The sequence below is a fragment of the Arachis hypogaea genome, chromosome 6 (genome assembly GCF_003086295.3).
Source record: "Arachis hypogaea cultivar Tifrunner chromosome 6, arahy.Tifrunner.gnm2.J5K5, whole genome shotgun sequence".
Lineage (NCBI taxonomy): Eukaryota > Viridiplantae > Streptophyta > Magnoliopsida > Fabales > Fabaceae > Arachis > Arachis hypogaea.
The window spans coordinates 52,535,225-52,607,313 of record NC_092041.1 but is presented as its reverse complement, the minus strand read 5'-3'; the positions used below and the strand labels follow the sequence as shown (position 1 = coordinate 52,607,313).

General features: G+C 38.5%; 1 long non-coding RNA gene and 1 other non-coding gene across 2 annotated transcripts; one reads left to right on the top strand and one right to left on the bottom strand.

The window, feature by feature from the left end:
• Positions 1–35,923: 35,923 nt before the first annotated feature.
• On the bottom strand, positions 35,924–38,256 carry LOC112696605 (uncharacterized). Its single transcript, XR_003150802.2, has 5 exons — positions 37,914–38,256; positions 37,739–37,822; positions 36,970–37,147; positions 36,311–36,385; positions 35,924–36,165 (listed from the first exon to the last, which is right to left on the bottom strand). It is a non-coding gene; the product is annotated as an uncharacterized lncRNA (long non-coding RNA).
• A 15,037-nt stretch (positions 38,257–53,293) lies between these two features.
• LOC112699976 (small nucleolar RNA R71) lies at positions 53,294–53,397 on the top strand. The gene has a single exon (XR_003152905.1). It is a non-coding gene; the product is annotated as a small nucleolar RNA R71 (small nucleolar RNA).
• Positions 53,398–72,089: the final 18,692 nt, after the last annotated feature.

The following is a 72,089-nucleotide window of genomic DNA, read 5'->3' as shown; positions in this document are numbered from 1 at the left end:
TGACTCAACAAGTCAACATGATTTCTCAAAGTCTGAATGGATGGCAAAATGCATCCAACAGTACTAAAGAGGCATCTTCTGGAGAAGAAGCTTATGATCCTGAGAACCCTGCAATGGCAGAGGTGAATTACATGGGTGAACCCTATGGAAACACCTATAATTCCTCATGGAGAAATCATCTAAATTTCTCATGGAAGGATCAACAAAAGCCTCAACAAGGCTTTAATAATGGTGGAAGAAACAGGTTTAGCAATAGCAAGCCTTTTTCATCATCTTCTCAGTAATAGACAGAGAATTCTTAGCAGAGCCCCTCTGGCTTAGCAAATATAGTCTCTGATCTATATAAGGCCACTTTAAGTTTCATGAATGAAACAAGGTCCTCTATTAGAAATTTGGAGGCACAAGTGGGTCAGATGAGTAAGAAAATCACTGAAACTCCTCTTAGTACTCTCCCAAACAATATAGAAGAGAATCCAAAAAGAGAGTGCAAGGCCATTGAGATAATCAAAATGGCCGAATCCAAAGAGAAAGGGGAGGACATGAATCCCAATGAGGAAGACCTCATGGGACATTCTCCAGACAGAAAGGAGTTCCCTATTGAGGATCTAAAGGAATCTAAGGCTCATATAGAGACCATAGAGACTCCATTAAACTTCCTTCTGTCATTGAGGAGCTTTGAGAACTATTCTTCCTCTGAAGAGGATGAAGATGTAACTGAAGAGCAAGTTGCTCAATATCTAGGAGCCATCATGAAGCTGAAAGCCAAGTTGTTTGGTAATGAGACTTGGGAAGGTGAACCTCCCTTGCTCATTAGTGAACTAAATACATGGGTTCAGCAAACTTTACCTCAAAAGAAACAAGATCCTGGTAAATTCTTAATACCCTGTACTATAGGCACCATGACCTTTGAGAAGGCTCTGTGTGACATGGGGTCAGGTACAAATCTTATGCCACTCTCTGTAATGGAGAAACTGGGGATCTTTGAGGTACAAGCTGCAAAAATCTCATTAGAGATGGAAGACAAGTCAATAAAACAAGCTTATGGATTGGTAGAGGACGTGTTAGTGAAGGTTAAAGGCCTTTACATCCCTGCTGATTTCATAATCTTAGACACTGGGAAGGATGAGAATGAATCCTTTATTCTTGGAAGACCCTTCCTAGCCACAGCAGAAGCTGTGATTGATGTTGATAGAGAAGAGCTAGTCCTTCAATTGAATGGGGACTACCTTGTGTTTAATGCTTAAGGATCTTCCTCCGCAACCATGAAAAAGAGGCACGATAAGCTTCTCTCAATACAAAGTCAAATAAATCCCCCCACAATCAAACTCTAAGTTTGGTGTTGGGAGGCCCTCATCATGCCCTGAACATCTGTGAAGCTCCATGAGAGCTCACTGTCAAGCTATTGACATTAAAGAAGCGCTTATTGGGAGGCAACCCAATTTTTAATTATTTATACTTTTATTATTCTTTTATGATTTATTAGGTTTATGATCATGTGGAGTCACAAAACATTTGCAAAAATTAAAAACAGAATCAAAAACAGCAGAAGAAACAGCACACCCTGGAGGAAGAGCTTACTGGCGTTCAAACGCCAGTAAGGAGAATCTGGTTGGCGTTGAACACCAAAAACAGGTAGCAGTCTGGTGCTTAAATGCCAGGATTGCACCCTGAGGAAAGCTGGCATTAAACGCCAGAAACAGGCAACAAAGTGGCGTTTAACGCCAGAAACAAGCATAGAGCTGGCGTTTAACGCCAGAAATAGGCATCAGTCTAGCGTTAAATGCCAGTATTGCATATAGATAGCATTTTACATGCCGAAAGGGTGCAGGGATGAGAAATCCTTGACACCTCAAGATCTATGGACCCCACAGGATCACCTCAGGTTCTGTGGACCCCATAGGATCCCCACCTACCTTCTCCCTCTCTCTCACACCTTTTCATAACACTCTTCCCCAAACATCATTCACCAATCACCTCAATCACTCTTCCCCATCACCGCTTCACCATTCACATCCATCCTCTCTTCCCTATAAACCCCACCTACCTTCAAATTCAAAATCTCTTAAAAACCCAAACCCACCCTACATGACCGAACCATAAACCCCTCTCCCTACACTATATAAACCCCTCCATCCTTCTTGATTTTCACACATCACTACCTTCTCTTCTCCCCCTTGGCCGAAACCCACACCTCTCTCCCTCTCCTCCATATCTTCTTCTTCTTCTTCTATTCTTTCTTCTTTTGCTCGAGGGTGAGCAACATTTTAAGTTTAGTGTGGTAAAATCATATCTTTTTTATTTTTCCATAACCATTGATGGCACCTAAGGCCAGAGAAACCTCAAGAAAGAGGAAAGGGAAGGCAATTGCTTCCACCTCTGAGTCATGGGAGATGGAGAGATTCATCTCAAAAGCTCATCAAGACCACTTCTATGAAGTTGTGGCCAAGATAAAGGTGATCCCTGAGGTCCCTTTCATGCTCAAGAAAAATGAGTATCCGGAGATCTGACATGAGATCCAAAGAAGAGGTTGGAAAGTTCTTACCAACCCCATTCAATAAGTCGGAATCTTAATGGTTCAAGAGTTCTATGCCAATGCATGGATCACTAGGAACCATGATCAAAGTATGAACCTGAATTCAAAGAATTATCTTACAATGGTTCGGGGGAAATGCTTAGATTTCAGTCCGAAAAATGTAAGGTTGGCATTCAACTTGCCTATGATGCAAGAAGAAGTACGCCCCTACACTAGAAGGGTCAACTTTGATCAAAGGTTGGACCAAGTCCTCATGGACATATGTATGGAAGGAGCTTAATGGAAAAGAGACTCAAAAGGCAAGCCGGTTCAATTGAGAATACTGGACCTTAAGCCTGTGGCTAGAGGATGGTTGGAGTTCATCCAACGCTCTATCATTCCCACTAGCAACCGATCCGAAGTAACTGTGGATCAAGCCATCATGATTGGAGAGGAAGTAGAAGTTCATGAAGTCATCTCTCTAGAACTCTACAAAGTAGCCGAAAAGCCCTCCACTTTGGCAAGGCTAGCTTTTCCTCATCTCATTTGCCATATATGCTACTTAGCTGGAGTTTTCATAGAAGGAGACATCCTCATTGAAGAGGACAAGCCCATCACTAAGAAAGGGATAGAGCAAACAAGAGAGCCCATTCATGGATCTCAAGAGACGCATGAGGAAACTCATCATCAAGAAATTCCTGAGATGCCTCAAGGGATGCATTTTCCTCCAAACAACTATTGGGAATAACTAAACACTTCTCTAGAAGGATTGAGTCATGACATGAATCAATTAAGGGTGGAACACCAAGAACACTCCATCATTCTCAATGAGATTAGAAAAGATCAAAGAGCTATGAGGGAGGAGCAACAAAGGCAAGGAAGAGACATAGAGGAGCTCAAGAACACCATTGGTCCTTCAAGGAGAAGGCACCACCATCACTAAGGTGGACCCATTCCTTAACTTCCTTGTTTTTATCTCTCTTTTTTTCGGTTTATGAGCTTGATGTTTGTCTATGTTTGTGTCTTTATTACATGATCATTAGTGTCTAGTGTCTATTTCTTAAAGCTGTGAATAATTCCATAAATCCTTCACCTTTCTTAAATAAAATATGTTTCTAATACAAAAGAACAAGAAGTACATGAGTTTCGAAATTGTCCTTGAAATTAGTTTAATTATATTAATGTGGTGACACTACTTTTTGTTTTCTGAATGAATGCTTGAATAGTGCATATTTTTTATCTTGTTGTTTATGAATGTTAAAATTATTGGCTCTTGAAAGAATGATGAAAAAGAGAAATGTTATTGATAATCTGAAAAATCATAAAATTGATTCTTGAAGCAAGAAAAAGCAGTGAAGAACAAAGCTTGCAAAAAAAAGTGGCGAAAAAAATATAAAAGAAAAAGAAAAAGCAAGCAGAAAAAGCCAATAGCCCTTAAAACCAAAAGGCAAGGGTAAAAAGGATCTAAGGCTTTGAGCATCAATACATAGGAGGGCCCAAGGAAATAAATCTAGGCCAAAGCGGCTAAATCAAGTTGTCCCTAACCATGTGCTTGTGGCATGTAGGTCCAAGTGAAAAGCTTGAGACTGAGTGGTTAAAGTCGTGATCCAAAGAAAAAAGAGTGTGCTTAAGAGTCCTGGACACCTCTAACTGGAGACTTTAGCAAAGCTGAGTCACAATCTGAAAAGGTTCACCCAGTCATGTGTCTGTGGCATTTATGTATCCAGTGGTAATACTGGAAAACAAAGTGCTTAGGGCCACAGCCAAGACTCATAAAAGTAGCTGTGTTCAAGAATCAACATACTTAACTAAGAAAATCAATAACACTATCTGAACTCTGAGTTCCTATAGATGCCAATCATTCTAAACTTCAAAGGATAAAATGAGATGCCAAAATTGTTCAGAAGCAAAAAGCTACAAGTCCCGCTCATCTAATTAGAACTAATATTCATTGATATTTTGGGATTTATAGTATATTCTCTTCTTTTTATCCTATTTGATTTTCAGTTGCTTGGGGACAAGCAACAATTTAAGTTTGGTGTTGTGATGAGTGAATAATTTATACGCTTTTTGGCATTGTTTTTAGGTAGTTTTAGTAGAATCTAGCTACTTTTAGGGATGTTTTTATTAGTTTTTATGCAAAATTCACATTTCTGGAGTTTACTATGAGTTTGTGTGTTTTTCTGTGATTTCAAGTATTTTCTGGCTGAAATTGAGAAACCTGAGCAAAAATCTAATAGGAGGCTGACAAAGGACTGCTGATGTTGTTGGATTCTGACCTCCCTGCATTCAAAATAGATTTTTTGGAGCTACAGAACCCCAAATGGCGCGCTCTCAATTGCAATAGAAAGTAGATATCCAGGGCTTTCCAGAAATATATAATAGTTTATACTTTATTCGAGTTTAGATGACACAAACTGGCGTTCAACGCCAGTTCCATGCTGCATTCTGGAGTAAAACGCCAGAAACACGTCACAAACCAGAGTTAAATGCCAAAAACATGCTACAACTTGGCGTTTAACCCAAGAGAAGCCTCTGCACGTATAAAGCTCAAGCTCAGCCCAAGCTCACACCAAAGTGGGGCCCGGAAGTGGATTTCTACACTAAGACTTATTTCTGTAAACCCTAGTAACTTGTTTAGTATAAATAGAACTTTTTACTATTGTATTAGACATCACTTATGTATTTTCAATGGTGGAGTTTCTACACACCATAGATTAAGGTGTGGAGCTCTGCTGTTCCTCGAGTATTAATGCAATTACTATTATTCTTCTATTCAATTCAGCTTATTCTTATTCTAAGATATTTGCTGCCCTTCAACATGATGAATGTGATGATCCGTGACACTCATCATCATTCTCACCTATGAATGTGTGCCTGACAACCACCTCCGTTCTACCTTAGATTGAGCGCATATCTCTTGGATTCCTTAATCAGAATCTTCGTGGTATAAGCTAGAATTATTGGCGGCCATTCCTAAAATCCGGAAAGTCTAAACCTTGTCCGTGGTATTCCAAGTAGGATCTGAGATGGGATGACTGTGACGAGCTTCAAACTCGCGAGTGTTGGGTGTAGTGACAGACGTAAAAGAACCGCTGGATTCTATTCCAACATGATCGAGAACCGACAGATGATTAGCCGTGTTGTGACAGAGCATTTGAACCATTTTCACTGAGAGGATGGGAAGTAGCCATTGACAACAGTGACGCCCTACATATAGCTTGCCATAGAAAGGAGTAAGAATGATTGGATGAAAGCAGTAGGAAAGTAGAGATTTAGAAGGAACAAAGCATCTCCATACACTTATCTGAAATTCCCACCAATGATTTACATAAGTATCTCTATCCCTATTTTATGCTTTATTTATCTTTATATTCGAAAACCATTATAACCATTTGAATCCGCCTAACTGAGATTTACGAGATGACCATAGCTTGCTTCATACCAACAATCTCCGTGGGATCGATACATAAGGTTTATTACTTGGACGACCCAGTGCACTTGCTGGTTAGTTGTGCGAAGTTGTGACAAAGTGTGCTTCATGTTTGAGAGCTCCAAGTCTTTGGTGCCATTGTTGATGATCACAATTTCATGCACCAAGTTTTTGGCGCCATTGCTGGGGATTGTTCGAGTTTGGACAACTGACGGTTCATCTTGTTGCTCAGATTAGGTAATTTTCTTCTTATTTTGTTTTCCGAAAAGTTTTCAAAAAATTTTTCAAAATTTTTTTCTTTTTTTTTGTTTTTCAAAAAATAAATTTCGAAAAAATCCAAAAAATTAATAAAATCATAAAAATAAAAAAATAGTTTGTGTTTCTTGTTTGAGTCCAGTGTCAATTTTTAAGTTTGGTGTCAATTGTATGTTTTTTAAAATTTATGCATTTTTTGAAAAAAACTCATGCATGGTGTTCTTCATGATCTTCAAGTTGTTCTTGATAAGTCTTTTTGTTTGATCTTCACATTTTCTTGTTTTGTGTTTTTTGTTGTTTTTCATATGCATTTTTGCATTTATAGTGTCTAAGCATGAAAAATTTCTAAGTTTGGTGTTTTGCATGTTTTTCTTTTCTTGAAAAAATTTCAAAAATAAGTCTTGATGTTCATCTTGATCTTCAAAGTGTTCTTGGTGTTCATCTTGACATTCATAGTGTTCTTGCATGCATCATTGATTTTGATCCAAAATTTTCATGTTTTGGGTCATATTTGTGTTTTTCTCTCTCATCATTAAAAATTTAAAAAAATCAAAAAAAATATCTTTTCCTTATTTCTCTCATAAATTTCGAAATCTTTGGGTTGACTTAGTAAAACATTTTTAAAATAAGTTGTTTCTTGTTAGTCAAGTCAAGATTTCAATTTTAAAAGTCCTATCTTTTCAAAATCCTTTTCAAAAATCAATTCTTTTTCAATTTTTTTCATTATTTTTGAAAATTTTAAAAATTGATTTTCAAAATCTTTTTCTCAATTTTATTTCATAATTTTCAAAACTTCACTAACAATTAAATGTGATTGATTCAAAAATTTGAAGTTTGTTACTTTCTTGTTAAGAAAGGTTCAATCTTTAAATTCTAGAATCAAATCTTTTAGTTTCTTGTTAGTCAAGTAATCAGTTTTAATTTTAAAAATCAAATCTTTTTCAAAATAAATTTCAATCATATCTTTTCAATTATATCTTTTCAAACATATCTTTTTCAAATCATATCTTTTTTCAAAATCAATTTCAAAAATCTTTTCTAACTTCTTATCTTTTCAAAATTGATTTTCAAATATTTTTCAACTAACTAATTGACTTTTTGTTTTTTTTATCTTTTTCAAAACCACCTAACTACTTTCCTCTCTAATTTTCGAAAATTACCTCCCTCTTTTTCAAAATTCTTTTAATTAACTAATTGTTTCAAATTTTTTATTTTTAATTTTATTTCTTCTCCTAATTTTCGAAATTTTCCCCATCTCAACTCTTTCTATTTATTTAGTTAATTACTAACACTTCTATTCATCTAAAAATTCGAACTTTCTCTTCTCCTTTATGTTCGAATTTTTCTCATCCTTCTTCTATTCTTTTCTTCTTTTACTCACATAAAGGAATCTCTATACTGTGACATAGAGGATTCTTCTTTCTTTTCTATTTTTTTCTTTTTCATATGAGCAGGAGCAAGGACAAGGACATTCTTGTTGAAGCAAATCCTGAACCTGAAAGGACTCTGAAGAAGAAACTAAGAGAAGCTAAAGCACAACAATCCAGAGAAAACCTTACAGAGAATCTCGAAAAAGAAAGAGACATGGCCGAACCCATTAACAATGGTGGAGGCACAAGGAGGATGCTTGGTGATTATACTACACCTACTTCCAATTTTTATGGAAGAAGCATCTCAATCCCTGCTATTGGAGCAAACAATTTTGAGCTGAAGCCTTAACTAGTTGCTCTGATGCAACAGAACTGCAAGTTCCATGGACCTCCATCAGATGATCCCTATCAGTTTTTAACTGAATTCTTGCAGATCTGTGATACTGTTAAGACTAATGGAGTAGATCCTGAAGTCTACAGGCTCATGCTTTTCCTTTTTGCTGTAAGAGACAAAGCTAGAACATGGTTGGACTCACAACCTAAAGATAGCCTGGACTCTTGGGATAAGCTGGTCACGACCTTCTTAGCCAAGTTCTTTCCTCCTCAAAAGCTGAGCAAGCTTAGAGTGGATGTTCAGACCTTCAAGCAAAAAGAAGTTGAATCCCTCTATGAAGCTTGGGAAAGATACAAGCAGTTTACCAAAAAGTGTCCTTCTGACATACTTTCAGAGTGGACCATTTTGGATATATTCTATGATGGTCTATCTGAGTTCTCTAAGATGTCACTTGACCACTCTGCAGGTGGATCCATTCACATAAAGAAAATGCCTGCAGAAGCTCAAGAACTCATTGACATGGTTGCAAATAACGAATTCATGTACACCTCTGAGAGGAATCCTGTGAGTAATGGGACGCCTCAGAAAAGGGGAGTTCTTGAATTAATACTCTGAATGCCATATTGGCTCATAACAAAATGTTGACTCAGCAAGTCAACATGATTTCTCAAAGTCTGAATGGATGGCAAAATGCATCCAACAGTACTAAAGAGGCATCTTCTGAAGAAGAAGCTTATGATCCTGAGAACCCTACAATGGCATAGGTGAATTACATGGGTGAACCCTATGGAAACACCTATAATTCCTCATGGAGAAATCATCCAAATTTCTCATGGAAGGATCAACAAAAGCCTCAACAAGGCTTTAATAATGGTGGAAGAAACAGGTTTAGCAATAGCAAGCCTTTTTCATCATCTTCTCAGCAACAGACAGAGAATTCTTAGCAGAGCCCCTCTAGCTTAGCAAATATAGTCTCTGATCTATATAAGGCCACTTTAAGTTTCATGAATGAAACAAGGTCCTCTATTAGAAATTTGGAGGCACAAGTGGGTCAGATGAGTAAGAAAATCACTGAAACTCCTCTTAGTACTCTCCCAAGCAATATAGAAGAGAATCCAAAAAGAGAGTGCAAGGCCATTGAGATAATCAAAATGGCCGAATCCAAAGAGAAAGGGGAGGACATGAATCCCAATGAGGAAGACCTCATGGAACGTTCTCCAGACAGAAAGGAGTTCCCTATTGAGGACCTAAAGGAATCTAAGGCTCATATAGAGACCATAGAGACTCCATTAAACTTCCTTCGGTCATTCAGGAGCTTTGAGAACTATTCTTCCTCTGAAGAGGATGAAGATGTAACTGAAGAGCAAGTTACTCAATATCTAGGAGCCATCATGAAGCTGAAAGCCAAGTTGTTTGGTAATGAGACTTGGGAAGGTGAACCTCCCTTGCTCATTAGTGAACTAAATACATGGGTTCAGCAAACTTTACCTCAAAAGAAACAAGATCCTGGTAAATTCTTAATACCCTGTACCATAGGCACCTTGACCTCTGAGAAGGCTCTGTGTGACATGAGGTCAGGTATAAATCTTATGCCACTTTCTGTAATGGAGAAACTGGGGATCTTTGAGGTACAAGCTGTAAAAATCTCATTAGAGATGGAAGACAAGTCAATAAAACAAGCTTATGGATTGGTAGAGGATGTGTTAGTGAAGGTTAAAGGCCTTTACATCCCTGCTGATTTTATAATCTTAGACACTGGGAAGGATGAGAATGAATCCATCATTCTTGGAAGACCCTTCCTAGCCACAGCAGAAGCTGTGATTGATGTTGATAGAGAAGAGCTAGTCCTTCAATTGAATGGGGACTACCTTGTGTTTAAAGCTTAAGGATCTTCCTCCGCAACCATGAAAAAGAGGCACGATAAGCTTCTCTCAATACAAAGTCAAATAAATCCCCCACAATCAAACTCTAAGTTTGGTGTTGGGAGGCCCTCATCATGCTCTGAACATCTGTGAAGCTCCATGAGAGCTCACTGTCAAGCTATTGACATTAAAGAAGCACTTATTGGGAGGCAACCCAATTTTTAATTATTTATACTTTTATTATTCTTTTATGATTTATTAGGTTTATGATCATGTGGAGTCACAAAACAATTGCAAAAATTAAAAACAGAATCAAAAACAGCAGAAGAAACAGCACACCCTGGAGGAAAAGCTTACTGGCGTTTAAACGCCAGTAAGAAGAATCTGGCTGGCGTTGAACACCAAAAACAGGTAGCAGTCTGGTGCTTAAATGCCAGGATTGCACCCTGAGGAAAGCTGGCATTAAACGCCAGAAACAGGCAACAAAGTGGCGTTTAACGCCAGAAACAAGCATAGAGCTGGCGTTTAACGCCAGAAATAGGCATCAGTCTGGCGTTAAATGCCAAGATTGCATATAGAGAGCATTTTACATGCCGTAAGGGTGCAGGGATGAGAAATCCTTGACACCTCAAGATCTATGGACCCCACAGGATCACCTCAGGTTCTGTGGACCCCATAGGATCCCCACCTACCTTCTCCCTCTCTCTCACACCTTTTCATAACACTCTTCCCCAAACATCATTCACCAATCACCTCAATCACTCTTCCCCATCACCTCTTCACCATTCACATCCATCCTCTCGTCCCCATAAACCCCACCTACCTTCAAATTCAAAATCTCTTAAAAACCCAAACCCACCCTACATGACCGAACCATAAACCCCTCTCCCTCCACTATATAAACCCCTCCATCCTTCTTCATTTTCACACATCACTACTTTCTCTTCTCCCCCTTGGCCGAAACCCACACCTCTCTCCCTCTCCTCCATATCTTCTTCTTCTTCTTCTTCTATTCTTTCTTCTTTTGCTCGAGGGTGAGCAACATTTTAAGTTTAGTGTGGTAAAAGCATAGCTTTTTTATTTTTCCATAACCATTGATGGCACCTAAGGCCAGAGAAACCTCAAGAAAGAGGAAAGGGAAGGCAATTGCTTCCACCTCTGAGTCATGCGAGATGGAGAGATTCATCTCAAAAGCTCATCAAGACCACTTCTATGAAGTTGTGGCCAAGAAAAAGGTGATCCCTGAGGTCCCTTTCATGCTCAAGAAAAATGAGTATCCGGAGATCTGACATGAGATCCAAAGAAGAGGTTGGAAAGTTCTTACCAACCCCATTCAATAAGTCGAAATCTTAATGGTTCAAGAGTTCTATGCCAATGCATGGATCACTAGGAACCATGATCAAAGTATGAACCTGAATCCAAAGAATTATCTTACAATGGTTCGGGGGAAATGCTTAGATTTCAGTCCAGAAAATGTAAGGTTGGCATTCAACTTGCCTATGATGCAAGAAGAAGTACGCCCCTACACTAGAAGGGTCAACTTTGATCAAAGGTTGGACCAAGTCTTCATGGACATATGTATGGAAGGAGCTCAATGGAAAAGAGACTCAAAAGGCAAGCCGTTTCAATTGAGAATACTGGACCTTAAGCCTGTAGCTAGAGGATGGTTGGAGTTCATCCAACGCTCTATCATTCCCACTAGCAACCGATCCGAAGTAACTGTGGATCAAGCCATCATGATCCATAGCATCATGATTGGAGAGGAAGTAGAAGTTCATGAAGTCATCTCTCTAGAACTCTACAGAGTAGCCGAAAAGCCCTCCACTTTGGCAAGGCTAGCTTTTCCTCATCTCATTTGCCATCTATGCTACTTAGCTGGAGTTTTCATAGAAGGAGACATCCTCATTGAAGAGGACAAGCCCATCACTAAGAAAGGGATGGAGCAAACAAGAGAGCCCATTCAAGGATCACAAGAGACGCATGAGGAAACTCATCATCAAGAAAACCCTGAGATGCCTCAAGGGATGCATTTTCCTCCAAACAACTATTGGGAATAACTCAACACTTCTCTAGAAGGATTGAGTCATGACATGAAGCAATTAAGGGTGGAACACCAAGAACACTCCATCATTCTCAATGAGATTAGAGAAGATCAAAGAGCTGTGAGGGAGGAGCAACAAATGCAAGGAAGAGACATAGAGGAGCTCAAGAACACCATTGGTCCTTCAAGGAGAAGGCGCCACCATCACTAAGGTGGACCCATTCCTTAACTTCCTTGTTTTTATCTCTCTGTTTTTCGGTTTATTAGCTTCATGTTTGTCTATGTTTGTGTCTTTATTACATGATCATTAGTGTTTAGTGTCTATTTGTTAAAGCTATGAATAATTCCATGAATCCTTCACCTTTCTTAAATAAAATATGTTTCTAATACAAAAGAACAAGAAGTACATGAGTTTTGAAATACTCCTTGAAATTAGTTTAATTATATTAATGTGGTGACACTACTTTTTGTTTTCTGAATGAATGCTTGAATAGTGCATATTTTTTATCTTGTTGTTTATGAATGTTAAAATTATTGGCTCTTGAAAGAATGATGAAAAAGAGAAATGTTATTGATAATCTGAAAAATCATAAAATTGATTCTTGAAGCAAGAAAAAGCAGTGAAGAACAAAGCTTGCAAAAAAAAAGTGGCAAAAAAAATATAAAAGAAAAAGAAAAAGCAAGCAGAAAAAGCCAATAGCCCTTAAAACCAAAAGGCAAGGGTAAAAAGGATCCAAGGCTTTGAGCATCAATAGATAGGAGGGCCCAAGGAAATAAATCCAAGCCTAAGCGGCTAAATCAAGCTGTCCCTAACCATGTGCATGTGGCATGCAGGTCCAAGTGAAAAGCTTGAGAATGAGTGGTTAAAGTCGTGATCCAAAGAAAAAAGAGTGTGCTTAAGAGTTTTGGACACCTCTAACTGGAGACTTTAGCAAAGCTGAGTCACAATCTGAAAAGGTTCACCCAGTCATGTGTCTGTGGCATTTATGTATCCAGTGGTAATACTGGAAAACAAAGTGCTTAGGGCCACGGCCAAGACTCATAAAAGTAGCTGTGTTCAAGAATCAACATACTTAACTAAGAAAATCAATAACACTATCTGAACTCTGAGTTCCTATAGATGCCAATCATTCTAAACTTCAAAGGATAAAGTGAGATGCCAAAATTGTTCAAAAGCAAAAAGCTACAAGTCCCGCTCATCTAATTAGAACTAATATTCATTGATATTTTGGGATTTATAGTATATTCTCTTCTTTTTATCCTATTTTATTTTCAGTTGCTTGGGGACAAGCAACAATTTAAGTTTGGTGTTGTGATGAGCGAATAATTTATACGCTTTTTGGCATTGTTTTTAGGTAGTTTTTAGTAGAATCTAGCTAATTTTAGGGATGTTTTTATTAGTTTTTATGCAGAATTCACATTTCTGGACTTTACTATGAGTTTGTGTGTTTTTCTGTGATTTCAGGTATTTTCTGGCTGAAATTGAGGAACCTGAGCAAAAATCTAATAGGAGGCTGACAAAGGACTGCTGATGCTGTTGGATTCTGACCTCCCTGCATTCAAAATAGATTTTTTGGAGCTACAAAACCCCAAATGGGCGCTCTCAATTGCAATAGAAAGTAGATATCCAGGGCTTTCCAGAAATATATAATAGTTTATACTTTATTCGAGTTTAGACGACACAAACTGGCGTTCAACGCCAGTTTCATGCTGCATTCTGGAGTAAAACGCCAGAAACACGTCACAAACCAAAGTTAAATGCCAAAAACATGCTACAACTTGGCGTTTAACCCAAGAGAAGCCTCTGCACGTATAAAGCTCAAGCTCAGCCCAAGCTCACACTAAAGTGGGGCCCGGAAGTGGATTTCTACACTAAGTCTTATTTCTGTAAACCCTAGTAACTTGTTTAGTATAAATAGAACTTTTTACTATTGTATTAGACATCACTTATGTATTTTCAATGGTGGAGTTTCTACACACCATAGATTAAGGTGTGGAGCTCTCCTGTTCCTCGAGTATTAATGCAATTACTATTATTCTTCTATTCAATTCAGCTTATTCTTATTCTAAGATATTTGCTGCCCTTCAACATGATGAATGTGATGATCCGTGACACTCATCATCATTCTCACCTATGAACGCGTGCCTGACAACCACCTCCGTTCTACCTTAGATTGAGCGCATATCTCTTGGATTCCTTAATCAGAATCTTCGTGGTATAAGCTAGAATTATTGGCGGCCATTCCTAAAATCCGGAAAGTCTAAACCTTGTCCGTGGTATTCCAAGTAGGATCTGAGATGGGATGACTGTGACGAGCTTCAAACTCGCGAGTGTTGGGTGTAGTGACAGACGTAAAAGAACCACTGGATTCTATTCCAACATGATCGAGAACCGACAGATGATTAGCCGTGTTGTGACAGAGCATTTGAACCATTTTCACTGAGAGGATGGGAAGTAGCCATTGACAACAGTGACGCCCTACATATAGCTTGCCATAGAAAGGAGTAAGAATGATTGGATGAAAGCAGTAGGAAAGTAGAGATTTAGAAGGAACAAAGCATCTCCATACACTCATCTGAAATTCCCACCAATGATTTACATAAGTATCTCTATCCCTATTTTATGCTTTATTTATCTTTATATTCGAAAACCATTATAACCATTTGAATCCGCCTAACTGAGATTTACGAGATGACCATAGCTTGCTTCATACCAACAATCTCCGTGGGATCAACCCTTACTCACGTAAGGTTTATTACTTGGACGACCCAGTGCACTTGCTGGTTAGTTGTGCGAAGTTGTGACAAAATGTGATTCACGTTTGAGAGCTCCAAGTCTTTGGTGCCATCGTTGATGATCACAATTTCGTGCACCAGCATTCACATGTCCATCTGGAGTATTTGCATACAGAAGGATGCCATTTGGTCTGTGCAATGCACCTGCAACCTTTCAAAGGTGCTTGCTCTCTATTTTCTCTGATATGGTGGAAAAATTTCTAGAAGTCTTCATAGATGACTTTTCAGTATTTGGAGACTCATTCATCTCCTATCTTGACCATCTAGCACTTGTTCTAAAGAGGTGCCAAGAGACTAACCTGGTTTTAAACTAGGAGAAATGTCACTTTATGGTGACTAAAGGAATTGTCCTTGGGCACAAAATTTCGAACAAGGGAATAGAGGTGGATCAAGCTAAGGTAGAGGTAATTGAAAAATTACTACCACATGCCAATGTTAAGGCAATCAGAAGTTTTTTGGGGCATGTAGGATTCTATAGAAGGTTTATAAAAGATTTTTCAAAAATTGCAAAACCTCTGAGTAATCTGCTAGCTGCTGACACGCCATTTATCTTTGATAAGGAATGTCTGCAGGCGTTTGAGACTCTGAAAGCTAAGCTGGTCACAGCGCTAGTCATTTCTGCACCAGACTGGACATTACCATTTGAACTAATGTGTGATGCCAGTGACCATGCCATTGGTGCAGTGTTGGGAAAAAAGCATGACAAGCTTCTGCACGTCATTTATTATGCCAGTCGTGTTTTAAATGACGCACAGAAGAACTACACAATCACAAAAAAAGAGTTACTTGCAGTGGTTTACGCCATTGACAAGTTCATATCTTATTTAGTAGGATCAAAAGTGATTATGTACACTGACCATGATGCTCTTAAATATCTACTCACAAAGCAGGATTCAAAACCCAGACTCATAAGATGGGTGTTGCTTCTGCAAGAGTTTGATATAGAAATAAGAGACAGAAAAGGGAACCAAGTAGCAGATCACCTGTCCCGAATAGAACCAGTAAAAGGGGCATCCCTCCCTCTTACTGAGATCTCTAAAAACTTTTCGGATGAGCAACTCTTTGCCATCCAGGAAGTACCATGGTTTGCAAACATTGCAAACTACAAGGCTATGAGATTCATACCCAAAGAGTATAGTAGGCAGCAATCAAAGAAATTGATCTCGGATACAAAGTACTATCTATGGGATGAACCATATCTCTTCAAGAGATGTGCAGATGGAGTAATCCGTAGATGTGTGCCTAAAAAAGAAGCACAGAAGATCCTCTGGCATTGCCATGGATCACAGTATGGATGACATTTTGGAAGTGAGCGAATAGCCACAAGAGTCCTCTAATGTGGCTTCTAATGGCCTACTCTCTATAAAGACTCCCGAGAGTTTGCACATAATTGTGACAGTTGCCAAAGATCTAGAAATCTGCCTCACGGTTATCCCATGCCTCAACAAGGGATCTTGGAGATTGAGTTATTTGATGTATGGGGTATTGACTTCATGGGGCCTTTTCCACCATCATACTCAAACACTTATATTCTGGTAGCAGTGGATTATGTATCCAAATGGGTGGAAGCTATTGCAACACCCACTAATGATACTAAGACAGTGCTAAAATTCCTACAGAAACACATCTTCAACAGATTTGGTGTCCCCAGAGTACTAATTAGTGATGGGGGCACTCATTTCTGCAATAAATAGCTTTACTCTGCTATGGTTCGATATGGAGTTAGCCACAGGGTGCAACTCCATATCATCCACAGATAAATGGGCAAGCTAAAGTCTCTAATAGAGAACTTAAAAGAATCCTGGAACAGACTATGAGTAATCGTCGAAGGGATTGAGCAAGAAGCTTGGATGATGCTCTGTGGGCATACAGAACAGCATTCAAGACTCCTATAGGGACCTCTCCATACTAGCTCATATATGGAAAAGCCTGTCACTTGCCAGTGGAACTGGAACACAAGGCCTACTGGGCAACCAGATTCCTAAGCCTTGATGCCAAGTTAGCTGGAGAGAAAAGATTGCTCCAGTTAAATGAGCTAGAGGAATTCAGACTCAATGCTTTTGAAAATGCAAAAATTTACAAAGAGAAAGCAAAAAGATGGCATGATAAGAAGCTGTCATCCAGACTCTTTGAGTCAGGGCAGAAAGTTCTGCTGTTTAATTCTAGGCTCAGATTATTCCCCGGTAAATTGAAATCCCGGTGGAGAGGACCATATGTGGTTACAGGTGTGTCACCATATGGATACGTAGAGCTTCAGGATAATGATTCTGACAAAAAGTTCATTGTTAATGGACAGAGAGTCAAACATTATCTTAAAAACAATTTTGAGCAAGAATGCTCAAAACTGAGACTTGATTAAAGCTCAGTAATAGTCCAGCTAAAGACAATAAAGAAGCGCTTGTTGGGAGGTAACCCAGCCATTAACAAAGCTTATTTGTTAATTAAATGATAATTTTACAGGTTCATATTAATTATCTTCAAGGTAGAATAGCAACTGCATGAGTTCACAGAGTTACAGAAGGATTCAGAGGATAAAACAGGAAAAAGAAGCTCATTGGTGCGAAAAAAGCCAGTAAGAGCTGTTTTGGGCGTTAAACACCTAAAAGAGGCATCTACTGGGTGTTTAACGCTAGTAGAGATATCCATCTGGGCATTAAATGCCAGAAAGAAGCAGCTTCTGGGCATTTAACGCCAGATTTACAGCTTCCTGGGCGTTCAGAAAAACACCCAGTGATAAAGGAGTTTCTGGCGTTTAACACCAGCTAGAAGCAACAGCTGGGCGTTAAACACCCAAACCAAGCACCAACTGGGTGTTAAATGCCCAAAACATGCAGTAGTTGGGCGTTTAATGCTAGGATTGTAGAGGGGAGGAAGTTTTTGTTCCCAACTTGATTTTTTTCAAATTTTCATGTTTCCATCCATAATTTCTTGCATAAACACATTACAAATCCTAATTTTTCAAATCCTTTTTCAAATATATCAAATGTATCTTAATTCTAAACATAAATCTCTTTCAAATCCTCTTCAACTTCTTTTCAAATCTTTTTCAAAACTCAATTATCTTTTTGAATTCTTTTTAAATCTTTTTAAATTCTTCTCAAATCTTTTTTAAACTCATCATATCTTCTTTTCAAAAATCAGATTTATCTTTTTCAAATATCTTTCATATCTTTTCAATTTTAAATTACATCTTTTTCCTATCATACTTATCTTTTACAAATCATATCTTCTATCCTACCTTTTTTAAAAAAAATTTCGAAAACCCACCCCCTTCCCTTAAAATCCACGTTCGGCTCCCTCCTCTCCTCCACAATTCGAACTTGGCTCTCCCTCTATCCCTCTCCTTTCCTTTCTTTTGCTTGAGGACAAGCAAACCTCTAAGTTTGGTGTGTTTCTCCGTGATCACTAAACCAATACCCACTAAGATCATGGCTCCTAAGGGAAAATAAACCACTCCAAGAGGCAAGAAAGAGAATATTCTAAAACCACTTTGGAATCAAGGGAAGGAAATCCAAGAGCAAATTCGAAACAGGAGCTGGGAAATCCTAGCTAATCCTGAAACAAAGGGGGGAAGAAACATGGTTCAGGAATTCTATTCTAATCTGTGGCAAATAGATAGGCAGAGAATAGCTGGAACTGCCTTCTATGACTATCGAACTCTAGTCAGAGGGAAGATTGTTCACCTCCACCCTGACAAAATAAGAGAGATCTTCAACCTGCCTCAACTGCAAGATGACCCAGACTCCTTTAATAAGAGAATGATGAGAACAAATAAAGGCTTGGACAAAATTTTAGAGGATATATGCCTCCTTGGAACCAAGTGGACAACCAACACAAAGGGTGTCCCAAACCAACTCAAGAGAGGAGATCTCAAACCAGTTGCCAGAGGCTGGCTGGACTTCATCGGGCATTCTATACTGCCCACTAGCAACCGCTCTGAAGTCACCATCAAAAGAGCAGTAATGATCCATTGCATTATGTTGGGAAAAGAAGTGGAAGTTCATCAGCTAATCTCTTGTGAGCTTTACACAATTTCAAACAAGAACTCCAAAGATGCCAAATTGGCTTATCTGAGCTTAATCTCTATGCTATGTAAAGATGCTGGAATAAAGATAGGAGTAAATGAGTATATCTCAGTTGAGCAACCAATCACCAAAAAGTCAATGGAAGGACAACAAGTGCAGGACGACCCCATCAAGAGGAAAGCACAGGAGTTCCTCCCGAAAATCCCTCAAATTGAATACTAGGAGCGTCTTGAAGCATCTGTCACCAAGTTGCAAGAAGCTATGGACCAACTAAAGGAAGAACAGCAAAATAAAAGTAGCATGCTTTGCAAACTGCTTGGGGAACAAGAAGAGCAAAGGCGTGAACTTAAGGAACTGAAGCGTCAGAAGCTATCTCTTGAAGGGCCAAGCATCCCACAGATTAAAGGAGCATCCACCTCCTAAAATAAAGGTTGTTGAGTCCTAATCTTAGCCTTAACTCTGTGATAATTGTCTTATTAGGAATTTACCTTAGAAGTAATATATGAGTAGTAGTAAGTAGTATCCCTATTTTGATTTTATCTCCAATTAAGCTATAATTTATTTTTCTCATCATCATCAAACATGAATAAAATAGCAGATTTTTAGAATAAGGAGGAAATATTTTTTTTGAGTTTTTAATAAGGAAAATTCTAATTATTTATATGTGGTGGCAATACTTTTTGTCTTCTGAATGAATGCCTTAACAGTGCATATTTTTATATTGAATTTTATGAATGTTAAAATTGTTGGCTTTTGAAAGAATGATGAACAAGAGAAATGTTATTGATGATCTGAAAAATCATGAAATTGATTCTTGAAGCAAGAAAAAGCAGTTAAAAAAAAAGAGAAGGAGCGGTAGAAAAAGCCGATAGCCCTTTAAACCAAAAGTCAAGGGCAAAAAAGGATCCAAGGCTTTGAGCATCAATGGAAATGAGGGCCTAAAGGAATAAAATCCTGGCCTAAGCGGCTAAATCAAGCTGTCCCTAGCCATGTGCTTGTGTCATGAAGGTCCAGGTGAAGAGCTTGAGACTGAGTGGTTAAAGTCGTGATCCAAAGCAAAAGAGCGTGCTTAAGAACTCTAGACACCTCTAATTGGGGACATTAGCAAAGCTAAGTCACAATTTGAAAAGGTTCACCCAGTTATGTGTCTGTGGCATTTATGTATCCAGTGGTAATACTGGAAAACAAAGTGCTTAGGGCCACGACCAAGACTCAAAACGTAGCTGTGTTCAAGAATCAACATACTAAACTACGAGAATCAATAATACTATCTGAATTCTAAGTTCCTATGGATGCCAATCATTCTGAATTTCAAAGGATAAAGTGAGATGCCAAAACTGTTCGGAAGCAAAAAGCTACTAGTCCCGCTCATCTAATTAGAATTTGAGCTTCACTTAAAACTCTGAGATATTATTGCTTCTTGATTTCTTTTTATCCTATTTTATTTATATTGTTGCTTGGGGACAAGCAACAGTTTAAGTTTGGTGTTATGATGAGCAGATATTTTATACGCTTTTTGGGGATAATTTCATGTAGTTTTCAGTATGTTTTAGTTAGTTTTTAGTATATTTTTATTAGTTTTTAGGCAAAATTCATATTTCTGGACATTACTATGAGTTTATGTATTTTTCTATGATTTCAGGTATTTTCTGGCTGAAATTGAGGGAGCTGAGCAAAAATCTGATTCAGGCTGAAAAAGGACTGCTGATGTTGTTGGATTCTGAGCTCCCTGCACTCGTAATGGAGTTTTTGGAGCTACAGGAGTCCAATTGGCACGCTCTCAATTGGGTTGGAAAGTACACATCTAGGGCTTTCCAGCAATATATAATAGTCCATACTTTGCTCAAAGATAAATGACGTAAACTGGCGTTTAACGCCAGTTCTATGTTCCATTCTGGCGTTAAACGCCAAAAACTGGTTGCAAACTGGAGTTAAATGCCCAAAACAGGTTACAACCTGACGTTTAACTCCAGAAACAGCCCAGGCACGTGAAAAGCTCAAGTCTCAGCCCCAGCACACACCAAGTGGGCCCCAGAAGTAAATTTCTACACTATCTATCTTAGTTTACTCATTTTCTGTAAACCTAGGTTACTAGTTTAGTATTTAAACAACTTTTAGAGGTTTATTCTTTACCTCATGACATTTTTAGATCTGAACTTTGTACTCTTTGACGACATGAGTCTCTAAACCCCATTGTTGGGGGTGAGGAGCTCTGTTGTGTCTCGATGGATTAATGCAATTATTTATGTATTCTATTCAAACACGCTTGTTTCTAATATGATGAATGTGATGATCCGTGACACTCATCACCATTCTCAACCTATGAACGCGGGCCTGACAAACCACCTCTGTTCTACATTAGATTGAATGAGTATCTCTTGGATTCCTTAATCAGAGTCTTCGTGGTATAAGTTAGAATACATTGGCAGCATTCTTGAGAATCCAGAAAGTCTAAACCTTGTCTGTGGTATTCCGAGTAGGATTCAGGGATTGAATGACTGTGACGAGCTTCAAACTCACAAGGATTGGGCGTAGTGACAGACGAAAAAGGATCAATGGATCCTATTCCAGCATGAGTGAGAACCGAAAGATGATTAGTCGTGCGGTGACAGCGCACCTGGACCATTTTTACTGAGAGGACGGATGGTATCCATTGATGATGAGCGGATAATTTATACGCTTTTTGGCATTGTTTTTAGTATGTTTTAGTTAGTTTTATTATATTTTTATTAGTTTTTATTTAAAATTCAATTTTCTGGACTTTACTATGAGTTTGTGTGTTTTTCTGTGATTTTAGGTAATTTCTGGCTGAAATTGAGGGACCTGAGCAAAAAATCTGATTCAGAGGCTGAAAAAGGACTGTAGATGCTGTTGGATTCTGACCTCACTGCACTCGAAGTGGATTTTCTGGAGCTACAGAAACTCAATTAGCGCGCTCTCAATTGCGTTGGAAAGTAGACATCCTGGGCTTTCCAGCAATGTATAATAGTTTATACTTTGCCCGAGATTTGATGGCCCAAATCGGCGTTGCAAATCAGCTACAGAATTCCCGGCGTTTAACGCCGGAACTGGCACAAAAATTGGAGTTAAACGCCCAAACTGCCACAAAAGTTGGCGTTTAACTCCAGGAAAAGTCTCTAGACATGAAAGCTTCAATGTTCAGCCCAAGCACACACCAAGTGGACCCCGGAAGTGGATTTTTACGTCATTTACTCATTTCTGTGTATCCTAGGTTACTAGTTCACTATAAATAGGATATTTTGACATTGTATCTTCATCTCATGACACATTACACGTTTCTGATTGTATCTTCTATGGCATGAGTCTCTAAACCCCATGGTTGGGGGTGAGGAGCTCTGCTGTGTCTTGATGGATTAATGCAATTACTACTATTTTTCCTTCAATCACGCTTGCTTCTATTCTAAGATAACACTTGTTCCTCAACTTGATGAATGTGATGATCTGTGACACTCATCATCATTCTCACCTATGAACGTGTGCCTGACAACCACCTCCGTTCTACTTTAGATTGAGTGAATATCTCTTGGATTCCTTAATCAGAATCTTCGTGGTATAAGCTAGAATTGATGGCGGCATTCAAGAGAATCCGGAGGGTCTAAACCTTGTCTGTGGTATTCTGAGTAGGATTCAAAGATTGAATGATTGTGACGAGCTTCAAACTCCTGAGGGCTGGGCGTTAGTGACAGACGCAAAAGAATCACTAGATTCTATTCCAACCTGATTGAGAACCGATAGATGATTAGTCGTGCTGTGACAAAGCGGGTTGAACATTTTCATTGAGAGGATGGGAGGTAGCCATTGACAACAGTGAAACCCTACATACAGCTTGCCATGAAAGGAGCCTTGCGTGCATGAAGAAGAAGACAGTAGGAAAGTAGAGATTCAGAAGATAGAGCATCTCTAAAACCTCAACCTGTTCTCCATTACTGCAAAACAAGTATTTATTTCATGTTCTTTTACTTTTCACAATTAAACCTGAGAATTATTGATATCCTGACTAAGAGTTACAAGATAACCATAGCTTGCTTCAAGCCAACAATCTCCGTGGGATCGACCCTTACTCACGTAAGGTATTACTTGGACGACCCAGTGCACTTGCTGGTTAGTTGTGCGGAATTGCAAAAGTGTGATTGCAATTTCGTGCACCAAGTTTTTGGCGCCGTTGCCAGGGATTGTTCGAGTTTGGACAACTGAAGGTCTATCTTGTTGCTTAGATTAGGAATATTTTATTTTTGTTGGTTTAGAGTCTTTTATTTGAGTCTAGTTTCATATTCTAAGTTTGGTGTCTTCTTTGTGTTTTCCTTTAAACTTTTGAAAATTTGTGTTTGATTTTCTAAAAATTTTAAGTTTGGTGTCATTTTGTTGTTTTTCTCTTTCCTCATTTCAAAAATCAAATATTTTTCAAAATAATTTTCAATCATATCTTCTTAATTGCTAATTCCAGAATCTTTTTAATTAATTAATTAAATTGATTTTCAATTTGCTTTGATTTTATTTTCTTTTGGTTTTCAAATTTTTATTTTATTTTCTATTTATTTTATTTTATTATTTTCGGTTACTTTTAAAAAAATTATATATATATATATATAATATCCACATCATCTCCCTTTTTCCACCATGGATCTAAGTGGAATTGAGCAGTCCAGAAGGACTCTGGGGCATATGTTAACCCTATTACAACTGCATATGGGAGTAGCATCTGTATACCTCCCATTAAAGCAAGCAGCTTTGAGCTAAATCCTCAACTCATTATCATGGTGCAGCAAAATTGCCAGTATTTCGGTCTTCCACAGGAAGAACCTACTGAGTTTCTGGCACAGTTCTTACAAATTGCTGACACAGAACATGATAAAGAAGTGGATCAGGATGTCGACAGATTGCTACTGTTTCCATTTGCTGTAAAAGATCAAGCTAAGAGGTGTTTGAATAACCAACCCACAGCAAGCATAAAAACATGGAGACAGTTATCAAACAAATTTCTGAATCAATTTTACCCTCCAAAAAGGATGACACAGCTAAGGCTGGACATCCAGGGCTTTAAACAAGAGGATAATGAATCCCTTTATAATGCCTGGGAGAGGTACAGAGGTATGCTAAGGAAATGCCCCTCTGAAATATTTTCAGAGTGGGTACAGTTAGACATCTTCTACTATGGGCTTACAGAAAAAGCTCAGATGTCTTTAGACCACTCAGCTGGTGGATCTATACACATGAGAAAGACGATTGAAGAGGCTCAAGAACTCATAGATACTGTTGCTAGAAATCAACATTTGTACTCTAGCAGTGAGTCCTACATAAAGGAAGAGGCCAGGGCAGTAATTACTAATCCTAATCCTCAAGAACAGATTATTGAGCTTAATCAACAATTACTCCTTATGACAAAACAATTAGCAGAATTTAAAGAGATGCTCCAAGACACTAAAAATGCTAACAAGAATATGGAAGCACAATTGAATCAGACAAGACAGCAACTATCTAAACAGATAACAGAAGAATGCCAACCTGTTAAATTAAGGAGTGGGAAGACATTGAATGTATCAACTCAAAGCAGCAGAAAGCAAAGAAAGGAACAACTGACAGAGGATGACCAACCAACTACCCAAAATCCCTCTGAGGACAATAAGAGCCCAGAGAGGAATGATTCTGGCGTTCAAACGCCAGAAAAGGGTAAGAAAGTGGCGTTAAACGCCCAATGGGTAGCCAATTCTGGCGTTCAAATGCCAGAAAGGGGTCAGACACTTGCAAGTGCTGATAACAACCCCCTTAAGCAGGGTTCTCCAACCACTTCTATAGGAAATAAACCTGCAGCAACTAAGGTTGAAGAGTATAAAGCCAAGATGCCTTATCCTCAGAAACTCCACCAAGCGGAACAGGATAAGCAATTTGTCCGCTTTGCAGACTATCTCAGGACTCTTGAAATAAAGATTCCGTTTGCAGAGGCACTTGAGCAAATACCCTCTTATGCTAAGTTCATGAAAGAGATCTTAAGTCATAAGAAGGATTGGAGAGAAACTGAAAAAGTTTTTCTCACTGAAGAATGCAGTGCAGTCATTTTAAAGAGCTTACCAGAGAAGCTTAAAGATCCTGGAAGCTTTATGATACCATGCACATTAGAGGGTACTTGTACTAAGAAAGCTCTATGTGATCTTGGGGCAAGTATCAACCTAATACCTGCATCTACTATCAGAAAGCTTGGCTTGACTGAAGAAGTCAAGCCAACCCGACTATGCCTCCAACTTGCTGATGGCTCCATTAAATATCCATCAGGCATAATTGAGGACATGATTGTCAAGGTTGGGCCATTTGCCTTTCCCACTGACTTTGTAGTGCTGGAAATGGAGGAGCACAAGAGTGCAACTCTCATTCTAGGAAAACCCTTCCTAGCAACTGGACGAACCCTCATTGACGTCCAAAAAGGGGACCTAACCCTGAGAGTTAATGAGGATGAGTTCAAGTTGAATGTTGTCAAAGCTATGCAGCATCCAGACACATCAAATGCTGCATGAGCGCTGATATTATTGACTCTTTGGTGGAGGAGGTCAATATGACTGAAAGTCTCAAATCTGAGCTAGAGGACATCTTTAAAGATATTCAACCTGATCTGGAGGAACTAAAGGAAATAAAAGAAATTCTGAAAATTCCTCAGGAAGAGGATAAGCCTCCTAAACCCGAGCTCAAGCCACTACCACCATCTCTGAAATATGCATTTCTGGGAGAAGGTGACACTTTTCCAGTGATCATAAACTCTGCTTTAAATCCACAGGAAGAGGAAGCACTAATTCAAGTGCTAAGGACACACAAGACAGCTCTTGGGTGGTCCATAAGTGATCTTAAGGGCATTAGCCCAGCAAGATGCATGCACAAGATCCTATTGGAGGATGATGCTAAGCAAGTGGTTCAACCACAGAGGCGGCTAAATCCAGCCATGAAGGAGGTGGTGCAGAAAGAGGTCACTAAGTTACTAGAGGCTGGGATTATTTATCCTATTTCTGATAGCCCCTGGGTGAGCCCTGTCCACGTTGTCCCCAAGAAGGGAGGCATGACAGTGGTTCATAATGAAAAGAATGAATTGTTTCCTACAAGAACAGTTACAGGATGGCGTATGTGTATTGACTACAGAAGGCTCAATACAGCCACCAGGAAGGATCATTTTCCTTTACCATTCATAGACCAGATGCTTGAGAGACTAGCAGGTCATGAATATTATTGCTTTTTGGATGGCTATTCAAGTTACAACCAAATTGTAGTAGATCCTCAGGACCAAGAGAAAACAGCATTCACATGTCCTTCTGGAGTGTTTGCCTACAGAAGGATGCCTTTTGGTCTGTGTAATGCACCTGCAACCTTTCAGAGGTGCATGCTCTCTATTTTTTCAGATATGGTAGAGAAATTTTTGGAAGTCTTCATGGATGACTTTTCAGTATTTGGAGACTCATTCAGCTCCTGCCTTCACCATCTAGCACTTGTTCTGAAAAGATGTCAAGAGACCAACCTAGTTCTAAACTGGGAAAAATGTCACTTTATGGTGACTGAAGGGATTGTCCTTGGGCATAAAATTTCAAACAAGGGAATAGAGGTGGATCAAGCTAAAGTTGAAGTAATTGAAAAATTACCACCACCTGCCAATGTTAAGGATATCAGAAGCTTTCTAGGGCATGCAGGATTCTACAGAAGGTTTATAAAGGATTTTTCAAAAATTGCAAAACCTCTGAGTAATCTGCTAGCTGCTGACATGCTATTTATCTTTGATAAGGAGTATCTACAGGCGTTTGAGACTTTGAAAGCTAAGCTGGTCACAGCACCAGTCATCTCTGCACCAGACTGGACATTACCATTTGAACTAATGTGTGATGCCAGTGACCATGCCATTGGTGCAGTATTGGGACAAAGGCATGATAAGCTTCTGCATGTCATTTATTATGGCAGCCATATTCTAAATGATGCACAGAAGAAATACACAACCACGGAAAAGGAGTTACTTGCAGTGGTTTATGCCATTGACAAGTTCAGATCTTATTTAGTAGGATCAAAAGTGATTGTGTACACTGACCATGCTACTCTAAAATATCTACTCACAAAGCAGGATTCAAAACCCAGGCTCATAAGATGGGTGTTACTTCTGCAAGAGTTTGATATAGAAATAAGAGACAGAAAAGGGACAGAGAATCAAGTAGCTGATCACCTGTCCCGGATAGAACCAGTAGCAGGAGCATCCCTCCGGCCGACTAAGATCTATGAAACCTTTCCGGATGAACAACTCTTCGCCATTCAGGAAGTACCATGGTTTGCAGACAGGAAAGGGAAGAAGCATGAAAAGCTTCTCTCGAAACAGAGTCAAACAGAGCCCCCACAGTCAAACTCTAAGTTTGGTGTTGGGAGGCCACAACCAAATTCTAAGTTTGGTGTTGAACCCCCACAGTCAAACTCTAAGTTTGGTGTTGGGAGGTTCCAACATTGCTCTGAGTATCTGTGAGGCTCCATGAGAGCCCACTGTCAAGCTACTGACATTAAAGAAGCGCTTGTTGGGAGGCAACCCAATGTCATATTTATCTATTTTCTATTGTTATTTTATGTTTTCTATAGGTTGATGATCATGTGAAGTCACAAAAACAATTGAAAAAGCAAAAACAGAATGAAAAACAAAAAGAAAAATAGCACACCCTGGAGGAAAAGCTTGCTGGCGTTTAAACGCCAGTAAGGGCAGCAAATGGGCGTTTAACGCCCAGTCTGGCACCATTCTGGGCGTTTAACGCCAGAAAGAGGCACTAGACTGGCATTTAACACCAGAAAGGGGCACCAGACTGGCGTTTAACGCCAGAAAAGGGCAGCAGCCCGGCATTTAACGCCAGGATTGGCAGAAGGGGCATTTTTACACGCCACTTAGTGCAGGGATGAGCTATCCTTGACACCTCAGGATCTGTGGACCCCACAGGATCCCCACCTACCCCACCATCTAAATTCAAACCAGTTACCCTCCCAAACCCCACCCATAATGGCCGAACCCTACTCCTCTCTCCACTCCTATATAAACCCATCTTCACTCCTTCATTTTCACACAACCTAAACACTACTTCTCCCCCTTGGCCGAAACACATAGCCCCCTTCCATCTCCTTTATTTCCTCTTCTTCTACTCTTTTCTTTCCTCTTTTGCTCGAGGACGAGCAAACCTTCTAAGTTTGGTGTGGTAAAAGCGTTGCTTTTCGTTTTCCCATAACCTTTATGGCACCTAAGGCCGGAGAAACCTCTAGAAAGAGGAAAGGGAAGGCAAAAGCTTCCACCTTCGAGTCATGGGAGATGGAGAGATTCACCTCAAGGGATGCACTTTCCTCCACAAAATTATTGGGAGCAAATCAATACCTCCCTAGGAGAATTGAGTTCCAACATGGGACAACTAAGGGTGGAGCACTAAGAATATTCCATCCTCCTCCATGAAATTAGAGAAGATCAAAGAATCATTAGAGAGGAGCAACAAAGGCAAGGAAGAGACATTGAGGAGCTCAAGCACTCCATAAGATCTTCAAGAGGAAGAACAAGCCGCCATCACTAAGGTGGACCCGTTCTTTAATCTCCTTGTTCTTTATTTTTCTGTTTTTCGAATTTTTATGCTTATGTTTATCTATGTTTGTGTCTTATGATCATTAGTGTCTTAGTGTCTATGCCTTAAAGTTATGAATGTTCTATGAATCCATCACATTTCTTGAATGGAAAATTTTTTAATTACAAAAGAACAAGAAGTACATGCTTTCGAATTCATCCTTGAAACTGGTTTAATTATTTGATGTGGTGACAATACTATTTATTTTCTGAATGTATGCTTGAACAGTGCATATGTCTTTTGAATTTGTTGTTCATGAATGTTAAAATTAGTTGGCTCTTGAAAGAATGATGAAAAAGGAGACATGTTACTGAGGATCTGAAAAATCATAAAAATGATTCTTGAAGTAAGAAAAAGCAGTGAATTCAAAAAAAAGAGAGAGAGAAAGAAAAAGCAAACAGAACCTTTAAACCAAAAGGCAAAGATAATAAAAAGGATCCAACGCTTTGAGCATCAGTGGATAGGAGGGCCTACAGGAATAACATCCTGGCCTAAGCGGCTAAACCAAGCAGTCCCTAACCATGTGCTTGTGGCATGAAGGTGTCAAGTGAAAACTTGAGACTGAGCAGTTAAAGTCGTGATCCAAGGCAAAAAGAGTGTGCTTAAGAACCCGAGACACCTCTAATTGGGGACTCTAGCAAAGCTGAGTCACAATCTGAAAAGGTTCACCCAGTTCTGTGTCTGTGGCATGGATGTATCCGGTGGTAATACTGGAAAACAAAGTGCTTTGGGCCACGGCCAAGATTTATAAAGTAGCTGTGTTCAAGAATCAACATACTTAACTAGGAGAATCAATAACACTATCTGAATTCTGAGTTCCTATAGATGCTAATCATTCTGAACCTCAAAGGATAAAGTGAGATGCCAAAACTGTTCAGAGGCAAAAAGCTACTAGTCCCGCTCATCTAATTGGAGCTAAGTTTCATTGATATTTTGGAGTCTATAGTATATTCTCTTCTTATTATCCTATTTGATTTTCAGTAGCTTGGGGAGAAGCAACAATTTAAGTTTGGTGTTGTGATGAGCGGATAATTTATACGCTTTTTGGCATTGTTTTTAGTATGTTTTAGTTAGTTTTTATTATATTTTTATTAGTTTTTATTTAAAATTCACTTTTCTGGACTTTACTATGAGTTTGTGTGTTTTTCTGTGATTTCAGGTAATTTCTGGCTGAAATTGAGGGACTTGAGCAAAAAATCTGATTCAGAGGCTGAAAAAGGACTGCAAATGCTGTTGGATTCTGACCTCCCTTCACTCGAAGTGAATTTTCTGGAGCTACAAGAGCCGAATTAGCGCTCTCTCAATTGCTTTGGAAAATAGACATCCTGGGCTTTCCAGCAGTGTATAATAGTCCATACTTTGCTCGAGATTTGATGGCCCAAACCGGCGTTGCAATTCAGCTACAGAATTCCCGGCGTTTAAAGCCAGAACTGGCACAAAAATTGGAGTTAAACGCCCAAACTGGCACAAAAGCTGGCGTTTAACTCCAGAAAAAGTCTCTACACATGAAAGCTTCAATGCTCAACCCAAGCACACACCAAGTGGACCCCAGAAGTGGATTTTTACGTCATTTACTCATTTCTGTGTATCCTAGGTTACTAGTTCACTATAAATAGGATATTTTGACATTGTATCTTCATCTCATGACACATTACACATTTCTGATTGTATCTTCTACGGCATGAGTCTCTAAACCCCATGGTTGGGGGTGAGGAGCTCTGCTGTGTCTTGATGGATTAATGCAATTACTACTGTTTTTCATTCAATCACACTTGCTTCTATTCTAAGATATCACTTGTTCCTCAAGTTGATGAATGTGATGATCCGTGACACTCATCATCATTCTCACCTATGAACGTGTGCCTGACAACCACCTCCGTTCTACTTTAGATTGAGTGAATATCTCTTGGATTCCTTAATCAGAATCTTCGTGGTATAAGCTAGAATTGATGGCGGCATTCAAGAGAATTCGGAAGGTCAAAACCTTGTCTGTGGTATTCTGAGTAGGATTCAAGGATTGAATGACTGTGACGAGCTTCAAACTCCTGAGGGCTGGGCGTTAGTGACAGACACAAAAGAATCACTGGATTCTATTCCAACCTGATTGAGAACCGACAGATGATTAGCCGTGCTGTGACAGAGCGCGTTGAACATTTTCACTGAGAGGATAGGAGGTAGCCATTGACAACGGTGAAACCCTACATACAGCTTGCCATGGAAGGAGCCTTGCGTGCATGAAGAAGAAGATAGTAGGAAAGCAGAGATTCAGAAGATAGAGCATCTCTAAAACCTTAACATGTTCTCCATTACTGCAAAACAAGTATTTATTTTATGTTCTTTTACTTTTCACAATTAAACCTGAGAATTATTGATATCCTGACTAAGAGTTACAAGATAACCATAGCTTGCTTCAAGCCAACAATCTCCGTGGGATCGACCCTTACTCACGTAAGGTATTACTTGGACGACCCAGTGCACTTGCTGGTTAGTTGTGCGGAATTGCAAAAGTGTGATTGCAATTTTGTGCACCAATTGACAACGGTGATCCACCAACACACACCTTGCTATAGGGGGAACCTTGCGTGCGTGAAGAAGATGATAGTAGAAAAGCAGAGATTCAGAAGACAAAGTATCTCCAAAACTCCAACATATTCTCCATTACTGCATACCAAGTATTATTTAATCCATGCTTTTTATTTACTACCAATCAAAACTGAGAATTATTATTATCCTGACTAAGAATTACAAGATAACCATAGCTTGCTTCAAGCCAACAATCTCCGTGGGATTCGACCCTTACTCACGTAAGGTATTACTTGGACGACCATGTGCACTTGTTGGTTAGTGGTACAAATTGTGAAAAGTGTGATTTACAATTTCATGCACCATGGACCATGTCCTGCATTATTTTGAATTATTTTTTCTCAGTAGCTTAAACGAGGTATTCCTTATGATCCATAAATCAAAAGTGACAAGAGCTCATTAAGTTTTACATGAATCACTTGGTGGATTTAATTCTTTGAACCACAATGCTAAACATTAAGTTTGGTGTCCACCAAGCCTATATATGGAGCACGGCTTGTTGACATATAATGAATACTAGTCAAATTTTTTTTTATGTTTTCATTGTTTGCCATTTGTTTTACCGCCACTTAGTTGAATTCAATTTTTTGTTTTGTTATGATGGATAGGCACGAAGAAGAACAAATGGATGAAAGGGATAAGGAATTGAATGATACGGTCACCACAAGAGCAAAAAAGTGGGTCACATGGCTTGGGAAGTTGCCCCTTGGGAAGACAAATCTGCACAATGTTGGGAGAATCACCTAAAGGACTGGTCCTGCATGCTCAATAAAGAGGCAATCCTTGTCCTCACTCAACTTTACATGCACACTATTCATCCTCAATATCTCAAAAGGCATCCTCACCATCCATTCTTCATCAATGTTTGCTATATATAGCCTCACTTTGACCGTGCCTCATGTCTCAATCTTTCACCTTCTTGTATTCATAAATTTAGTTTTGTGTTCCTTAAAGTTCAACTCCACCAACAGTGTTCTCTGGTGCTCCAATTCACTCTTGTTCTATTTACTTTCACAACCTTACTTTAACCTCAAGCTACATTTTCATCCTATATTTCATAACACCAGCCATTTCCCCTTTACTATTTCTCTACCTTTATTCGGCTGACAATTAGGACAACTATGGCATCTTCATCAAGCTTCAAAAGAAGGAGATGGAAAGAGCCTGTTGTTGAATAGGAAGAAAACAACTATGATAGATGGAAGTTCAAATCAATGTTCCACCAAATTCAACTTGAATGGATGATACTCAAAGGGATACTTCCATAGATCCCTTTCCAGCTGCCCGAAGATGAATGCCCAGAGATAAAAGAGAAGATCCAAAAAAGAAAATGGGAGGTCCTTACCACACCAATCACCAGAATCAATGCTAGCATTATAAGGGAGTTTTATGCCAATACAGTGAAGCTGGATACAACCATCAACCCAACTTACAAAAGTTATGTAAGGGGTGTGGAGGTTGACTTTAGTCTGAAGACCATCATAAAGGTCCTAGGCCTGAGAGCACACACTTTGATAAACCTGATTACCAGGAGAGAATAAATGGCAATCCGGACTGTGATGAGATTGCTAGTGATATTTGTGTAGTTCACACTGACTAGGAGAGGAACTCCCACAGAAGGCCAAGGTTTATAAAAAGAGGGGATCTCATCTTAGAAGCAAAAGGGTGGTATTAACTTGTAAGGAGATCAATCATGGCACTGCAAACACTTCAGAAGTTAACATCAAAAGAGCTACCATGTTGCACTGCATCATGGAAGGAGGGGAGATTGACGTCCACGAGCTCATTGCAAAGGACATTCAAAAGATCTCAGAGAAAAGTTCTACTGAAGTTTGGCTCCACTACCCAAGCACTATCGTTTGGTTATGCATAAAAGCTAGGGTGCCACTAGAGGATGCAAATCCTATTTAGCTGAACCCGGGCATGCCAATGACCCTGGAGAGAATGATGAATGTCACAGTTGCCCAGCAACGGAGGAGACCACAAAAGAGGCTGATGAGTCTATATTTGATATATTTAGACTCAATTTGGATGGATTCTAGCACATAAACTCACACTTAATCACCAAAATAGCATACTTTGTGTTTTGTCCCTAATTTGATCCTAAATGTGAAAACATGCAATTTTGTGCTTAAATTGAGCAATTTGATTCCACTTTCATGCCATTCAATGCCATGACATGTTTGCTGAGTAATTTCAGGTCATAGAGGCAAGAATGGATGGTCAAAAGTGGAAGAAAGCATGTACAAGGGAGAAAACATAAAGAAAACAAGGAAAAACACACACAGCATCTGTGCGTGTGCACAAGAAGGAATTTCCATGTGTGCGTGCGCATGACCACCTGTGCGTACGCACAGGTCAACTTTCAGCCAAGTGTGTGTATGCACATGACCCTGCACGTGATTGCATTAATGAAACATGTGCTGCGTAATTTCTGAGGGCTCTTGGCCCATTTTGGAAGGCTTAAAGGCTGAATTTGGATGCTATATGAAGAGGATATCAACACATATGAAGGCATTAGGTTGTAGTTTTATTTTTCATTAGTTAGGAAGCTTCCATAGTTAATTTAGGAGTAGGAGTAGGAGTAGGAGTAGTGTAGAAATTCTCTCTTAGGATTTTATGTAGTTTTCATGTAGCAATTTATAGCAAGCTTTGTTCTTGGGTTTTTTGCTCCTTTTATTGTAAGTACTCTTAATCTTCTCTTTCATTATATCACTTTTGCCTTTAATTTTTCTTTGGTTCAAGTACTTTGTTTATATATATAATTTTGAGTTCTTGAAGTTTTGATCGATGAATTTAATGTTTCATGCTTTCTTTATGTTTGATTTCTTGTTTATATTTGATTTTGTGAATGGTTGGTTATAGTTTTCCATTTTCCCTTACAATTTTCTATGTTTTACTTTTATGCACACAAGGTATTTGTGAAAATGCCAATTATGAGTTTTGAGTAGATTTTCACACCTTAGCTTGGGATTTGAGTTCCTAGGATACTAGAGTCATAATGTCCAACATTTAGTGGTAATTCTTGGATAGTTAGTTGACTCTTGTTTTCATTGACGCTAGCTTTTTACCAACTAGTTTGGTAAGTTAGCTAGGACTTATGGATTAAGATCAATTATGCTTGCTTGACTTACTCCTCGATGTTAGGGGTTAACTAGGCAAGATTGACTCATCATAATTATCATAGTTGTGGTTATGGCGAGGATAGAATTCCTTTGATCCTCTTGCTTTCTCTTTAATTGCATTAATTTCAATTTTGATCATCTCTTAGTTCTTTTATTCTTAAGTTCTTTTAATCTTTCATTTCTTGCTTGAAAACTCCCTTTTTACCTTAACAACCAAGGAAGTAACACTTCAATTGCATCCTAGGGAAGAACGACCCGAGGTTGAAGTACTCTTGATCTCGGTTATTTGATTTGAATTCAAACATTTGATTTGGGAATTAATTGTTGGTCTAGACTATACTTTTAACGATGAAATTCTATTTTGTGAAAATCTAGATCGACGATAAAATCCTCTTTATCAAATTTGGCGCCGTTGCTGGGGATGCAATTGGTGTTATATCTTAGGTTGTAGTAAATATACCCATAGTGTAAATAGCTTACTCTTTGGTTATTTGGTTGTTTTTGCTAATGTTTAGGTGTTTGTTTTCTTGTTTTATTGATGTCTTTTACTTTTATTTTCTACTTTTTCTATGAGATATCACCCTTGTTGCTTGGAGCTTGGTTGTGATTGTTTTGTAGGGTATGATGAATTCAAATTGGGATTATTGCATGGAGTGGAGAATCAATTAAGGGAGGAACCAATTGTGTATGAGCAGCACTCATGACAAACACCTCCCACATACTACAATGAGCTAAACCCTCCTCTATGTGAATATCAAACCCAAGGATATGAGAGATACCCCATACACAACCCTCAACCAGCCAACCTTCAAGTACTATATCATACACCTCCATGGAATCAAAATGTCTATACACCTTGCTACCAACCATATGAACCACCACACCCTTATACACCACCCCAATATCCCTACCCACATGAACTACCTCCCACATATACAACATTTCTCCCAACCTTTGAACCTTCTTTTCCACCTCAATGTGAAGTTTTTCAACCTTTGCTCCAAGAGGAATAAGACCTTCAAGCATTCCTCCAAGAGCAAGAAGGGTTCCGAAGGATGTAAGGGGAGTTCATGGCCACCATAGCCGAAGCGGTGAATCGCTTAACCTTGCTACACTCAAGCAATCAAGACATCCCCCTTGAAGGATATGGAGGATCGATGAAGCAGTGTAGTGAGAAGGAAAACATGGAGCCTCAACGGAAAGAAGAAGAGGAGCCAAGGCATGAGCAAAAAGAGGAGGAAAGTAGAACTAGTAAACCAGAAAAGGTAAATGGAGAATTGAGAGTTTGATTAAGAAGTCACTACAAAAAAAAGGACTATGGACACGGTAAAAAACCGTGACCATAGCTACTGAAAAGGGTGACCATAGATCTATGGTCACGGTTTTGGACCTATGATCACGGTTTTTTATCGTGGCATATTCTCTCGTAGCCATAGGTCTATGGTCACGGTTTTTTTATCTATGGCCACGGTTTCTATGATCACGGTTACAATTTTCAAATTCCGACACTTTAGGCCACGATTTTTCACCATGACTATAGGTTAATCTATGGTCACGCGTAAAAACTGTGACCATAGCCTTATTTATGGTCACGGTTTTTATCGTGACCATAGCCTCTATGGTCACCCTTCCTGAAAATCGTGACCATAGCCTTATCTATGGTCACGGTTTTCACCGTGACCATAACTCTATGGTCACCCCTCCTTAAACCGTGACCATAGCCTCTATGGTCACCCCTCCTTAAAATCGTGACCATTGTCTTATCTATGGTCACGGTTAGCCTCTATGATCACTCCACCTTAAAACCGTGACCATAGCCTTATCTATGGTCACGGTAAAAAACCGTGACCATAGCCTATTTTATTTTATGAGATTTAATTTTTTTTAAAGCATAATCACATCCCAAAATGATGATAATTACAAAATAAATCTAAAAATGAAAAATAATAATCAACAATTAAGATAAGTTGTGATTAAAGTAACCAACTAACATATCAATATAGTTGAGTGAATACAGTTGTCTCAATCTCAGTTTTATACAGTGATATACACACTAACACTAAGTAGAAATTATTAACAGAATTGTTCCACAAGCGTGACGGCAATACAATTCAGACTCTGCCAGAATAGATTGTTTCTGGTATTGCTATTCTTCCTTCTCAACAGTCGAAAACTTTTGTTTCAACCACTTTACCATATGAAAGCTCAACACCTGCTTCATTAACATGCAAAGCAAAGTCACATTAGACATAAACACTTACATTTATTTTTCTTCATTAGACCAAACCCAACCTTAGTTTCATGACAACATAAAAATAAAAAGGAAAATCAAAAGGAAGCAGATAAGTTAAGCTAACCTGTGCTGCGAAGAAGAGGCTTTAGTCTTTTAGGAATGTTGCGGAAGCCAATGAGAAGAAAAAAATCCTGTTTTACTGTAATTGGAATACATAAACAAAATAAGTCAACATATAGACAAAGAAGAATTTAATTAATGCATAGATATAGATACTGCTTTGGAGGTTCCTTAGATCCAAATAAGGTGAAGGGAAAGCTTATTTATTGCAAATTAGGAACATATGGCACTGAAGCAATTGTGAAAAGAATCCTTTATAATTCAAAGCAACTAATAATATAATTCAAAGTAACTAATAATTAACAAAGTCATATCTTTAGGCTTTAATTTGGGTGAGACTATACATAATTCTTTGGTCCTCAGTAAGTATTTTATATTACTTCTTTCTTGTTTGGGCCATTATATACTGCTTTATTTCCATATAGATAAATAGCATATATATGTGATTAAAATAGGTTTTGTAGACTATATTAAATATAGTAATCTGAGCGCATTCCCACCTAAAGATATAGAAATTATTAATTAAGCCAAAGACCTAACATGTCATTAGAAATAAAGTTCCTTAATTATTATTTGCTTTGACAGTGATAGCCTGATAGAGTGATAAACATAAAACTTATATCAAGAATAAATTTCTTTTAAGATGACATAATAAAAATGTACCATATGATCAGCGATAGCAGTGTGAAACAATGATGAAAATGCATACTGGAATATGGCTCTGAAAGGCTTCAACTGGTGACTAAGTTTTGGTAAAAATCTTAGTAATGCATCCCCTCATTCATGATGAATAAAATGTGAGGGACGAGACAGATGTATTATTTGTTGTGGCAACAGACCCCTGATCAAGAAAATGAAAAATTAGAAAGGAAACACATAAACAGACAAACAGGATTGGAACGAATTGCTGGAAAAGAAATCATCTGAATCTATTTATACCCGAAAAGAATACTATTGTAGTTTTTTTTTTTTTTTTTGTCCACTATAGTAGTTATTTACAATTATTTATTCAGTATTCAAAAATTATATATATACACACGAGATTGAAACCTCGTCAAGAAATGAAAGCAAATTCACATATTAGAGACACTCCTTGTTAGCTAGTCTTATAATCCCTTCTGCTGTCAAACCTGAAATACTCAAATAATCCATTTTCGGAGGATTATAATGATCTAATCAAAACTAACATGAAATTTCCCATCCAATGTGAAACAAAAAGCAACAATAATTTTCGTTTTTCTTTAACTTCAGTTCTTGTATGTACATCTGCGCTAACTGGCTTTCCTCAATTCATGGGGGCATGCATATAGATTAACCAAATGGTGTAAAGCAGAATATTCAAATAATATCATATCATATATCATACAATAGAGAAGGCAACACGCATATTCTGTCTAAACAGAGTGCTCTGCAAACATAATAGCCAACGTACCAGTTAAGAACTTCCTGAAACCCGGGGCAAGGTTGGTAGTGGCCAAGCTCACCTGTTTGAACGGAGTGTTGGGTACGATTTCACCTGCACCGCAACAATAGCCAAACCCCTAAAATGAAAACCCTAAAATCGGAACCCTCTCAAATTTTAGAACCAAATGAAGGTGAATACATACCTTCTCGACAATGGTGAGCGAAGGGACGACGGTGCGGACCACAGAGTCTTCCCGATGTAAGCATGCAGCGAAGAGGAGCAATGGTTCTCGAGTGGTGAGTGGTGAGTGGTGAGTGGTGAGTGTTGAGCGAGGAAGAAGAACGGTGAGCACACAGCGAAGAGGGAGCTACGGTTCTGGTGGAGTGGCGAGTAGTGCATGGTGAGTGGTGACGGCGAAACCTTCCTCCGATTTGGGATTGAGTGGCGCGAAGTGTCGGTGGTGAGAACGAATTAATATGTTCTTCTCTGATTTGGTTGTGAGAGCGAAGTGTTATACGTTGGTGACTTGAAAAAAAAATGACTGTGTTGGGGCATTTGATCTTTAATTAATTTATATTCAAATGATCAAAATCTTAGTTAGTATTTTTGAATAGTAATTAGAGTTAACATTAGAATTAGAATTAGAGTAGTTTAAAAATTTTAATAAAATTAGAAGGTAGAATTTTAATTAAAAATTAACTATAATTTATTTAAATTATTTTTAAAATATAATATTTATTTATTAATTTATTAATTAATTTTAAATTTTAAATAATTTTTTAATTTAAAATTAATAGTATTTAATTTAATTTTTTATTTATAAAATTAGATTTAAAATTTTAATATTTAAAGTTAATTATATAAAATTTTTATTATTTTTTAATTATTAAAATTTTTAAATTTTAAATATATAAAATATTTAAAATTATAAAAAATATAGACCCCTTTAAATCACTCCTAAAATCGTGACTATAAATCTTTTTAGATCAACTTCTAAAATCGTGACCATAGACTCTTTTAGGTCACCCTTTCAAAAAACTGTGACCATACACCCTTTTAGGTCACCCCCCAAAACCATGACCATAGACCGCTTTAGGTCACCTCCCAAAACCGAGACCATAGACCCTTTTTGGTCACCCTTTCGAAAAATCGTAACCATAGACCCCTTTAGGTCACCCCCCAAAACCGTGACCATAGACCGCTTTAGGTCACCTCCAAAAACCGTGACCATAAACCCTTTTAGGTCACCCTTTCGAAAAACCATGACCATAGACCCTTTAGGTCGCACTCTAAAACCGTGACCATAGACCCTTTTTAGTCGCACTCTAAAACCGTGACCATAGACCCTTTTAGGTCACCCCCCAAAACCGTGACCATAAACCCCTTTAGATCACCCCTCAAAACTGTGACCATAGACCTCTTTAGGTCACCCCCCAAAACCATGACCATAGACCCTTTTTGGTCACTATAAAAAACCGTGATCATAGACCGCTTTAGGTCACCCCAAAAACCATGACCATAGACCCTTTTAGGTCATCCCTCAAAACCGTGACCATAGACCTCTTTAGGTCACCCTCCAAAACCGTGACCATAGATCCTTTTAGGTCACCCTTTTTTGAAAAACCATGACCACAGACCCTTTTTGGTCACCCCAAAAAACTGTGACCATAGACCCCCTTTAGGTCACCCCCAAAAACTGTGACCATAGACCTTTTTAGGCCACCCTTTTTTAAAAACCGTGACCATAGGTACTCTATGGTCACCCTTTTTCTAAAAACCGTGACCATAGCTTTATTTTTTAGTCACGGTAAAAAACCGTGACCATAGACCTCCGTGACTAAAAAAATCGTGGCCATAGATCCAAAATATTGCAGTGAGTGGGTTGCATCATCAATGATTTTTTGTCCACCTTGGTCAATCCCCTTAATGATCTTGAAGAACCTTCCACTCTTGAGTTTGAGAGAGATAAGGAAGAGCTTGGAAAAGATGGTGAAGAAGAGGTGATCATCCAAGAAGTGGAAGCATACATGCAAGAGTTTACAAGAGTGACTCCAATTCAAGGGCAATTTGAGTGGGTAACAATTTCTCCCATGAGCTTCATAGGCCCATACCAATATGCTCACTTAGAGATGGATCACCAACATAAGATGCTTTTTGGAGTGCTAAATGGTGAAAGATCGGGTGTTGGTTGTCAAAGAAATTCAAGGCATGAGTGGTGCAAAGTCCAATTAGGGGGATCACAAGATTCAAGTGAGTGCGTCAAAGGTGCTTGGAGAGGCTGTTCCTCCAAGGGAACAAGTGAAAGTCAACAAGAGGATGATGGGGAAACTAAAGTGTGGGATCTGGGAATACATTTCTACAACCAAAAGTCCAACTTAAGGACTTAAAACCAAAGTGCTAGGTGGGAGACACCCCACCATGGTAATATCCTTTCAACCCTTCTTTCTTTTAGTTTTGTTTATTGAATTTTGTCTCTTTAATTAGCTTAATTTGATTGCATTCTAGGTTTAAATTAGTTGCATTTTATGTTTGATCATGTGTTTTTGATGAATGATATGTTTTGGGATTGAAAACCTTTGATTGATACCATGGTTGGTGCCTTAGAGATTTTAAAAATATTGCAGAAACAGAGTTCTGTACGTGCGCACAGCCTCGTGCGTACGCACACTTCTCCTGTTTTTCCCCTCTGTGCGAGCGCACAGTAGTGTGCATACGCACACCCGTTGTACCACGCTCTGTTCGCAGCGCTCACAACCTCTATTCACGCGCACCCCACCATATTTTCATTCTGCGCATACGCACAACACTCCGTGCGCACGCACACATGGTCATCATCTTGGCTTTCAAAAAAAACTTCATCAATAAAAAGGGAACAAAAGTTGCCCCAAAGAAAAGAGCAGTGAATAAGAGATGCATATGTGATGTGAAAGATAAAGCATACATGAGTCTTGGTGAAAAAGAAATGATAGAAGGTTAGGATTGCACATCTTTGCTATTAGGTTGATATAGGTTGAGTTGGATACTTAAACTAATCAAGGATTCAATCATTTTAGTCCACCTAGCCATATCTATCCCACCTTAACCCTAACTCCATTACAACCCTAATAAGTCCTCATGATAATTGCATTCATGCATCACTTGTTTATTGATTGTTAGATGTAAAGCAAAACCTTGAAAGCAAGATTAGAGGAGATTTGAGTGGATTGACCCGTAGACACCGAGTGATTAGAGTATATACACACCTAGTGAGGTTCAATTACTCGAATTCTATGTTTTCACTTCTTATCATGAATTCTTGCAAGTTGCTTCATTTTGAAATTTGAGTCAGTTCTTTAGATCTTGCTTGCATTGGATCAATTCTTTCCTTTGCCCTATTTGTCTATACTTGCTTGGGAATTTGATTGTTTTGTTTTCACCAATTTCATATAGATACTATAGTATTGATAGATATATAGTTATAGATAGCATATACACATACTTGCATGCATATAGATAGTTTCATTTAATAACTTGATTACCCTTTTTTATCCTTTTCCTTGTTGGTTTAGCATGAGAACATGCTATTGTTTAAGTGTGGGGGAATATAGGATCCACAATTTTTGGGACGTAACTTTCTCTTTCTCAACACTTTGCATTATTTTCTAGTTCTTAATAGTTATATTTTGTGAATATTTGTTAGTATTTTATTGCATTACATTTTGCTTAGTTTGCTTGTGTATATATCTTAGCTTGTTATAGTTGATTTTTTGGTAAAAGTTTGCATTCGCATGGTAGAGTAAATAATTTTGGTTAAAACAACAAAGAGTTTTCAAGAAATTCCTTTTAGGGCATTCCATTTATTAGATTTGAAAACTTGTTTTTAAACTTGCTTGAAGTATCTTTTTATGGAACATAAAAAAGAGCTTGAACAAAATACCTAATGAAATTTGAGCTTTAATTGTATGGTTGCACATTTTCAACCACAATTTTTGTTCTTGTGTGATATGTGATGACTTGCATCATCTACCCTTCTTTCTTGCATAAAGAAGACCATAAAAGAGCACAAATCTCATTTGATCAGTACAATTCGTGCATTATTTGATGAATATTATGGTACACTACTTTGGGATGAGTTGTGCTGAATTGTAGGTGAAAAGGTGTCAAAATGGGAAGAAGACAAACAAGAAGCTGGGCGTGTGAGGCTGGCGTGTCACTTGGGGAAAAACGCCACAAAAATGCACTGGCGTGGCATGCCAGGAGCTAAGCGTGGCACGCCAGTACTAAATTCCAAAAGGGAGATTCAAGCATGCATATGGGCGTGGCACGCCAGGGATTAGCCGTGGCACGCTAGAACAAAATATCAGAGAGCAAAACGGAGGACACAAAAGGGGCATGGCATGCCAGGTTGGGCATGGCACGCCTGACCCCTCAACCTCACTTGGACGTGCCACTTGGTGTCGAAGGCGTGGCTCGCCATCTCCAAAAGTCACTTTTTGGCGTGCCACTTGAAGTCCCAGGCGTGGCACGCCAAGCTTGAAGAATGCACAAATACATGGGCGTGCCACTTGAGCAACATGGCGTGGCACGCTAGTACAATGATCCAGATAAGGGACTGAAGGCAATTGAGGACTGGGCGTGCCACTTGGTGTCGAAGGTGTGGCACGCCAGTTCCAAAAAGTCAATTTGGCGTGCCACTTGAAGGCCAAGGCGTGGCATGTCAGTTACTGGAGCGAGACAAGATCATGGGCGTGGCACGCCAACCTTTAGGCATGGCACACTGGTATAAGTTTTCAGAGAGGGTGGAAGAGGCCAATTACATGGGGCGTGCCACTTAGTATCGAATGCGTGGCACACCAATCACTATTCTTCACTTAGACGTGCCACTTGAGCAATCAGGCGTGGCACGCCAGTGTCATTCAGAGGCCAAAGCATCATTGGGGCGTGCCACTTGAGTTCGTGGTGTGGCACGCCAAACAGAGGATCCACTCACTCACAAAGGGGCGTGGCATGCCAGAGCCCGGGCGTGCCACGCTAGTGTAACTTTCCAGAGAGCTTAGCCAAGCACATCACAAGGGGTGTGGCACGCCAGACCCTGGGCGTGCCACGCTAGTTCAACTTTCCAGAGGCAAATGAAGTGGAAAAATCAAAGGGCATGCCACTTGAGCTCGAAGGCGTGGTACGCCAACACAAGAATGTCACTATGGCGTGCCACTTGAGTTCAAAGGCATGGCACGCCAAGGTTAACAAGGGACAAACGTGCCACTTGAAGGATTGAGCATGGCACGCTAAGCCATTTTGAAGGGCACGTGACACGCTAATGAAGTGCCAGCCACATGCCAGCTAAGGAGTCACGTTTATTGAGTTCTTTCTTTCGCTCCAAAATGTATTTTCCCTTGTTCACTTTTGTAATTTCTTTATTTTCGCTAGGAGTAGTATAAATATCCCCAAAGAGTATTGAAGAGGGGTTAAGCAGTTAGTTCTAAATCCACTTTTACATTCCACTTTTGAGTACTTTCTAAGCTATGAGTTGGTAATTTCCCTCTCATTGAGAGAGGGAGCTCTGTTGTACTTGATGGATTGATAATAGTGAAATTCTTCATCTCTTCATCTTCTCTTGATTTGCTAGGAGGAATTTCGTTCTTAATGCTTAGTGTTCAATCATCTTGGGAAAGAGATTGAATGCAATTGGGTTTCATGGGAACCTTGGAAAAGGAAACATGAAACCATACTTGAAATCCTTTCTCACATTTGAGTAGATTCTGGGTTTTGGTGATGGGATACGTGACATATAATCCCCCCTCTACCTGGACCTACAAGGGTGTGTGGTATAATCAGGGACTAAGCATATCTCTCTTTATGAGCAATTAGACCAAAGAATTGGCTATTGATCAATATCTGAGAGATTGAGCCACCAAGGGATTGGGGCTCAATCAATCATGATTGACAAGAGGTCAGTGAGTTGCATGATTGAAGAAGATATAAGCTAGATTTGATCCAAAGAGATAACATCTCCCAATCTCAATGAATTTCCCCATTCTTATGTATCCATTTCTTTATAGCTTAATTTTATATTCTACAATTCCCCATTCCCATTTACATTCAAGTCATTTATGATTCAGCACTTTACATTCTGCAATTTCTAATTCTGCACTTTATTGCTTTTCTTTATATTCTAGTCATTTACATTTATGCTATTTACAATTCTGCACTTCACAATCTTATTGACCCGCTTGACTAATTCATCAATCAATTAAAACTGCTTGGATTTGTCAATCTCTGTGGATACGATCCCACTCCTCTGTGGGTTATTACTTGGCGATAATTTTGGTGCGCTTGCCAAAAGAACCGATTCACTAAAATTTTAAAAGGGGCAGTGAATTAGGGTCATCGAGTTTTATGTCGCCGTTGCTGGGGATTGGCTTAAATTTGACAGTGATTAATTGATTGGAGAGCTAGATTAAGCAATTTAATTTCCTTGTTATTTTAATTTCTTTTATTTAGCATTTTTTTATTTTATTTTAAGCTCTATTTCTTTCTTCTTTGATTATCCACATTTCCACCCTTCTAAATGTTTGATCATTTGCACCACTCACAATAACAATCACTCTAACAAAGTAATTCATTCACCCACTTTCTTTCTTGCTTTTTGTCTTGATTGATTGTATGACAGGTAGGAGAAGCGGAGCTTCAACTTCCTTTGATTCTGAACCTGAGAGAACCTTCTTTAGATTAAGGAGGGAAGCAAGAGGAAAGAGAGTCGTTGGTGCTGAGGAAGAGAAAGAGTATTTTGAAACAAACATGGAGGAGAATATGGAGAATCATCATGAGGAAGAGGTTCATAACCATGCCAGAGGAGGCCCAATCAATCATGATGGGCAAGATAGGAGAGTCTTAGGCTCCTACATCAACCCAAATCCAGGGAATTGTGGCAGCAGCATCCTAAAGCCAACAATTCATGCCAATAACTTTGAGCTGAAGCCTCAGCTCATCACACTTGTTTAGAATAATTGCTCATATGGAGGAAGTGCCCAAGAAGATCCTAATCAACATCTCAGCACATTCTTGAGGATATGTGATACTGTAAAGTCCAATGGGGTACACCCTGACATCTACAAACTACTCTTATTCCCTTTCTCACTCAGAGATAAGGCAGCAAAGTGGTTGGAATCATTCCCCAAGGATAGCCTAACTACATGGGAGGAGGTCGTGAACAGATTCCTTGCAAGATTTTACCCTCCACAAAGAATTAATAAGCTGAGAGCTGAGGTGCAAACTTTCATACAACAAGATGGAGAAACACTCTATGAGGCCTGGGAGAGATTCAAAGATCTAACAAGAAGATGCTCACAGGAAAGGTTCAATGAGTGGGTACAACTACATATCTTTTATGAGGGACTATCCTATGCAGCAAAGAAGGCAATGAATCATTCTTCAGGAGGATCACTCAACAAAAAGAAAACCATTGAAGAGGCCATAAATGTCATTGAGACTGTAGCTGAAAATGAGTATTTCTATGCCTCAAAAAGGACTCAAAAGAAGGGAGTGCTAGAACTTAACTCTGTAGATGCTTTGTTAGCTCAGAATAAGGCAATTGCAACATAAATAGCAGCCCTAACCAAGAGGATGTAGGCCAACCAAGCCTTAGTTATTCAAGATCAAACTCTTCAACAAGAAGGAAATACATCAGAATCTGAAGGTGACTGGGAACAAGTTAATTATGTACACAATTCATGCAGAACACCATATGACCCACACTCTAAGATATACAACCCAGGTTGGAAGAACCACCCAAACTTTGGGTGGAGAAATCAACAAAACTACAACCAGGACCACAACAAGCCTTATCCATAAAATAAACAAAAACACAACCCCAACCATCAAACAGGGAACCATAGACCATACCATAACTCACAAAACACATCATACCATAGCAACTAATCCATGCATAACAACCTCAATCAAGATGCACCATCCTCAACTATGCAACCATGCGAAATCAAAAGTAACTTTGAGAGGATAGAGACTGCAATAGCACAACTATCATCCTAGATTTTAGGGGCAGTCTCTTCCCTCATGGACTGACAAGCATAAACTGACAGAAGGATAGACACTAATCAAGAGGAATACAGGTTAAATCTGAAAAATCAAGGTGCAGCAATCTCAAAGTTGGAAGCACAAGTGGGAATTTTGTCCAAGCAAATTCCACTTTCCATACACACATTTCCCTGCGATACCTTGGCTAACCCAAGAGGGGAATGCAAAGCCATAACTCTAAGAAGTGGGAAAGTTGTAGAGGAAGGAGCCCAAGCAAAGATAGTCATGAAGAGGTTACACCAAAACATGGAAACGAGGATGAAGGGGAGCCGCAGTTTTACCTCCACCAAAACCAGTTTTGAAGCCCTATGTGCCAAAGGCACCATACCCACAAAGATTGAGAAAAGATGGGAAGGATGGCCAGTTCTCTAAGTTCCTAGAGATCTTCAAGAAGCTCCAAATCAACATACCATTCGCTGAGGCATTAGAACAAATGCCACTTTATGCCAAGTTCTTGAAGGAGCTCATAACCAAAAAGAGGAACTGGGAGGCAAAAGAAACCATAGTGTTGACTGAAGAATGCAGTGCCATCATACAGAAGAAGTTGCCTCAAAAGCTAAAAGACCCAGGGAGTTTTCAAATCCCCTGCATCATAGGGGACATCACTATTGAGAAAGCTTTGTGTGATTTGGGAGCTAGCATAAATCTTATGTCTCTAACCATGATGAGAAGGATGAAGATTGAGGAAGCCAAGCCAACAAGAATGGCACTCCAATTGGCTGACAGAACATTTAAGTTTCCACATGGGGTGGTGGAAGACTTATTAGTGAAAGTGGGGGAGTTCATTTTCCCTGCTGATTTTGTTATGCTGGACATGGAAGAAGAGGCCAACACATTAATTATCCTAGGAAGACCATTTCTAGCCACTGCTGGAGCCATCATCGATGTGCAGAAAGGGGAATTAATCTTGAGATTGCATCAAGAAAAAATGGTCTTCAACATCTTCAAAGAAATGAGTTACCGCAAGGAACCCATAGGAGAATGCATGCTGGTAGACACCATGGAACAGATAGTTCAAGAAGTTATGGGAGAAGAACAATGCAAAGGAAACATTGAGCTGGAGCAAGCATCAGATGGAAAATTACCACAAACAACCATGAGGAACTCAATCATGCCAACTACCACAGACAACAAAGATGCAGAGTCACCAAAGCTAGAGCTAAAAGCCTTACCACCCAACTTGAAGTATGCATATCTGGGTGACAACAACACCTACCCAGTGATCATAAATTCAAGTCTGAGTAAGGAACAAGAAGAGGAACTTATCCAAGTGCTGAGACAACACAAGGATGCCATAGGCTGGACACTTTCAGATTTAAAGGGGATCAGTCCTTCAATGTGCATGCATAAAATCTTACTTGAAGAGGATGCCAAACCCTCAAGACAGCAACAAAGGAGCCTGAACCCAACTATGAATGAAGTGGTATAGAAAGAAGTGTTGAAGTTATGGCAAGCTGGGGTGATCTACCCCATCTCGGAAAGCCCTTGGGTAAGCCCAGTGCAAGTAGTTCCCAAGAAGGGAGGGATCACTGTTGTGGCAAATGAGAAAAATGAATTGATACCCACAAGAACGGTGACCGGATGACGTATGTGCATTGACTACTGGAAACTTAATGAAGCCACTCGGAAGGACCACTTTCCCTTACCCTTCATGGACCAGATGCTTGAAAGATTAACAGAACATGAGTACTACCATTTTCTGGACAGATATTTGGGCTACAACCAGATTATTGTAGATCTCAAGGATCAGGAAAAAACTTCATTTACTTGTCCATATGATGTATTTGCTTATCGGAGGATGCCCTTCGGATTGTGCAATGCACCTACTATATTCCAAAGGTGCATGCTTTCCATTTTTTCAGATATGATTGAGAAGTTCCTAGAAGTATTTATGGACAATTTCTCTGTTTTCGGGGACTCATATTCTGATTGTCTATTAGTGGACGAAATTGTGATCATCAATAATGGCTCTTTGGTATGTGCATCTGTTAACTCAGCACTTTCTTTCCACAACTTCGCTCAACTAACCAGCAAGTGTACTGGGTCGTCCAAGTAATAAACCTTACGTGAGTAAGGGTCGATCCCACAAAGATTGTTGGTATGAAGCAAGCTATGGCCACCTTGTAAATCTCAGTCAGGCGGATAATAATTGATTATGGAATTTCGAAAATCAAATAATAGTAAATAAACATAAAATAAAGATAAAGTTACTCATGTAATCCAATGGTGGGAATTTCGGATAGGTGTATGGAGGTGCTGAGTTCCTTCTGAATCTCTGCTTCCCTACTTCTTCCTTCTAGTTTTTCATCATTCCTTTCTATGGCAAGCTGTATGTAGGGCATCACCATTGTCAATGGCTACATCCCATCCTCTCAGTGAAAAAGGTCCAAATGCTCTGTCACAGCACGGCTAATCATCTGTCGGTTCTCGATCATGTTGGAATAGAATCCCTTGATTCTTTTGCGTTTGTCATCACACACAGCAATCGCGAGTTTGAAGCTTGTCACAGTCATTCAAGCCTGGAATCCTACTCGGAATACCACAGACAAGGTTAGACTTTCCGGATTCCCATGAATGCCGCCATCAATTCTAGCTTATACCACGAAGATTCTAATTAAGGAATCCAAGAGATATGCGCTCGATCTAAGGTAGAGCGAAAGTGGTTGTCAGTCACGCGCGTTCATAGGTGAGAATGATGATGAGTGTCATGGATCATCACATTCATCAAGTTGAAGTGCAACGAATATCTTAAAATAGGAATAAATCGAATTGGATAGAAAATAGTAGTAATTGCATTAAAACTTGAGGTACAACAGAGCTCCACACCCTTAATCTATGGTGTGTAGAAACTCCACCATTGACAATACATAAGTGAAAGGTCCAGGCATGGCCGAATAGCCAGCCCCCAGATCTAAGAACTAAACGTCCAAAGATTGCTAATACACTAGTAAAAAGTTCTATTTATACTAAACTAGCTACTATGGTTTACAGAGGTAAGTAATTGATGCATAAATCCACATCCGGGGCCCAATTGGTGTGTTCTTGGGCTGAGCTTGATCTATTCACGAGCTGAGGCTTCTCTTGGAGTTGAACGCCAAGTTGTAACGTGTTTTGGGCGTTCAACTCTGGTTCGTGACGTGTTTCTGGCGTTTGACTCCAGAATGCAGCATAGAACTGGCGTTGAGCGCCAGTTTACGTCATCAAATTCCAAATAAAGTATGGACTATTATATATTGCTGAAAAGCTCTAGATGTCTACTTTTTAACGCCGTTGAGAGCGCGCCAGTTGGAGTTTTGTAGCTCCAGAAAATTCATTTCGAATGCAGGGAGGTCAGATTCCAACAGCATCAGCAGTCCTTTGTCAGCCTCTTATTAGAGTTTTGCTCAGTCCCTCAATTTCAGTCAGAAAATACCTGAAATCACAGAAAAACACACAAACTCATAGTAAAGTCCAGAAATGTGAATTTATCATAAAAACTAATGAAAACATGCCTAAAAGTAACTAGATCATACTAAAAACTACCTAAAAACAATGCCAAAAAGCGTATAAATTATCCGCTCATCACAACACCAAACTTAAATTGTTGCTTGTCCCCAAGCAACTGAAAATCAATTAGGATAAAAAGAAGAGAATATACTATAAATTCCAAAATATCAATGAATATTAATTCTAATTAGATGAGCGGGACTTGTAGCTTTTTGCTTCTGAACAGTTTTGGCATCTCACTTTTTCCTTTGAAGTTTAGAATGATTGGCATCTTGAGGAACTTAGAATTTCAGATAGTGTTATTGATTCTCCTAGTTAAGTTTGTTGATTCTTGAACACAACTACTATTATGAGTCTTGGCCGTGGCCCTAAGCACTTTGTTTTCCAGTATTACCACCGATTACATAAATGCCACAGACACATGACTGGGTGAACCTTTTCAGATTGTGACTCAGCTTTGCTAGAGTCTCCAGTTAGAGGTATACAGAGCTCTTAAGCACACTCTTTTTGCTATGAATCACGACTTTAACCACTCAATCTCAAGCTTTTCACTTGGACATGCATGCCACAAGCACATGGTTAGGGACAGCTTGATTTAGCCACTTAGGCCTGGATTTATTTCCTTGGGCCCTCCTATCCATTGATGCTCAAAGCCTGGGATCCTTTTTACCCTTGCCTTTTGGTTTTAAGGGCTATTGACTTTTTCTGCTTGCTTTTTCTTTTTCTTTCTATTTTTTTCACCAATTTTTTTTTCTTTTCTTTTCGCAAGCTTTTGCTATTCACTGCTTTTTCTTGCTTTAAGAATCAATTTTATGACTTTTCAGATCATCAATAACATTTCTCTTTGTTCATCATTCTTTCAAGAGTCACAAATTTTAACATTCATAAACAACAAGGTCAAAAATATGCACTGTTCAAATATTCATTCAGAAAACAAAAAGCATTGTCACCACATCAATATAATTAAACTAAATTCAAGGATAAATTTGAAAATCATATACTTCTTGTTCTTTTGAATTAGAAACATTTTTCTTTTAAGAGAGGTGAAGGATTCATGGAATTATTCGTAACTTTAAGACATAGTTACTAACTACTAATGATCATGAAGTAGAGACACAAAACATAGATGAACATATAACATAAAAATCAAAAAACAGAGAAATAAGAACAAGGAATGAGTCCACCTTAGTGAGGGTGGCGCCTTCTTGAAGAACCAATGGTGCTCTTTGAGCTCCTCTATGTCTCTTCCTTGGTTCTGTTGCATGATCCCTAGTAATTTTGGTGCTCCTATCCTTAGTTGCTCCCAATAATTGTGTGGAGGACAATTTATCCCCTGAGGTATCTCAAGGATCTCTTGATTTGCAGTCAAATATTCTACCACTGAGCTATAAACCCTTTAGATGAGTCTTTCCATCTCCCATGACTCAGAGGTGGAAGCTTTTGTCTTTCCTTTTCTCTTTTTTTTTTCTTTTTTTTTTTTGAGATTTTTCTGGCCTTAGGTGCCATCAATGGTTATGGAAAAACAAAAAGCTATGCTTTTACCACACCAAACTTAGAAAATTACTCGCCCTCGAGCAAGAGAAGAAAGAAAATATGAAGAATAAGAAGAAGATATGGAGGAGATGGAGGGATGTGTGTATTCGGCTACATGGGTGGGATTGGGTGGGAAAGTGAATTTGAATTTTGAAGGTAGGTGGGGTGTATGGGGAAGAGTGGATAGATGTGAGTGGTGAATGAAAAACAGAAGGGATGACCATGAATGGAGAGAGAGAGAGGGTGAGATAAGTGGGGATCTTGTGGGGTCCACAGATCCTTAGGTGTCAAGGATTTACATCCCTGCACCAATTAGGCATGTAAAATGCCTTAGCATACCATTCTGACATTTAAACACCGAAGTGGTGCACGTTCTGGGCGTTCAACGCCCATGTGTAGCATGTTTCTGGCGTTGAACACCAGTTCCATGCTTGTTACTGGCGTTCAGCGCCAGCTTTCCTCAGGGCACATTTCTGGCATCCAAACGCCAGGATGTTGCTTGCTTCTGGCGTTCAGTGCTAGATCCATGCTCTGTTCTGGCATTGAACGCCAGCCAGATGCTCCTTACTGGCATTTAAACGTCGGTAAGTCCTTCCTCCAGGGTTTGATTTTTCTTCTACTATTTTTGATTCTGTTTTTAATTTTAATATTTTTTTCGTGACTCCACATGATCATGAACATAATAAAACATAAAAGAATAATAAAATAAAAAATAAAATTAGATAAATAAAATTGGGTTGCCTCCCAATAAGCGCTCTTTTAGTGTCACTAGCTTGACAGTGGGCTCTCTTGGAGCCACAAAGGTGATCAAGTCAATGTTGTGGACTCTCAACACCAAACTTAGAGTTTGGATATGGGGGTTCAACACCAAACTTAGAGTTTGGTTGTGGCCTCCCAACACCAAACTTAGAGTTTGATTGTGGGGGCTCTGTTTGACTCTGTACTGAGAGAAGCTCTGCATGCTTACTCTCCTTTGTTACAGAAGGATAGCCGTGTGCCTTAAACACAAGGTAGTCCCCATTCAATTGAAGGACTAATTCACCTCCGTTAACGTCTATCACAGCTTCTGCTGTGGCTAGGAAAGGTCTTCCAAGGATGATGCATTCATCCTCCTCCTTCCTGGTGTCTAAGATTATGAAATCAGCAGGAATGTAAAGGCCTTTAACCTTTACCAACACGTCTTCTACTAATCCATAAGCTTGTCTTACTGACTTGTCTGCCAATTGTAATGAGAATAAGGCAGGCTGTACCTCAATGATCTCTAGTTTCTCCATTACAGAGAGTGGCATAAGATTTATGCCTGACCCCAGGTCACACAGAGCCTTGTTAAAGGTCATGGTGCCTATGGTACAGGGTATTAAGAATTTACCAGGATCTTGTCTCTTTTGAGGTAAAGTTTTCTGAACCTATGTATCTAGTTCACTAATGAGCAAGGGAGATTCACTTTCCCAAGTCTCATTACCAAACAACTTGGCATTCAGCTTCATGATGGCTCCTAGATATTGAGTAACTTGCTCTCCAGTTACATCTTCATCCTCTCTTGAGGAAGAATAGTTTTCAGAGCTCATGAATGGCAGAAGGAGATTTAGTGGAATCTCTATGGTCTCTATATGAGCCTCAGATTCCTTTAGGTCATCAATAGGGAACTCCTTCTTGTTTGAGAGACGTCCCAGGAGGTCTTCCTCACTAGGATTTTTGTCCTTCTCCTCCCTTGTGCATTTGGCCATATTGATTACATCAATGGCCTTGCACTCTCCTTTTGGATTTTCTTCTGTATTGCTTGGGAGAATACTGGGAGGAGTTTCAATGACTTTCTTACTCAGCTGGCCCACTTGTGCCTCCAAATTTCTGATGGAGGACCTTGTTTCACTCATGAAACTTAAGGTGGCCTTTGACAGATCAGAGATTAAATTTGCTAAATTAGAGGGGCTCTGCTCAGAATTCTCTGTCTGTTGCTGAGAAGATGATGGAAAAGGCTTGTTATTGTTGAGCCTGTTTCTTCCACCATTATTAAAGCCTTGTTGAGGCTTTTGTTGATTCTTCCATGAGAAATTTGGATGATTTCTCCATGATGAATTATAGGTGTTTCCATAAGGTTCACCCATGTAATTAGCCTCTGCCATTACAGGGTTCTCAGGATCATAAGCTTCTTCAGAAACTACCTCTTTATTACTGTTGGATGCATTTTGCCATCCATTCAGACTTTGAGAAATCATGTTGACTTGCTGAGTCAACACTTTGTTCTGAGCCAATATGGCATTCAAAGCATCAATTTCAAGAACTCCCTTCCTCTGAGGCGTCCCATTATTCACGAAATTCCTCTCAGAAGTGTACATGAATTGGTTATTTGCAACCATGTCAATAAGTTCTTGAGCTTCTGCAGGCATTTTCTTTAAGTGAATGGATCCACCTGCAGAATGGTCTAATGACATTTTGGAAAACTCAGATAGACCATAATAGAATATATCTAATATGGTCCATTCTGAAAACATGTCAGAAGGACACTTTTTGGTCATCTGCTTGTATCTTTCCCAAGCTTCATAGAGGGATTCACCATCTTTTTGTTTGAAGGTCTGAACATCCACTCTAAGCTTGCTCAGCTTTTGAGGAGGAAAGAATTTATCCAAGAAGGCCGTGACCAGCTTATCCCAGGAGTCCAGGCTATCTTTAGGTTGTGAGTCCAACCATGTTCTAGCTCTGTCTCTTACAGCAAAAGGGAAAAGCATGAGCCTGTAGACTTCAGGATCTACTCCATTTGTCTTAACAGTCTCACAAATCTACAAGAGCTCAGTTAAAAAATGATAAGGATCTTCAGATGGAAGTCCATGAAACTTGCAGTTCTGTTGCATCAAAGCAACTAATTGAGGTTTCAGCTCAAAATTGTTTGCTCCAATGGCAGGAATTGAGATGCTTCTTCCATCAAACTTGGACGTGGGTTTAGTAAAATCACCAGCCATTCTCCTTGCATTATTGTTGTTGGGTTCGGGTGCCATCTCCTTCTCTTGTTCAAAAATTTCAAAAAGGTTGCCCCTGGATTGTTGTAATTTAGCTTCTCTTAGTTTCCTCTTCAGAGTCCTTTCAGGTTCAGGATCAGCTTCAACAAGAGTGCCTTTTTCCTTGTTCCTGCTCATATGAAAGAGAAGAGAGCAAGAAAAGAAGAGGAATCCTCTATGTCACAGTAAAGAGATTCCTTATTATTAGTAGAAGAAGAAGGGGAATAAGGGGAAGAAGAATGAATAGTCTGAATAAAGGGTAAAGGTAGAGGCAGTGAATTGAGGTAAAGAGAAGTGTTAGTAAATAAATAAATAAATAGAAAGAGATGAGAGAGGGAGAATTTCGAAAATACATTTTGAAAAGGAGTTAATGATTTTCGAAAATTAAAGATGAGATAGAATTAAAATTAAAATTTTAAAACAATTAGTTAATTAATTAAAAAGAATTTTGAAAAAGAGGTGAGATATTTTCGAAAATTAGAGAGGGAGAAGTAGTTAAGTGGTTTTGAAAAAGATAAGAAACAAACAAAAAGTCAAATAGTTAGTTGAAAAAGATATTGAAATCAAATTTGAAAAGATAAGAGAAGATAAGATATTTTAAATTAATTTTTTTTAAAAAAGATAAAATTTTAAAAAAGACATGATATAAAAAATAAGATAAAAAGATATGATTAAAAAGATATGGTTAGAAAAGATTTAATTTTTTAAAATTAAAATTTGATTACTTGACTAACATGAAACTACAAGATATGATTCTAGAATTCAAAGATTGAACCTTTCTTAACAAGAAAGTAACAAACTTCAAATTTTTGAATCAATCACATTAATTGTTAGTAAATTTTTGAAAATTTTGAAATAGAATTAAGAAAAATATTTTTGAAAAATTCAAATAAAAAATTCGAAAATAAATAAAAAAATGAAAAAGAATTGATTTTTGAAAAAGATTTTGAAAAGATAAGATTTTTAAATTTGAAATTGACTTGACTAACAAGAAATAACTAACTTTAAAATTTTTTTTGACTAAGTCAACCCAAAATTTCGAAATTTATGAGAAAAACAAGGAAAAGATATATTTTTTTTATTATTTTTGAATTTTTAATGATGAGAGAGAAAAACACAAATATGACCCAAAACATAAAAAATTTGGATCAAAACACAAGATGCATGCAAGAACTCTATGAATGTCAAGATGAACACCAAGAACACTTTGAAGATCATGATGAACATCAAGAACATATTTTTGAAAAAATTTTAATGCAAAGAAAATATGCAAGACACCAAACTTAGAAATCTTTAATGCTTAGACACTATGAATGCAAAAATGCACATGAAAAACAATAAACAACACAAAACAAGAAAATTTAAAGATCAAACAAGAAGACTTACCAAGAATAACTTGAAGATCATGAAGAACACTATGAATGCATGAATTTTCGAAAAATGCAAGAAATATATTTTTAAAACATGCAATTGACACCAAACTTAAAACATGACACAAGACTTAAACAAGAAACACAAAATATTTTTGGTTTTTATGATTTTATGAATTTTATTTGTATTTTATTTTTTTTTCGAAAATTAATCTTTTGAAAAACGAAAATAAAGAAAAAAATTTTTGAAAAATTTTTGAAGGCTTTTTGAAAAGAAAATTACCTAATCTAAGCAACAAGATGAACTGTCAGTTGTCCATACTCGAACGATCCCCGGCAACAGTGCCAAAAACTTGGTGGACGAAATTGTGATCATCAATAATGGCTCTTTGGTATGTGCATCTGTTAACTCAGCACTTTCTTTCCACAACTTCGCTCAACTAACCAGCAAGTGTACTGGGTCGTCCAACTAATAAACCTTACCTGAGTAAGGGTCGATCCCACAGAGATTGTTGGTATGAAGCAAGCTATGACCACCTTGTAAATCTCAGTCAGGCGGATAATAATTGATTATGGAATTTTGAAAATTAAATAATAGTAAATAAACATAAAATAAAGATAAAGTTACTCATGTAATCCAATGGTGGGAATTTCGGATAGGTGTATGGAGGTGCTGAGTTCCTTCTGAATCTCTGCTTCCCTACTTCTTCCTTCTAGTTTTTCATCATTCCTTTCTATGGCAAGCTGTATGTAGGGCATCACCGTTGTCAATGGCTACATCCCATCCTCTCAGTGAAAAAGGTCCAAATGCTCTGTCACAGCACGGCTAATCATCTGTCGGTTTTCGATCATGTTGGAATAGAATCCCTTGATTCTTTTGCGTTTGTCATCACGCCCAGCAATCGCGAGTTTGAAGCTCGTCACAGTCATTCAATCCCGAAATCCTACTCGGAATACCACAGACAAGGTTAGACTTTCCGGATTCCCATGAATGCCGCCATCAATTCTAGCTTATACCAAGAAGATTCTGATTAAGGAATCCAAGTGATATACGCCCGGTCTAAGGTAGAATGGAAGTGGTTGTCAGTCACACACGTTCATAGGTGAGAATGATGATGAGTGTCATGGATCATCACATTCATCAAGTTGAAGTGCAACGGATATCTTAGAACAGGAATAAATCGAATTGGATAGAAAATAGTAGTAACTGCTTTAAAACTTGAGGTACAGCAGAGCTCCACACCCTTAATCTATGGTGTGTAGAAACTCCACTGTTGACAATACATAAGTGAAAGGTCCAGGCATGGCCGAATGGCCATCTCCCAGATCTAAGAACTAAACGTCCAAAGATTGCTAATACACTAGTAAAAAGTTCTATTTATACTAAACTTGCTACTAAGGTTTACAGAGGTAAGTAATTGATGCATAAATCCACTTCCGGGGCCCACTTGGTGTGTGCTTGGGCTGAGCTTGATCTATCCACGATCTGAGGCTTCTCTTGGAGTTGAACGCCAAGTTGTAACGTGTTTTGGGCATTCAACTCTGGTTCGTGACGTGTTTCTGGCGTTTGACTCCAGAATGCAGCATGGAACTGGCGTTGAGCACCAGTTTATGTCGTCAAATTCCGAATAAAGTATGGAATATTATATATTTCTGGAAAGATCTGGATGTCTACTTTCCAACGCCGTTAAGAGCTCAACATTTGGAGTTTTGTAGCTCCATAAAATCCATTTCAAATACAGGGAGGTTAGATTCCAACAGCATCAGCAGTCATTTGTCAGCCTCTTATCAGAGTTTTGCTCAGGTCCCTCAATTTCAGTCAGAAAATACCTGAAATCACAGAAAAACACACAAACTTATAGTAAAGTCCAGAATTATGAATTTAGCATAAAAACTAATGAAAACATCCCTAAAAGTAACTAGATCATACTAAAAACTACCTAAAAATAATGCCAAAAAGCGTATAAATTATCCGCTCATCATCTATACCATCTTTCTCTTGTGCTTAAAAGGTGTCAAGAAACCAATCTTGTTTTAAACTGGGAGAAGTGCCACTTTATGGTGACTGAAGGGGTGGTTCTTGGTCACAAGATTTCAAAAGATGGCATAGAAGTAGATAGAGCAAAAGTGGATGTAATTGAAAAATTACCTCTACCTTGCAATGTCAAAGCAAGTAGAAGCTTTTTGGGACATGCTGGGTTCTATAGGAGGTTTATTAAAGATTTTTCAAAGATTGCAAAACCCCTTAGTAACCTACTTGTCTCAAATACTCCTTTTGCTTTTGATAGAGAATGCATGGTAGCCTTTGATGAACTCAAAAAGAGACTGTCCTCTGCACCTATTATAGCACCACCAAGTTGGGATCTTCCCTTTGAACTAATGTGTGATACATCTGATTTTGCTGTTGGTGCTGTTTTGGGACAGAAGAAAGACAAGCTAGTACATGTTATTTACTATGCTAGCAAGGTCCTTAATGAGAATCAAAGGAACTATACCACCACAGAGAAAGAACTTTTAGCCATAGTTTTTGCTTTTGATAAGTTTAGATTATATCTCATTGGCTCAAAAGTAATTGTGTTCACTGATCATGCAGCACTCAAGTACTTGCTTACCAAACAAGAATCTAAGCCTGGACTAATAAGGTGGATCCTGCTGCTCCAAGAATTTGATATTGAGATTAAAGATAGGAGCGAAGCAGAGAACAAAGTAGTTGACCACATCTCAAGGATTCCACAAGAAGAATAAATGCAGCAAATAGCAATAAATGAAAGCTTTCCTGATGAATAATTGATGATGATTCTAGTAGCCCCTTGGTTCGCAGATATAGCTAACTTCAAGGCTATTGGGGAGCTACCAACTAACATCAATAAGCACATGAGAAGGAAGCTAATCAAGGATGCCAAACACTACATTTGGGATGACCCTTGCTTGTTCAAAAAGTGTACTGATGGTGTCCTAAGAAGATGTATATCCCATGAAGAAGGGCAGGAAGTATTATGGCAGTGCCAAGGGTCAGCATGTGAAGGTCACTTCAGTGGAGAAAGGATAGCAGCAAAAGTGCTCCAATCCGAATTTTACTGGCCAGCAGTTTTTAAATATGCCAAGGAAATAGTGTCAAGGTGTGATGAATGTCAAAGGGCTGGTAATCTAACCAAGAGGAACGAGATGCCACAACAATACATACTAGAGCTAGAACTATTTGATGTATGGGGAATAGATTTCATGGGACCCTTCCCAACCTCCTACTCAAATAGCTACATATTAGTGGCTGTTGATTATGTTTCAAGATGGGTAGAGGCCATAGCTACTGCAACAAATGAAAACAAGGTTGTGATAAGCTTCTTGAGAAGGAATATCTTCAGCAGATTTGGAGTTCCCAGAGCTCTCATTAGCGATGGAGGGTCACACTTCTACAACAAACAATTGGAAGCACTCCTTCTCAGATATAGAGTCAAACACAAAGTGGCAACTCCATACCACCCACAGACCAATGGGCAAGCTGAGATCTCCAACAGAGAGCTGAAACGAATACTTGAAAAACTGTTGGAAGTTCAATAAAGGACTGGTCTAGGAAGCTAGACAATGCTCTATGGGCCTACAGGACAGCCTTCAAGACTCCCATTGGGATGTCACCATACCAACTAGTATTTGGCAAGGCTTGCCACTTACCAGTTGAACTAGAGCATAGAACCTTCTGGGCTCTAATACTACTGAAATTTGATGAGAAAGCTGCTGGAGAGAAGAGATTGATGCAACTCAATGAACTGGAAGAGTTTAGAAATCAAGCATATGAGAATGCAAAAATCTACAAAGAAAATACAAAAAGGTGGCATGACCAAAAGATAGCAAGAAGAGAGTTCACTGAAGGGCAGAAAGTATTATTCTACAACTCATGACTCAAGTTCTTCCCTGAAAAACTTAAGTCTCGATGGTCAGGACCTTTCACTATACTCAAGGTGTTTCCCTATGGTCATGTGGAGCTAATGGAAGACAAGACCCAAAAAACTTTTTCTGTCAATGGCCATAGACTCAAACACTACTTGGGAGGCTCTTTGGAGGAGCAGAGAGTGAGCTACAAGCTCAGCTAAAGATGAAGGAATGTCTAGTTAATGACAATAAAGAAGCACTAGTTGGGAGGCACCCCAACACTTTATCCTTTTTGATTTAATTGCTTTTCTTAGATGTAGTTTAAATTCTGTGAATTAGATAGCTTAATTTTTAGTAATTAGGAATTAGTTTACAATTGTAAATTAGAGAGTTTGATGTTAGCTTTGATAGTTAGATCTTCTTTATACTCTTTTGTTTCTTTTTATTTGGGATTTGCAACTTGATGAATGCATAACTAATGATGAGTGAATGGGCTGAGAACTAGCTAAAGTGCTAAGTTTGGTGTGGCATTCACCCACTTAATCTAGGCTTACAAACAATTAACAAGTTTGATTTTGAAGAGTAAGCCCAGAGGTTAAGTTTGGTGTGGCCACCACCAATGATAACATAGCAGCCCAAATCACCCAATTTGAAAGCACTTAATATTTTGAGTAAGGAATGAATGTAATTTAATGAGTTTAGAGGAGTCTGGAATCAAAAGAAAATAAAAAGATTGATGTTATTCCACTCTTATGAACACATTAAATACACAATGATGAAAACAATTTATTAAGATGCCAAGGAATTAAGTTTGGTGTCCCAAGGGACACCCATCAGTTGCAACCCAATTTACTCTTGATGAGAAGGAATGTGAAGGGGTTATTTTATCATCACTAATGGGTTCAGTTTCAATTCCAGGAGAGAAGATGGGGCCCACATGGAAAACAACTCACAAAACAAGGAAGTCAAAGTGTACTTGCACTTTGAAACTCAACACACGCAGAAGACACAGTGAGAAAAGAGTTGGCGCATCTTCCCACGCTAGGCGACACTTCCCAGTGTGGGAAAACATTTAATCCCTTTTATTTCCCACCTTCGAACAACATCATTCACCCATTATAAAAGCCTCACTCCCCATCTCCTCTCCCACTTCAACAACCCCTACAACACTCACCTTCGCATCTCCTTTCATCTTCTACTATCCCCTATTTTCTTTCTTTTTCTTGATTGGGACAATCAAGTCCCAAGTTTGGTGTTGGAGCAAAATCTTGTTTTGCCTTCTCTTTCTTTCTCAACACCCTATTCCTATTTTTTTTCACACTCTCCCAACCTAATGGCACCACCAAAAAGCTCAGCCTCAAAGAAAAGAAGAACCAGGGAACCAACCTCTGGATCCTCAAGCTCTTTCAATACCTACAAGTTCCTCTCCGCATTCAACCAAAACCAATTTTATGGTTGGGTGAGTGAGAGGGAAATCATTCCAGAAGTTGAATTCCAACTAGGAAGGAATGAACACATCAAAATCAATATTGAGATTGAACAGAGGGGTTGGTCACTTCTATGTAACCCACCAAGAAAAGTGATAAAAAGCTTGGTGAGGGAGTTTTATACCAATGCGGTACATCAACCAGGGCAACAATATGGCTACATTAGCTATGTGAGGGGTAAATCTATTGACTAAAGCCCCTCTAGCATAGAAAGAATGCTAATGGTGAAGAGAACAAGTTCCACTCGGAGCTATGAAGAGAGAATGAAGCAACAAGACCTTGGGTTTGAGGAGGTTTTAAGTGAAATATGTGTGATGAATGTGCAGTGAATCAATGACAAGGATGGGATACCCAACCAATTGAGGAGAAGAGATTTGAGCCCCCAAGCTAGAGGGTGGCTAGAATTTGTGAGGAGGTCCCTAATCCCCACATCCAACACTTCAGAGGTGACCAAGGAGAGAGTGATAAACCCATATTTTATGATATATTCTGTGCTTAATTTGAGTGATTTATTCAATCCTTCACCCACTTATTCATGTAAATTGCATGATTTTACTTTCCCTTCCTTATTATGTGATATTTGTGAAAAACATGTTTTCTATGCTTTGAAATTAATTATTTTAATTACCCTTTATTATCATTCGATGTCGTGATTGGTGTGTTCAGTTGTTCTAGATCTCCCAAGGCAGGAATAGCTTAAAGGATGGAAAGGAAACATACAAAAATGGAAGGAAAGCATAAAATGGAGTTTGTGAAGAAACTGGCAGCGACGCGACCGCATGGACGACGCGATCGCGTGCCAAGAGCGAAGAAGCAGCGACGCGGCTGCATGACTGAAGCGACCGCGCACCTAAAGAAGAACATCTATGACGCGGCCGCATGACTGACGCGACCGCGCGACAAGGAAAACTCCAATTGACGCGACAGCGTGACCCATGCGGACGCGTGACAGAGGCCACGCACCAGAAATTACAGAAAAAGCTCATAGTGAATTCTGCAGCCTTTTTTGGCCCAAATCCAAGTCCAGAAGGCATAGACCAGAGGTTATAAAGTGGGGGAATGCATCCATTCGAGGGGAGTCTCGAATTTTTAGTCACTTTCCATGATTTAGGTTTAGTTGGAGAGATGTTCTCTCCTCTCTCTTTAGGATTAGAATTTAGATTTAGGATTTTATTAGTTTTGAGGATTATCTCTTTATCAGGTTCAATATTCTCTTTTTCATTACTTGTTTTTTTTTTCAATTTAGTATGAATTCTTCTATGTTACAGATTACTCTTTCGAATTAATGTTATTTGAGGTATTTCAGTTAATATTGCTTTCTTTTATTTATGTTATTGATTATTCCCAATATGAAGACATTTTTATTCCAGTAGTTTTAATCCCTTTCCTTTTGGTCTTGGTTAAGAAATCAGTAACTCAGGAGTTATCTTAGCTTAACATAATTGATAACTATTATCTTTGCTAATTGAATTAAACTTCAATAATCCCAACCTTTTCTTAGGAAATAAATAGGATTCGAAGGTCAAACTAATTAGTCCCTTGACTTTCCTTTGCTTTAGCAAAGGTTAACTAAGTGGAATTAAGATTCAACTTTCATTATTATTGATAAGAATAACTAAGTTTGGACTTCCAATTTCTCATACCTTGCCAAAGGGTTTGCTTTACAGTATTTATTTATTTTAATTGCCATTTAAATTATTTTCCATATTCATTCCTCATTCTCAAACCCCAATTTACAATCTCCATAACCAATAATAAGAACATACCTCCCTGCAATTCTTTGAGAAGACGACCCGAGGTTTAAATACTCGGTTATCAATTTTAAAGGGGTTTGTTACTTGTGACAACCAAAACGTTTGTATGAAAGGACTTTTGTTGGTTTAGAAGCTATACTTGCAATGGGAATTTATTCTGAATTCTAGACCACGCAAAAATCCTCTCATCAAAATGGCGCCGTTGCCGGGAAATTGCAAACGTGTGCCTTATTATTGGTTATTGTAAATATTTTTCTAATATATATATATATATTTTTTTTTCTTTTACTTGTTTATTTGTTTCTCCTTTTCCCCCTTATTTCTGATAACTACTTGAATTCTCACCCCTCTCGCTTTGAGTTTGGTTCTAACTTTGTTGAAGGAAATAGAAACCACAACAGGAATATGCATCAAGGTCAGACCAAACAAGGATAGACGGAGCCAAGAGGATCTGATCAACCCTTTAGGCAACCACACCCTCCTAGATATCACAGACAAAGACCATCCTACAATGCATACCAAGCTGATAGATGTGGTGGACCGCCTAGTAGCTACCAACAAGCCCCACTGTATGCTCAGAGACCATCCTCACAACATAACTTTGAACCACCACACTCACAAGCCCCTTTCCACCATTCACCTCCATATGACCCCAATCCCTATTCACCATACCAACCACCATATGAACCATACCCAGAACCACCACCTCAATATACACCATCTCCATATCCTTATCAAGAGGAACCACTTCCGTGTTATGAACCTGCTCTCCCAACAAATGAACCCTCCTATCCACCCCAAACCTCCATGGAAAGCAAACTTGCCTCTATCACTAGTCTCGCCTCTACTCTTCAAGCACTTATATCCCGCTTGGGCCAACCCTCTATACCCAATATTCAACCCTCAAGCTCCACTGCACTTCCATCTGAACCACATAATGATCCACCCATCCCATCACCACCATCCATGGAAGAGCACCAACATCCATCAATCCAAGAGCAACATGATCCCACTGATACTATTGACATGGAACGAGAGAGAAGGGATCATCTTCGCGAATCCATACTTCATAAGGAGCTAGAAGAGGCGCTAAAGGTGAAGGTAGTAGACACCCTTGAAGTTGACAGCGCGGTTGAAGAACTAGTGAAAGAAGACAACAAGGAGGATTTTGTGCTTAAAGGTGAAGAAATAGTTGAAAAGAAAATCATCGAGGATGAATACGATTGTATACTTAAATACCTGGATCAAGAAAGAAATCGATTACCTTTCCGACGTTCAGACATTCAAAGAACCCCCATGGTTTCATGTGGGAAATCTACTGAAGAATGTAGCAGGAAGGAGAAATTGGGCACTCTGGTAGATAGTGAGCAGCACGATTTGATATTGGAACAAGTAGAGGAAGCCGGAATTATTGAAGAAGAAGAGGAGGCAGTGGTTGAAGACTTAGGAGATGCTGAACCTCCATGAGAAAGTCAAGTTATAGAGCACCCTTCAAAGATGTTTAAAGCTGATGTTGAGGAGGGTGTACAACCTCCAAAGCATATCATAGTTGAAGACTTTGAAGGAGACGATCAAGAGATAGATTCAATCATTGATGAATTCTTATCTACATTTGAATCCTCTTCCATTGGACTTGATATGGAGTTTAAAGAAGATGAAACACAACATCCCATGCCCTTGGTGAACAATGACGAAGAGATTAAATTGGAAGAAATTCACCAAAAGAAAGAGGTTGATATTGAAGATTACAAAGAGGTGGAAGATGTCGAAGAAGAGCACGAGGGAGGGAGCTTGCACGTTCATTAGAAACAACTCCCCCTAAGTTGCCATCATCCTTCATAATATTCAAGTGGGTAAAATTCGTATCCTTTAGCTTTCTAATTCCACTTGAATATGGGCTACTAGACACAGATGGTCAACTTAGAGCTCTCTGTGGTATTAAGAGTAAGAAGAAGATGGTCAGTGATAAGATTTATCCTGCAAGGTTCAACATGGTTGTGTGCTCAACATTTAAATGCAAAGGTTGGTGTAGAGCTTAACTGAATGGGTCTAGGAAGTTGTCTGGCTGCTTCAGTGAGAATTCAGACTGTTTGCCACCCGGCTTGAACAATATTGCTCAACAAGAAGACGGGTGCAAAAGCAAGATTTGGGACCCCGGAATTCAATCTAAAAATCAACACTCTTGGGGCCTTGTCACTTGCTTTAACTTACTTGAAGGCTTTCTGTGCCTAGTTTGGGACCTCGGAGGCTATTGGAACTCAAAACATTGATGGAGATTTCTGGATGAGTTCAAGCACAAGCCGCCATAATAGGAAGCTCCTCAAATGTCCAACTTAAGGACTTTAACTAAAAGTGCTAGGTGGGAGACAACCTACCATGGTATGATCGTTCCTTTTTCAGTTTTCATTTTAGTTTGTTTTGTTTGTTTTCGAGTTTTGATTGAACCTGGAATCATGCATACTTGCATAGCATTCATATTAAGCATTGCATTCTGCATACTGCATTAAAATATATATATATATACGCACGCGACGTGGCAGCGTCGCTGATGCGTCCGCGTCACCAGTGCGTTATGAAGAAAAGAAAGTTGGACAGAGAGTCACGCGAAAGCGTGGCTGGAGGCGTGCCTTTGGCATAAATTGACCCACGCGACCGCGTCGCTCACGCCACCGCGTCATGTGGAACTTTGGCCTCCCACACGATCGCGTCACTCACGCGATCGCGTGGCCCTGTAAATCAACGTAAAAGGGTGTATGGCCGAAAGTTGAGCTGGAATTAGGCTAGACTCGTGCTAGCAGCACTAGCCCACTCACGCGAACGCGTGCCCCACGCGTCCGCGTCATATTGGATATCAGGCCATCCACGCGACCGCGTCACCCTAAGATTTGGCAAAATGAGTTTCAATTAGAGAGTTGCGCGACCACGAGGATGCACTCGTGCCAATCACGCAAATCAGGCCACGCGTCCGCATCGCCTGAACTTATTGCGCCCCACACGGCCGCGCCACCCATGCGTCCGCGTCGCCCACGTCGCACAACCTATCCAGCTCAGTGCCAATTTTCTTATCTTTTCTTCTCTAACCCTAATTTTTCTATCTTTTTTTTTATTCTATCTTCGTCCTTTCTTACTTACTCCTTCTTCCCTCCTTTCCCTTCTCATTCTTCTTATCTTTTATTTTGTTTTACTTAATTTATTTGCATATCTCATTCATTGCATCTTAATTTTGTGCATATTTTTATTTTCTTTTCTAACTTTATTATTTTTCCATTGGTGTTAAATTTTTTTATTCAACTGTTATAACTTTTCTGGTATTATCTGGTGCTTAGGGACTTGTTTACACTGTTGGGTCATATTATTTAAATCAATGCTATTCTTTTATGATATTTGTATTCCTTTTTGCATTGACATGAGCTTATACTGTCTTTCATTACCCACACTCTCCTCCCCTATGTTTCAAATCTTGCACCACTATCATGCCATGGCTTCTATTATTTTCTCACTTGCATGTTGTAGCTACCATGTAATTGAGACCCTTATTATCGGGCATTAACACCCATACTTTATTTATTTTCTTATCTTTATTTCTGGGTTAATTTTTCTTCTTTTTCCTCTTCTTTCAGGATGGCCACCGAGGAAGGGAAAAAGCGAAACTTCTAAAAGGGGAGACAAACAAGTCCATCTGCCCAATATTTGGAGAAAAACGTCAGTTGGAGAAATCCGTCCACTTGTACATCTCATCATGCACCGAGGACGGTGCAATCTTTAAGTGTGGGGAGGTTGATACCGATCTCCATGGGTTAGCTATTTTCTTCTTTTCAACACCATTATTTTATTTCTTTTGTTTGTTCATTATTGCATTTGCATGTTTAATTGCATGTTTGTTTGATTTTATGCATTTAGCTACTGCTTGGTTAAAATAATAAGTTTCTTTTTAAGATCTTATTTTTGAAAAATTTCACTAATTTAAATTGAAAATTTTTGTGTTAAATTTGTTTGAAGTTGTATTTGGAACATGGTTTTTGAGCCAAAGAACACACAACCTGTGAGATTTTGAGCTTATTTACATGGTTACATTATTTAACCATAAATTTTTATTTTTGTGTGTTTTCTTCTCTATAATAGTAATCTTTACTTTGTTCCATTCTATATGTCCAATATTTAATATATTTACATGCTTGCATATGATTGAGGCCATTGTTTGATTCTAGCTCACTTATCCCAAAATTAGCCTACCTTTTACATCACCCTTGTCAGCCCCCTTGAGACTTTAATTCGCTCTTATTCTATAAACCACAACACTAGCCTTAAGCAGAAAAACAAATTTAAAATCTCATGTTGAATCCTTGGTTAGCTTAAGATAAAAATTGTGTAATTGTTTAAGTGTGGGAAACCTATTGGGAACATGGATGATAAAAACAAAGGGTGGGAAGTTAAAAAGAATGAAATAATTCAAAATAAAATTTTTGGGAAGCATGCTCATGTGAAATCAAAATAATTGAATTACCATGTGAATTAAAATATATATATATATATATATATAATTCAGTATTTGAATAAAGGGGATACAAAAGAATTCCCCAAATGCAAAATAAAGCAATGCACATGGGACAAAATTAAAACTAATGCATGAGCATGTAACATCAAAAGTGGGAAAAATATGGGAGAATAGGTAAAGAAGCTTTGCTTTACAAAGTATGTATGTTAGGTGAGATCTTAGACTAATCAAAGATTCACTTAATTAGCTCACTTAGCCTTGTATATATATCCCTACCTTTACCTTAGCCCCATTACAACCTTAAAAAGACCTCATGATGTGTGCATTAGTACATTAAATATTTGTTGATTAGTTAGATGAAGAACAATGTTTAGAAAGTATGACTAGGGAAGAGTAGAGTGATTACCCTATACACTAAAGAGATTAGAGTGATATATACTACCAGTGAGGGTTCAGTGCTTAATTCTATGTTCCTGCTTTCATGAGCTATCTTCTTACAAGTTTACTTGTCTTTATTTTATATGATTTGAATTAGTGAATTCTGATTTATGTTTGTCTTGGAGAACTTATTTATTTTTAACCAAGTAGGTAGAAACATTTTTTCATGTAGTTGCATTCATATAGATAGGTTGCATTTCATACATCCTACCGTTCCTCTTCATCTTTATAGTTTCTCTGAGCTTAGCATGAGGACATGCTATTGCTTAAGTGTGGGGAAGTTGATAAATCCATATTTTATGATATATTCTGTGCTTAATTTGAGTGATTTATTCAATCCTTCACCCACTTATTCATGTAAATTTCATGGTTTTACTTTCCCTTCCTTATTATGTGATATTTGTGAAAAACATGTTTTCTATGCTTTGAAATTAATTATTTTAATTACCCTTTATTATCATTCGATGCCGTGATTGGTGTGTTGAGTTGTTCTAGATCTCCCAAGGCAGGAATAGCTTAAAGGATGGAAAGAAAACAAACAAAAATGGAAGGAAAGCATAAAACGGAGTTTGTGAAGAAACTAGCAGCGACGCGACCACATGGACGACGTGACCGCGTGCCAAGAGCGAAGAAGCAGCGACGCGGCCGCATGACTGACACGACTGCGCACCTAAAGAAGAACATCTATGATGCGGCCGCATGACTGACGCGACCGCGCGACAAGGAAAACTTCAATTGATGCGACCGCGTGACCCACGCGGACGCGTGACAGAGGCCACGCACCAGAAATTGCAGAAAAAGCTCATAGTGAATTCTGAAGCCTTTTTTGGCCCAAATCCAAGTCCAGAAGGCATAGACCAGAGGTTATGAAGTGGCAGAATGCATGCATTCGAGGGGAGTCTCAAATTTTTAGTCACTTTCCATGATTTAGGTTTAGTTGGAGAGAGGTTCTCTCCTCTCTCTTTAGGATTAGGATTTAGATTTAGGATTTTATTAGTTTTGAGGATTATCTCTTTATCAGGTTCAATATTCTCTTTTTCATTACTTGTTTTTTTTTTCAATTTAGTATGAATTCTTCTATGTTACAGATTACTCTTTCGAATTAATGTTATTTGAGGTATTTCAATTAATATTGCTTTCTTTTATTTATGTTATTGATTATTCCCAATCTGAAGACATTTTTATTCCAGTAGATTTAATCCCTTTCCTTTTGGTCTTGCTTAAGAAATCAGTAACTCAGGAGTTATATTAGCTCAACATAATTGATAACTGTTATCTTTGCTAATAGAATTGAACTTCAATAATCCCAACCTTTTCTTAGGAAATAAATAGGATTCGAAGGTCAAACTAATTAGTCCCTTGACTTTCCTTTGCTTTAGCAAAGGTTAACTAAGTGGAATTAAGATTCAACTTTCATTATTATTGATAAGAATAACTAAGTTTGGACTTCCAATTTCTTATACCTTGCCAAAGGGTTTGCTTTACAGTATTTATTTATTTTAATTTCCATTTAAATTATTTGCCATATTCATTCCTCATTCTCAAACCCCAATTTACAATCTCCATAACCAATAATAAGAACATACCTCCCTGCAATTCCTTGAGAAGATGACCCGAGGTTTAAATACTCGGTTATCAATTTTAAAGGGGTTTGTTACTTGTGACAACCAAAACGTTTGTATGAAAGGACTTTTGTTGGTTTAGAAGCTATACTTGCAACGGGAATTTATTCTGAATTATAGACCACGCAAAAATCCTCTCATCAGAGAGATGTGCTCATGTACAGCATCATGAGAGGAGAGAACATCAATGTGGGGAAGACGATTGCCAACAACATCAACAAAGTGCTGAAAAGCACCAATGACAACACAAGGTTGGCATTCTCCAGCCTCATACAAAGGCTGTGTGATAAGTTCATCACTGCCAAGAAGATGGCAAAGGTGGTGGCTATCCACCCACTCAACAGGGCTAGAGAATGAAGAGCCTATGCTCATGAACCACAACAACAACAACAACAAGAGGGGGAGGCACAAGAATGATGAGCGGATAATTTATACGCTTTTTGGCATTGTTTTTAGGTAGTTTTTAATAGGTTCAAGCTACTTTTAGGGATGTTTTCATTAGTTTTTATGCTAAATTCACATTTTTGGACTTTACTATGAGTTTGTGTGTTTTTCTGTGATTTCAGGTATTTTCTGGCTGAAATTGAGGGACCTGAGCAAAACTCTGATAAAAGGCTGACAAAGGACTGCTGATGCTGTTGGAATCTGATCTCCTTGCACTCGAAATAGATTTTCTAGAGCTACAAAACTTCAAATGGCGCGCTCTCAACGGCGTTGGAAAGTCGACATCCAGAGCTTTCCAGCAATATATAATAGACTATACTTTATTCGGGAATTGACGACGTAAACTGGCGCTCAACGCCAGTTCCATGCTGCATTCTGGAGTCAAACGCCAGAAACACGTCACGAACCAGAGTTGAACGCCCAAAACACGTTACAACTTGGTGTTCAACTTCAAGATAAGCCTCAGCTCGTGTAACATTCAAGCTCAGCCCAAACATACACCAAGTGGGCCCCGAAAGTGGATTTATGCATCAATTACTTACTTCTGTAAACCCTAGCAGCTAGTTTATTATAAATAGGACTTTTTACTAGTGTATTAGACATCTTTGAACGTTTAGTTCTTAGACCTTGGGGGCTGGCCTCTCGGCCATGCCTGAACCTTCATCACTTATGTATTTTCAACGGTGGAGTTTCTTCACACCATAGATTAAGGGTGTGGAGCTCTGCTGTACCTCAAGTTTTAATGCAATTACAACTATTTCCTATTCAATTCCATTTATTCCTGTTCTAAGATATTCGTTGCACTTCAACATGATGAATGTGATGATCCCTGACACTCATCATCATTCTCACCTATGAACGCGCATGATTGACAACCACTTCCGTTCTACCTTAGGCCGGGCGCATATCTCTTGGATTCCTTAATCAGAATCTTCGTGGTATAAGCTAGAATTGATGGCGGCATTCATGAGAATCCGGAAAGTCTAAACCTTGTCTGTGGTATTCCGAGTAGGATTCTGGGATTGAATGACTGTGACGAGCTTCAAACTCGCGATTGTTGGGCGTGATGACAAACTCAAAAGAATCAGGGATTCTATTCCAACATGATCAAGAACCGATAGATGATTAGTCGTGCCGTAATAGAGCATTTGGACCTTTTTCACTGAGAGGATGGGATGTAGCCATTGACAACGGTGATGCCCTACATACAGCTTGCCATGGAAAGGAGTAAGAAGGATTGGATGGATGCAGTAGGAAAGCAGAGATTCAAAAGGAATACAGCATCTCCATAGACTTATCTGAAATTCCTACCAATGAAATTACATAAGTATTTCTATCCTTTATTAATAAATTAATTATCTCTTTATATTTTTGAAAACCCAATAATCAATTATTATCCGCCTGACTGAGATTTACAAGATGACCATAGCTTGCTTCATACCAACAATCTCTGTGGGATCGACCCTTACTCACATAAGATATTACTTGGACGACCCAGTGCACTTGCTGGTTAGTTGTGTAGAGTTGTGACTAAGTGTGATTCACGTTTGAGAGCGCTACCAAGTTTTTGGCACCATTGTTGATGATCACAATTTCGTGCACCAAGTTTTTGGCGCCGTTGCCGGGGATTGTTCGAGTATAGACAACTAACGGTTCATCTTGTTGCTCAGATTAGGTAATTTTCTTTTTTATTTTCTTTTCAAAAAGTTTTCAAAAATATTTTTCAAAAATTTCTCATCTATTTTCGAAAATTATTCTAAATTTTTAAGAATGAATTATAGAGTTTCATAAAGCATGTTGAAGCTTGGCTAGCTGTAAAAGCCATGTCTAAATTCTTTTGGACCGAGGTTTCACTCATCCTTAGAAAAGAGCTTCTTTGTCTTTCTCAGCAAATTGGCTATTGTATAGGATGTTTCAATTAAAGCTTGGCTGGCCATTGACCATGTTTAGTGTTTTGGCTGGCTATGAAGCCATGTCTAATTCCTGGACCGGAGCTTTAGACTAACATTGCTAAGATTCATAGAATTCTTATTAAAAATTTTGAATTTCCTTATTCTTTTCTTCAAATTAATTTTTTGAAAAAAATAAAAGAAAATACAAAAAAAGTCATAAAATCATAAAAACCAAAAATATTTTGTGTTTCTTGGTTGAGTCTAGTGTCAATTTTTAAGTTTGGTGTCAATTGCATGTTTTAAAAATTATTATGCATTTTTCGAAAATTCATGCATTCATAGTGTTCTTCATGATCTTCAAGTTGTTCTTGGTAAGTCTTCTTGTTTGATCTTGATATTTTCTTATTTGTGTCTTGTGTTGTTTTTCATGTGTACTCTTGCATTCATATTGTCCAAGCATTAAAGATTTCTAAGTTTGGTGTCTTGCATGTTTTCTTTACGTTGAAAATTTTTCAAAAATATGTTCTTGATGTTCATCATGATCTTCAAAGTGTTCTTGGTGTTCATCTTGACATTCATAGTGTTCTTGCATGCATCATGTGTTTTGATCCAAAATTTTAATGCATTAAGTATTTTTAGTGTTTTTCTCTCTCATAAAAAAAATTTCAAAAATTTCAAAAATATATCTTATCTTTTAAAAATTCTTATCTTTTTAAAATCTTTTTCAAAAATCATATCTTTTCCATTTTTTATTATTTTCGAAAATGTCAAAAATATTTTTCAAAATATTTCAAAATCTTTTTCTTATTTTTATATCATATTTTCGAAAATCACATCATCAATTAATGTTTTGATTCAAAAATTTCAAGTTTGTTACTTTCTTGTTAAGAAAGATTCAAACATTAAGTTCTAGAATCATATCTT